This window comes from Bidens hawaiensis, unplaced genomic scaffold (assembly GCF_021521415.1).
Source record: "Bidens hawaiensis isolate Kalapana, Puna unplaced genomic scaffold, B.hawaiensis_p1.1 tig00022408_1, whole genome shotgun sequence".
Lineage (NCBI taxonomy): Eukaryota > Viridiplantae > Streptophyta > Magnoliopsida > Asterales > Asteraceae > Bidens > Bidens hawaiensis.
This window is the reverse complement of record NW_027493495.1, coordinates 111,795-165,877: the sequence shown is the minus strand read 5'-3', so window position 1 is coordinate 165,877 and position 54,083 is coordinate 111,795. Positions and strand designations below refer to the sequence as shown.

At 35.7% G+C, this 54,083-nt stretch overlaps 1 protein-coding gene and 2 pseudogenes across 2 annotated transcripts; 1 reads left to right on the top strand and 2 right to left on the bottom strand.

Moving 5' to 3' along the window:
- Positions 1 to 12,775: 12,775 nt before the first annotated feature.
- LOC143565548 (phosphatidylcholine:diacylglycerol cholinephosphotransferase 1-like) lies at positions 12,776 to 15,502 on the bottom strand. The gene is made up of 3 exons (XM_077052498.1): positions 15,074 to 15,502; positions 14,203 to 14,340; positions 12,776 to 13,210 (listed from the first exon to the last, which is right to left on the bottom strand). The coding sequence occupies exons 1-3, from the start codon at positions 15,473 to 15,475 to the stop codon at positions 12,890 to 12,892; spliced, it is 861 nt and encodes a 286-aa protein (XP_076908613.1). The 5' UTR covers positions 15,476 to 15,502; the 3' UTR covers positions 12,776 to 12,889.
- Positions 15,503 to 38,569: 23,067 nt separating this feature from the next.
- Positions 38,570 to 41,258, bottom strand: LOC143565560 (SNF1-related protein kinase regulatory subunit gamma-like PV42a; annotated as a pseudogene). The gene is made up of 4 exons (XR_013141093.1): positions 40,833 to 41,258; positions 39,980 to 40,330; positions 39,166 to 39,504; positions 38,570 to 38,725 (listed from the first exon to the last, which is right to left on the bottom strand). The product of XR_013141093.1 is annotated as an SNF1-related protein kinase regulatory subunit gamma-like PV42a (transcript).
- A 12,653-nt stretch (positions 41,259 to 53,911) lies between these two features.
- The window catches only part of LOC143565547 (PTI1-like tyrosine-protein kinase At3g15890), a 1,994-nt pseudogene continuing 1,822 nt past the window's right edge, over positions 53,912 to 54,083 (top strand).

Sequence of the window (54,083 nt, the reverse complement as noted above, 5' to 3'; positions counted from 1 at the left end):
TGGATAGGTTCTTATCTACTAGAAACACACGCGACTCACTAAGCGAATCTTACTTCCGAGTTGGAAGATTATTATGTTAGCCCAAAGTATTCATTGTTTCAAAAAAAATGTTTCAAGTTTGAAAAGCAATATGGACCGTATCAGGTCTTGAAAATGGATCATATGGTCTGTATGTTGACGTCATCACAACGTCTGAAAACATAGTTGATACAGACCGTATAAGGGTTTGTAGAATATCCTTATGGTTTGAAATTAGGTCAGGTTCCTAAAACTGGTTATACAAACCGGTTCGTAAGTGAAGACGATCATTTATAATTTGAACAGCCAGTTCAAAACTCAAGGACTAATAACCACACAGTCTGTATGCTTTCTTTTGGTAGAAAACCAATTTTTTAGATTTTGAGCTTAAATCCAAGATTTATGTTTGTTTCTAAATTCGAACATACTAAACATTTTTGTAAATATTCTTTTACTTATAAACACTCGAAGTCATTTATTAATTCATGTGCACATGTTACGTGTGTCGGGTTTCCACAAAAGTTCGGGTTTTGCGTTTAGTTAGAATTAGAAAGTTGGACATTTGGTTAATGAATTACACCTGCACTTGAATGTCCATTCTTATAAGTTATAAGCCATTGAACAAGCTTCTGAACCCTCTATAACAGCCTGCGATAGACCAATCTTCTATGTTAAAACTCTTAAGATATAAACTTAAGTTATAAACCGAGTCCAAGCTAAAGTCCTTACCAAAAGGTGTTCTAGAGCTGAATAGAACGAATCTGACTATTAAGAATCTGTGTACCAAGTTTAACGCTTGCAATCTATGGATTCACTACTTATCAACATTCTTCAACAAGAGTATATATGTGTGAGCTTGGAGGTGTTCAAGGAGGCGGATACAGATACGGAGGTGTTCTTGGATATATAAAAGGTAATGGGAATGTTGAATATAGGTTTGACACGCAATAGACCCAGTATCAAAATTTGACAGAACTGTGTTGGGTTTCAACGGTGGTTCGGAGAAAACGGTCAAACTATTTTAACCCGTTTTAAATTATTAGATTCGTTTAAATAAACATTAATCATATTAATATATAAAACGAACCACGGAAAATAAATGATTAAAACGAACCCGAAACCCGAACTCGGATCTGGTTACAACATATACGAGCACGATAAAATAAATAATAAATCAACCATAGATCTAGTTTAGTTATTCATACCTCGGTTATAAAAACCGGGTGAGACACCAAGGTTTAACGAACCGCACTAGATTTGGACACAATCAAGACCCTCCACGGATTCCGGTGACACGGGTGGCAGCGGCTGATGGCGGCGCTGGCTGCGGGTGGTGTCGGACGACTGTGGACAGCCACGAACAGCAGCAACAAGCTGCGGACAGCAGCTGATAGCTGCGCACAGCAGCTCAAAAGGCAGCAAACGGCCAGATAAATACCGGCGGTTGGTGGGAGGCGGCACCGGAGGCGGCGGCGGCGGCGGCGGCCAGAGGGCGGTGGCGACGGCTGGTGTGGTGGTGGCAGCTGGAATAAGTTTTATGGAGGCTAAGGTTTGTTGTTGGTGTTAAGGTTAATTAAAATATAAACAATAATGTGTTTATATATTATAAGATTAGGGTTAAACTCAATCTTAAACCCATTGGGTTTTAAAACCAGTCATCAACTAAAAGCCTAGATCATCAATCTATCATTGTTAATTAATTGTGCCAGGCCGAGTTAACGATTAAGTGAGCATAAGGTTCGTTATCCTCGGTGTAACTCATACCGGGTCACAATGGGTCGGCCCGCGTTGACTTGACCCGAACCGACCATATATTCCAACCGTCTCCCATTTGGACGGATTTGGATCAAGTAGCACAACGCTGACAGCTAGAGGCGTTCTAGCTATACATAGCTGTCCCCAACCGATTATGACATTTTTAAATTCATAACCAAAATATCTTGGAATACCTTATTGTAAGATAATTAATTTATAGTAATCGTTGTCATCTATCCTTTCTGTATAAGACATTAATTGAACGATGAGACATGGATCAAATCAATCTCATATAGTGTTTAGTTATTGTAGTTCTCGATATAGAGTCAAAGTGGTCCAATCAAACACACAGTAAGTTTGGGTGAGGCCTCACACTTTACCAGTTTGAATCAACGAGGGCGCCAATATGTCTAACTGTTACATTTTAATGTAAGAGTACAGAATCCCATCTTGACTACATACAACTCCCACTGAACTCTAGAACATTCCCAATCAACGCCTTTATGGCTGGCAGTTACGCAACAACGGTTAACATGATTAAAGAATATTCCTCGGTAAACGAAAGTTCCAATATGTATCTCAGGTCTAAGGATACTAAATGAGCATACCATTATCAAAACATCTTATGATCAAGATCCATGAAGATTATTTGATGCGAGTTACATCCAACGTCATTCATAATGAGGTCTGTGAGTTTTGAAGTCAACTGCTTGAGTCCAAAGTCAGAATAGTCTTAATTCAGAATCGTTCCCACAAGTCTGACCGACTATGGATAATTTAGAATACAATATTCACGGATTAAACGTATTAAAATGAACACAGTTGTATCATTCAACGTTTGCATTTAACCATTAAATCAAAAATGAACTGAAAAGTACAACTGTTTAAATGTTCATACATCCAAATACTAAAAATCAAAATAAATCACTAGCAAGTCTAAGCCCGATAGCATCTCTATGCTGATCATGCTTGTCCTGAGTCATTGGCTTAGTGAACGAGTCAGCCAGATTTTGATATGTGTCTACTTTGCTTATTATGATATCACCTCGTTCCAGTATTACTCGTACATAGTAGCCTAAAAATGTGCTTGGCCATGTGATGATAATTGGGCTCTTTGGCTTGAGAAATAGCACCTGTGTTATCAAATATTACATCGATCCTTTTCCTAAACTTGGAACCAGATCGAGGTTGGCTATGAATTTCTTCACCCAAGCAGATTATGGGCGAGAAATATCTCGGTCATTCTGGAAGTCAGTGTCAGTGTAACACCTTACAGTGAGCTCCTCTTCCACTCCTCCAAACACGTTTACGAGACGTCAGGTCTAGTGCATAATATATCGTACATGACAGAGCCAATCGCTGAAGCATATGGAATTGCTTGCATGTGCTTTGTCTCAATGTCTGTTGCCGGAGATTGCGATTTGCTAAAACGGTTCCTTTAGCAATGGAACAGCTCCTATCTTGGAGTTGTCCATTGAGAAGTGTGTCATGACTTTGCTTATGTATGTACTTTGACTTAGCCCTAGAAGCCGCTCAGACCTATCTTGGTAGATCTTGATTCCTATAATACAAGCAGCTTCTCCAAGATCCTTCATTGCAAAACAAAATTCCAACCGGTGCTTAACTCCCTTAAGCATAGGAATGTTGTTTCCAATGATCAGTATATCATCCACATACAAGATTAGGAATGATATAGTTCTCCCACTAGCCTTTCTGTAAACACAAGGCTTATCTTCATTTTTTATAAAACCAAACTTTTTGATTTTCTCATCAAAATGTAGATTCCAGCTATGAGATATTTGTTTGAAAATCCACTTGATCCTATTTCCCGACCTTCGGGGGTAGCTCAATCAAGTTCCAGACTTGATTGTCATGAATAGATTGCATCTCGACGTTCATGGCTTCATACCTTTTCTCAGATTCCGGATCCAAGATTGCAGATTTGCAGTTAGTAGGTTTGTCGCTAGACTTGGCTACTAATAAGGCTTCTGGACCATCCAGATGCCATAGGTATCTAGGATTTGGTGCGGGAATCCTACTACTTCTGCGAACGCTGGTGTTCATGTCTGATGTATCAGCAACAACAACTTGTTGATCAGATGCTCCAGCTTCCTCAGCGGTTGTTTGTGGTTCTTGAATTTCTTCAATATAGACAATGTAATCTCCAGTTCCTCGATCGAGAAATTCTTTCTCAAGGAAGTGGTCTTTCCTCTTAATAGAAATCATATTTGTATCACGATGAAGGAAGTAATAACCGCTTTGGTTGTAGTAATTGACGAATGAGGGAGGCGGTCATAAGGGCGAAACTCCAAGGGAGTGAGGCAAGTTAGTTCTACACATCATCGATCGAACCATGTTTAGCAAAGTTCGATTCCTTCTCTCGCTCACGCCTTTATGTTGGGGTGTGCCAGGCGGAGTGAGATGTGAAACAATTCCACACTCTTTTAGATGACTGATGAACTTTGAGCTGAGATACTTTCCATCTCGATCTCATCGAAGTATCTTAATGGTTTTACCAAGTTGGTTTTCCACTTCGTTTTGAAACTCTTTGAACTTTTCAAAACTTTCATGCTTGTGTTTCATAAGATACACATAAGCATATCGACTATAATCATCGATAAAAGAAACGAAGTATCTTTCATGGTTTCTAGACATGGTTCTGAAAGGCCCACATACATCTGTATGTATGAGTCCTAACATATCTCTTGTTTGTTCACTTTTATGAGTGAATGAGTCTTTGGTGAGTTTGCCAGCTAAGCAGACTCACAATTGTCAAAAGAGTCCAGTCCTGTGGATTCAAGAATCCCTTCGGATTGGAGTCTTTTAACTCTTGCCTTGCTTATGTGGCCAAGTTGGCAATGCCATAGAAATGTATCATTGATGCCAGATCTGATACGTTTTGAAAGATTATATACGTTATTACTAGTTTGAACATCAATCTCAAGAATATCATTTCGAGGTTTAGCCTCAAACTAAAACGATATCATTCAAGTAAGCATAATTAGCCATGCCATTATGTAACATCCCGAAATTTCAAGATAATATTAATTATATTACTTATTAATAGAGGGAAAGTTTACTCGGGTTATCAGGAAATAAATAAAAGAATAGGAGTTGGTATGGGTCGGGCTAGTGTCGGGTAATGGACGTTGGTTATGGACTTGGATTAATTAGGATGGGTTAAATGAGAATGGGCCTTAGGTCCATGGGATCTCAGGAATATAAATACCCTAACACCCCAAAATATCTTCATTCTATCTTTATCCAAGCACACTCCACACACACATACACTAACTTCGCCTTCATCTGGGCAACTTCGCCTTCAACGTGACGAACTTCGCCTGCAAGCTAAGTTCGCCTGATGAACTTCGCCTGCAAGCTAAGTTCGCCTGATGGCAACTTCGCTGTAAAGTTAAGTTCGCCTGATGATAACTTCGCCTGAAGCCAAGTTCGCCTAAGGTTTAACTTCGCCTGAAGCCAAGTTCGCCTAAGGTTTAACTTCGCCTGAAGCCAAGTTCGCCTAAGGTTTAACTTCGCCTGAAGCCAAGTTCGCCTAAGGTTTAACTTCGCCTGAAGCCAAGTTCGCCTAAGGTTTAACTTCGCCTGAAGCTAAGTTCGCCTAAGGTTTTAACTTCGCCTAAAGTTAAGTTCGCTGAGAAAATAAATTAAAAACCTAATGAAAAATGTGTTAAGACAGTTAATGGAAATAAAAAAAAAAAGCGAAATGCAATCAAAAAGCTTACCAAAACGAAACAACAAAACTGAAACGTAGCCGACCAAAATAAAACAAATGAATAGAAACGAAACAAGAAAAACGAAATGAAACCAAAAAAACTGACTAAAAGAAAACAACACTGAAACCAAAAAAACCGAAAAATCGAAACCGCAATCATTGAAAACGAACAGATAACGAAACCGACCGAAATGAAAAAAACAAAACCGAACCGAAAAAAACCCCCGAAAAACTTGAACCTGAACCGGTACGAAACAGTTTTTTTTAATGAACGAGGATGATGGGGGAAACATTTTAGTTATTTTACATTTTGCGTTTTTTATTTATATTTTGAGTTATTATTTTTTTAATAGTTTTTTTGAATATTTTTTTGAGGGTTTTTAAAATCCTTTGTATGTCAACCTTCATTTGGGTCAAGATGGGTTAGTTTTACCCATCTTGACTCATATCCATCCTAACCCTCTATTTTAAATATTCATCCTGACCCCATATCCATCCTGACCCATACCCATCCTGACCCATCACCCAAATCCAACCCAACCCACTCTCATTGCCACCTCTAGTAATGATATTAGGATTAGGGTTTGTTTCTTTTATAGGTAGGTTATAAATGTTACATTTTTGGCCCCTCAAGTTCTACATATTTTATAAAAGGGGTATTAAACTTAATAAATGTTAATATAGATTCAAAAATGGTAAGTATTACCCTTTACAATTTATAACTAATTTTTGTTAAATGAACAATGATTAGTACACGACGGGTTCGAAGTATAACTTATTAAAATAAAGCGTGAAAGAAAATCAAAATCTGAATTTGACGAATGTCACAATTATTTTCGTTTGTAGCGTTATTTGGGTCACTTAAAGATCTGTGTTATTTATTTTTTATAAAAAAAATCTCTTGACACTTGTTTTCTTTCTCTATGTTATGGTTTTCTATAATTTCGGGACGAAATTTTTAAAAAGTTGTAAATACTGTAACATTCGTTAATTTTCGGACCCGAAAACATGACCCATTTTAATTTTTTTTATTATTATTAACAAGACGTTTGTAACATTCCATAGAACAAGTATTTAATTGCAAAAATTATTCATTTTTTTCCCTCCTCTCTCTCCCTTACTGTCGGCAGCCAAAGAACCCCCCCTTTTTCTTGAACCATAATTCATGGACTAATTGACGAAACTGATGTTACCATATCATTCCTAACCATAAACCGCGTCCATCGACACCCTAAACTTGGTAAATTACTACCAATTGACAACTATTTCGTTAATTACGAACCGCGGCTAAAATGGTTCCTAAAACACTATATAAACATGTTCATAATTCAATTCAACTCATCCACACCACCCTCATAATAGGCCGAACCTAAACCCGAACTTAATTGCACCCTGCAAGGCCGTCAATACTCGTTTCGAGATCAAGTTATAGCCGGAATTAGTTGTTATTCGTTCCCCATCAATTCGTTAGTTTTTCTGGTAATTTTAATATGCATTTTATTCGTTTTTAACCATGTATCAATAACCTTAACATAATTTGAATCAACAACAATCAATTAAACTAATTCGATTCTTAGGGTTTATATTTGAATTTGGGGAAGATGATAAACTGGACATACTGTATTTATATTAACAGTATCGTCCATGTATCTAATATAGGCGATGTCCTGATGGCCAACTCACTTTCTCTCAAGTATTGAACCGGCCTGGGGCACGGGTTCGAGTCCCCCAGGCCCGGTTTTTGTGTTTTATTTTTTAAATTTCATTTTTAAAAGGTTTTACTATTATTATACATACATAACATCTAAATAAATATTGTTTTGATAAACCGAACCTCGAAACAACTCTTTCCTTTACGTATTCATGTTATATATAAATATATAACTTTATTGTAACATCCTAAAATTTATAATGTTGAATAAAGAAAGTTACGTTTAGTGATTTCCGCGTTATTGATTAATTAATATCGAGTAAAGAACGGATCATGGATTTAGATTAATTGAAATGGGTTAAATGAGAATGGGCTTTAGGTCCATGGGCTTTAAGGGATATAAATATCCCCTAAACCAACCTAAAACCCTAAACCCTCATTTCATTTCCATCATAATCTCTACACACTCCAAAACACACACACACCACACACCGCCATATACGGCCGGCGGCCGAGGGAGAGAAACGAGCAAGATCCGAGAGAGAGTAAACGATTAGTTGTGATTAAACAAGTTAAACGAGATCCAAACGAGCACAAAAGGTATGTTCTTGACCTTTAAAGTTTATGTTTAATAGAATGTCCTTAAGCTTAAAGATCCAAGCTTTATAGTATATACGGGATATATATACGAACGAAATGGTTAGGGAACGTTAGTGGGTGATGTCGAACCATAACAAGGGTATTAAAATCGCCAAAATGCTTAATAAAAACCAAACCCGTAGCTGAACTGGGTAACTTCGCCTGCGAACTGGGCAACTTCGCCTGCAAACTGATAACTTCGCCTTCAAAGCTTAACTTCGCCTACGACCAAGTTCGCCTAGCTGGTAACTTCGCCTAAAGCTAAGTTCGCCTAAGGTTTAACTTCGCCTAAAGCTAAGTTCGCCTAAGGATTAACTTCGCCTAAAGCTAAGTTCGCCTAAGGTTTAACTTCGCCTAAAGCTAAGTTTGCCTAAGGTTTAACTTCGCCTAAAGCTAAGTTCACCTAAGGTTTAACTTCGCCTAAAGTCAAGTTAGATTAGAAAATAAATTAAAAACCTAATGGAAAATGTGTTAAGACAGCTCGACCCCAGCCAGGGGCTCTGCCCCTTGGACCCTGCTAGGGGCTGCCGCCCCTAGACCCCGCTGCCAGGGGCGCTGCCCCCGGACCCCCGTTCGTTGTGGGTTGTATAAAGATAGAAATAAAACATGAGTAGTAGTAGTTAATTGATACATGTAAATATTATACAGTTAGCCGTGCACAACTCAAGAAGGGAATAACGATTAACGGAGAGCGTAACAGGATTCAGATGAGTTTCTAGCCCCATTTATGTGTTATGTTTTCGGGGCTGTGTGCATACTCGATGTGTTGTTAATACATTTATCCTAAGTGATAAGTGTATGCCATATGTGATATATGTGATGGATATGAATGATTGCTTGTCGGTACGTGAACGATCTTCGGATATTGCGCGTACTGTCAGGTCAAAAATAAAGGTACGAATATTATATATCGAAGATGTATGAACATTACAAATGAATACTTGTCGGGGCTGTGAACGATCTTCGGATATTGCACGTATCGACAAGAGGTATGGTTGTTAAATGAATGATGTAAAGAACGCCTAGAGTGTTCTTATGCTATAATGTAATTATTGTATATGTGAAGTATGTGTATACAGGTACACGAATGGTATGTGAGTTCTACGTTCGACATAGTAAGTTAGGATGGCAAATCCCTCTAGCTTTTGTCGGACATAGACTCGGCTGGTGATGGCGTAGTTAAGGACTGCGGGCCTTATACGTAATGTAGATGATAGATGTAAACGTAGATAGGGACGGTGGGCCTTATACGTGTTACAGATAATAGACGACAATGTAGTTAAGGACTGCGGGCCTTATACGTAAAGTAGATGATAGATGTAAACGTAGATAGGGACGGTGGGCCTTATACGTGTTACAGATAATAGACGACAACGTAGTTAAGGACTGCGGACCTTATACGTATTATAGATAGGCATCAGCATAGGAAAGGACTGTGGACCTTATACGTGCTGTATTTGTATTGTGGTAGCATAGGGGAGGACTGCGGACCTCGTACGTGCTATGGTTTAGGTTGCAACATAGGGAAGGACTGTGGACCTTGTACGTGTTGTGGATGTAGGATGGTATAGGGAAGGACTGCGGACCTTGCACGTACCATAAATGGTGAACATAGGTAAGGACTGCGGACCTTTTACGTGTTCACGACCTTGAGTACAGGTATAGACGGCGGACTATGAACGTACTCTCGGTAGACTGAGGTTAGTGATTGTAGATATGTACGTATGTATGGTAGTAAGTATGTATGTAGAACAGAAGGGTAACTAGTTAGGTATGGATATGTATCTTCGGATATGTATGTATGTGTATGTATTGTATGGCGTCCGATTAACTAGAACTCACTCAGCGTAGCTGACTTTTAGTATGCACGCATGTGAGTAGAATGAGACAACTAGCTTGAGCGGGCACATGGTGGGCGAATAGGAGACTGGCATTTGAAGACTCAAGATGTTTTAATGTAATTGACGTTTATTTTGAAAGACAATAATGTTTAATTAAGGCAAGTTTTAGATTGTTGTAACGTTTCATGAAAGTTTTTATATTCCGCGAAAGTTTTAATGAACTCTGATTTGTAAGAACTGTGTTTATGAGTAAATCCGACGCTAAAGTAAGGCTACCGGGTTCGGGGCCTTACATTTATGTATTATACGCATACACTTAATAACGAAGACTAAAAAAAAGATGTATAATTGTCCTTTTACGACTCTCGCTAACGAACCAAATTATGTTAGATATTCAAAATTTTTCATTTAACTTTTTCGATAATATATGCCAATTTTATTAATGTCTACATTATTTATGTAAAAAAAATTAAACATAATTATAATCATAATAATAATAATAACAACATTAATAGTAATAATAACAACATTAATAGTAATAGTTTAAATCCTAAAGGACTCCAAAATCCTTTTAAACCGATTTGTAACCGTTATGTCATGTCATTTTATTTTATTGGTTATACCCTCTAATTTATATTATTTACAAATTTAATAACAACTTTTGTGTTTATCAAATAATGTACTTAAACCATATCAATTCCCAAATCCGTCATACGCCTTGTTATTACTTCACTAATCTTATTTAATTAATATTACTATCAACTAGGAACTTCTGTTGACGTAACCCGAGGAGCTCGCCGCTTTTATCTTAAGTTTTCTTTTATCGCCATCTCGTTCCCGTTAATCACTCGTTAAGGTGAGTTTACGTATCCCCCTTTTTCATCTTTTAAATTTTGGGGGTGGCATGTATACCCTAATTAAATTACTCATTTTTATTTCCACATCTATTCAAAACACAATTTAATATATGTTTATGTGTGACTATTACATGCTCTATGATAATGCTCTATGTGTTTAATTGTTTATTTTATGTTTGGTGGTTGGTATCTCATCCTCATCTATCCTCATCTAGTATGATCATACATTTACCCAAGTACATTGATTTCGTATCAATAAGAACGGGTCTACTTCTATTTAGTTGTAAACATTTTCATAGAAATAGTAATACTCATCATTTACATATGAATTGTGGTTTCTATTTATATATGTATCTCAACTAAAACTTATGTATTCTCACCAACATTCGTGTTGACAAACTCCATTTTTATACATGCTACAGGTGCAAGTAAGTTACATTGTTCAGGATCGAAGAATTTAGTTTTACCTTAGGATATTATTCAAAATACAAAACATGATGTAATTGTTGTTCAGTTTATTGAATTCGTGTACTTGTTTTGATATAAATGAATTAAATAATTATTGTCATTTTAATTAGTGCTTTTCGAGCTACTGTCCAATTAATACGTTACGCCCCGGCATGTTCCGCCTTTGGTCGGGGTGTGACAAATACTTTGATATAAATATAAATTATCATAATATAGCTGTTTCAACAAAATTTAACTCGTTGTGTGTTGGTAACATATAAATAGGAAATGGCTAGACTTAGTTTACAAACTCGTTGTGTGTTGGTAAATTTCAACAAATTTTTGAACTTAAATGTATCAAATGTTTGTTTATGGTGGTGTTATGACCTGTTATTGTGTGACAAGCATAAACACACACACACAATATATATATATATATATATATATATATATATATATATATATATTTGTTTTTTATTCTTTTCTCAAATTTTTTTAGTAGTTTTAGATTTTTATATTAGTTTCACTTTTTTAAATTATTTTTACTTGTTTTATATATATTTAATATATTTTTTAGTTTTTTATTATATTTTTATTTGTTTTTTAAATAAATTTTTGATTTTTTAATTGATTTTCTGATATTTATATTTTTAGATATTTTATAAAAAAAATTTTGTTATTTTATTATTTATATGTTAGTAGATTGAAGGGGGATAAATAGAATAGAGAATATTTTAATTCCAATAACATATTAACCAAACAAACACATGATACGGATTTTCAAACATTCCATTCCAATTCCAATTCCAATTCCAATTCCAATTCAAATTCAAATTCCAAATTCTTTCAAAAAATTCCGTGAAACGAACACGCCCTAAGAGTTTTTCCAGGAAATCTAATCCCAAGTATTTGGAGTGGTCGAAATTGATTTTAAGAAAAATTCAGTCAAAATGGCCCAAAATTGAGTTGCGAACAACTTGTTAATCAAAATAGTTAATAAAGGTTTTAGATAGATATATTATAACCATTCAAACGACTAAACTAATACCAAATGTGTTTGTAAAAAAAATATTCCAGCGTGTAAAGCGGCAAACTCATATGAATCCCTTTCTGTCGTTATAAGGACCTTGTTAACCTCGTTTGCATCCATCATTGTTGAGGTGACAAATTCCCGTACACAAATGTGCCAATTTTAACGAAAAAACAACACAATATAAACTTTTGAAACATATCTGGCAAAACTAAAAGCTAAAACATGTCGCAAAGGGGACATGATGTAGGCGTAAGGTATATGTGGAAATAGATTAGCTTGCCGTTAAAAAAGAAGGCCAAAACCCAAACATTTATGTTAATGAGGTTATGAGGATCACAAAGGTCCCTTTAGAAAAATAATTGTTACTAACATACGTTAAAAAAAAAATTAAGATCGTATAGAACTTTAACCTAGGTGATAACTTTTGGTTGGAATCGACCGTCATAAGTTCATAACTCCAATATAAGTTCACTTACCTAAAAACATATAAATAGCTCCTTTTAATTATTTAAAAGGAGTTAAAACTAAATTATAGTAGTGAAAACCAATAAAAATATTGTATTCATCTTGCTTAATTCCGAGCTTTGGGGCTCGGGAAAATAAGCTAGCAACCGGAATTCCGCTAGGTTAAAATTGATTCGATGGTTTAGGAAAGACCATTAGGTTAAAACTTTTAATCGAAGGTAAATAGAGCCAATAAAAGTCTTTGGTCTAAAATCTAAACAATAAATATTACCTTAGGCTTGAAGCGGTATTGTCGGTAATACTAGCCGGCTAAACCCAAAAGAACAAAGAAAACAGAATAACACAACACAAGTTGTACTTTAAAAACCTATTGTTAAATTATACAGATGTTCCTTCAAAACACTCAACTTGAAATATCAACATTTAAAACTTGATTTGACTTTATAGAGGTCAAGATAAAAGAGCCTGACTTTTATATGGGCCATCAATGTCTTTGGCGACCCCGGCATTGCTCATGTATTTTCTGGCAAAGGAATCGAACAAGATGCCCGCACCTACACCGATGGCTAGATCAATGGTGTAGTGTCTCCTTGTGCTCAGTAACCGCACCACTTGTAAAAGATTTAGAGTGTCGAATAGAAATGCCAACTCCCACCTACGCATTCTCCTCATATCAAGTGATGCAATAACTGATCCGGCTACATGACCCGAATAGAACAAGAAGAAAGAGACGTTCCCTACTGGAAAGTCCGCACCTGAACCCAAAAATTCCTAAAATAATACAAAAAAAACTAATTATTAATGCGTTAATAACTTAATATAGCCTACATTCTGATTAATTCTGGTTTACTCATTTATATTCAAGAATAAACATTTATCTTTATAATGGTTATATTTTTATTTAGCATTTATATACCAGTTTATGCACTTTTGGAGTTTTGGTCACACCAAACTAACGTGTTTTTCAAAAGATGGTCGGTAAGTCACCATTATTTTCTTAGGGGACAATCTTCAAACTCACACCCTTTGAAAAATAAAACAAGTCTAATATGTGATTAACATAAAGTATTTCTTGCCACGTTATGTTTAAAAATTTTATATTACGTTAAATACAACTTATGTTTAAAAATTATATTACGTTAAATACAACTCAGTTTTCAGTTAGATTTATATCAAATATAGACCAAAAGAATTGGACAAGACTATATATTTATATTAAAAGTTACATATATAATTAAAAAAATTGTGTCATAAATTTCAAGAAAAAACTAACACTTTATTTACCTACAAGGATGGGCTTGGTACTGGTATCGAATATAAGTACCAAAGGCAAAAGAATCATCAAAATACCAGTATTAATCACGGAATCTCAAAAAATAGTTATCGAATTGGTACTGAAAGTACCCGATTTGGTACCAATATAGAACCCGTTCGGTACCCCCTTGGTCTTCCCTAGCACCCGGACTTATAAACTCGGCTACACATTTTTCAAAAATATATTTTTAAATAAGTTAATCTTATTTTATTTATTTTTTTAATTTCAAACTATTTATTTCTGACCGTCACATGGGGCATCACAAAACAATCCTTTTTTCTTTGCCTTTTCTGTGTTATATACATCTTTTTTAAGTAAATAAATATAATGATACTCACCTATACTATTAAAATATGTCAATTTTAGAATTGAGAATTAACTACTGTGAATAGAAAACAATTTCTTATTAAGAATGGCGGTGATGGAGGATGACCGAAAGACGACTTACCTCCGGCAAAGGAAGCTGCGTAGAATAACCCAAAATCCCTCTACAAGTAAACATGAATAGTGTCGCCACGGCGGCTCTCGGCCGTCCTTCAATTACCCACGCCCCTAATATGTACACGGTTTGCATCCCCACAAACACCTTCAAACACATAACAAGTATTAAAAATGAGTGTAAAAAATCTTAAAATTTTAATTAAAATATATAACAAGATAAATTTGACACGGTTTGCATCCCCACAAACACCAAACTTGACATGTATTTTAGCCGAGCAACATAAATGTCCATATATCATATATGATTATGCATCAGATTACATACATATACTAGTTATATTGTAATCACATGTCCTATTTACTGTAATCTTGAATCACCCATGTATAATTTCATACCACAATTAACAAGCTTAAAATATCTATATGTAATTTTATTTTCTATTTTCTTTTTTAAAATACTACCTTTTTCCTACCTGTTTTACCCCATGTCTTAAGTAAAAATAAAACCAACGATCATGTTATATTATATAGCATTATGTTATATAATAAAATATAAACACAATATCACACCATTTAAAATTATACCAATATTATTTTTGAATTAAAGATGATTAAACTTTGTCTAGTTTATACTGTAGTATATTATTTTAAAAATAATATATTTAATTTTCAAAAAAATTGTAAATAAAAATATATATCTATATTCAATCCTTCCAAGAATATTTAATATAATATTTTTAAGGTTATTGTGAAAATCGTAACAACTATATATTATTATCGTATTACTAACATCTTATATATCACTACTTAATTTTAATCATTTAATTAGAACACAATATTAAATAATATTTATGAAAATTGTAACAAACAGTTGTTACCGTATTAAGACCGGCAAGTACGGTATTAAGAGTAGGACTAGCAACAAGAACACGGTGAAAATACACGGTGGCGTTAAAGCCAATATCAAACGGCGGAGATGACGACGGTATCATCCGGAGCGTGTACTCCACACCCATAAAAAACAACAAACAAGCCGCAAAGAAACACGGGACCGGGTGGTACTTGAACAAACCCACTGCATCCTTCACCGTCCATTGCATAAACGACGCATCGGTTAACGACCAACGGTGAGTGTTGGTCTTCTTGAGGTTAATATTATTAATAATGGAAATGTTGTTGGTGGTGGTGGGTGTGGTGAGGAGGGTGGTGGTTTGTGGTAGGGAGCGGTGGTGGAGTTTGTTATTATTATTATTAGTAATATTATTATTGTTTTCGTTCATTATTATTCAAAGGTGTGTAAATGCCGGGTGGTGAAATAAGAAGGAAGTAAAGGATAACGTGAGTGGTATTTATAGGTAGTGAGTGAGATCTGAATGGCGCGTGGGAAAGCGTGCGGTGGAGATGTGATTAGTGGCAATAGTTTCAGACATGACCTGGACTAGAGGAATGCATATTGTAGTTTGTAGCTCTGACTATTGATTGTACTTCATTTACTATGTTTTAATGGTTTTCTCAAGAAAAATAGAATCTTCAATTGTAAGGTTGGGAGGTAATCTTAAGTTTCATCAATCTATTGTCATATCGTTAAAACATCTGGGAAAAATTTCGAAAATAAGGGTTTATTAATATAAATTTCAAGTTTTAGGTGTCGTTTGCTACAAATTCTAAAAATAGGTATTACAAACTAATCGTGATGAGTGATTTTTAGAACCAATTAAAACTTGTCACGTGTCCTTAAACTAACTGTAAAGAGCACGTTCACTAATCATTTACTCGTGACGACTAAATAAGTTTCATGTCTCGTAATCAATGCCCACGAGTAATTCACAAGTCCTTTAGTTGCGACAAGTAGATTGTAAGGTTAAACTAGTCTCGACAAGTTAACTACTAATAAACTACTCGTGTATGGAATGTTATCAGAGTAAACTAGTCGTCGCGACTAAAGCACTTGTGAATTATTCGTGGGCGTTGATTACGAGACATGAAACATATTTAGTTGTGATGAGTAAATGATTAGTGAACGTGCTCGTTACGGTTTGTTAAAGGGCACGTGACAAGTTTTAATCGGTTCTACAAACTACTCGTGTGCTATCATAATATACTCGTCACGACTAGTTTATAAATCTGAAATTTTTTGCAAATGACACACCTAAAACTTAAAATTTGTTTCCATAAACGTTTATTTTCAGAATTTTCCCCAATCATAGACTACAATCTTCACAAGCTTTTTATATGTTTTTATTTTTTATTTTTACTTTTTATTTGTCGATGTAGCATCTTACATTCTAATTAGAAATTTAAAATAAATTAGTCTAACAATACTATTAAAGCAATACATATTGTCCACATGTCATTCAACTAGTCTCTCCACATCAATGTCACATAATTGTCAAGTCATCTATTTCCTTTTCTATCTTGCATATTATTAAACCAAAAATGATGTTAATGATGGGAATCGTACCCTGGCACAATCCCAAAATGGAAACTTAACAAATGCAACAATGGCCAACCAACCAAGAATTACTGATGTTCAATTATTTGAAATACAAATCCTATATATTGAAAGAATCATGAAATGGAAGGTTTTTGTAATTATGGCAATGACTGAATTTCTCAATACTTGATCAATAATTATTTGAAATTTGAACTGTTAACCGACATTAGTTTATTTTATATATATATATATATATATATATATATATATATATATATATATATATATATTATGACGTCATCCGGTTTAATGTTCGGTCCAACCTCTTGGGTCGGGTTCGGGTCGATGTCCGGTCCGGGCCTGAAAACATTAATTTAAACCTTAAGATTTTCCACCCTAATCATTTTAATCTCTCTCTCTCTCTGCTTACTAACTCCACCATCCACCATCTTCTATATTCCGGTAATATAGATCGGGATTAATCGTTTTTCGATAAGGTTATATATTATACTCTAATGGCCAACAATGTTATATGATTTTCCGGAAACGTTATATCTTTTTCCGGTAAGGTTTTCCGATATGGTTTTTTATTTATTTTAATTGTTATATGATTTTGTAATAATATATCTTTAGGTTGTATATCAAAATCCAAGACTGAATTGATATTTTGAAGTTATTACGGTTTTCCGGTAAAGTTTACGGTAAGATTTTTGTTTTCCGTTTTTGTTTGTATTTATATTAATTATTATATGATTTTCTTATAATCTCTTTAGGTTCTATATCAAAATCGAAGACACAATGGAGATTTTTCCTATTTCGTTTTTCCGGTAACACGATTCAAATATTCTGGTTATCAATTAGAATATCAATTTTACATTTGTTTACATAATTCAAATCTTCCATAATTGGTAATTTGTTTATTATGTGATATTAATATTTGTATTTAATTTTCTCATTTCAGGTTTTGTTCCCAACTTGATATAGCTAATTTCGTGGGTTGAAGATTTGTTGATAAGATATCTTATTTTTTGTTTAATATTGATGTATATTTTTGTTATTATTCATGTATATATGTATTTTTCGCATTTCATGTAATTTATTTGATTTTTATATAATCAATCATATATTGTTGTTGGTTAAAGTCCATTTAATATATTTTAATCATAACCGATGATTAAAGAAAAATTTATTTGTATCTTATATTTATCTATTTATTAATGATAATCTCTATAATTTATAACAATTATTATAAGTTTAGTAATTTTGTTATCATTAATTTATTACCTTTTCTAATTAGTTGTTACATCTTATTTTGACTGAAATAATAACATTTACACATTACCATTTTTATATTTCAATATCTTTGACTTAAACATTATTATGTAATTATATTGTAAGATATATTATATTTTCTATATATAACTAATTACGTTATATATGGAAAAACCCAAAAAATAAATTATAAAGTTTCCATGATTTTAATTACAAGATTTGTAATTTTTTTTATTACAAGATTTGCAATATAATAATTTATTGCAAATAAGAATTTACATTATATTTTATATATTCAATGTATTTCCATGATTTTAATTACATAAATACAATAATTAAGTTTCCATGATTTTCACTTGTGGAAGTAAAATTAAATTAAATTATTTAAACTATTTAAACTCAAATTTATTTTAATTACACTAATAATATTGTTACACAGATTTATGTATTTTAAGAATGATTTCAAATATTATGATAACTAACTATCATTTGACCAAAATAAAATAACTATAATTAATGATATTATATTTTGTCAACTTCAAAACAATTTATACTTTTTATATATGTAAATCGTTTGAATATAAGTTTTTGCAATATATGTTGACCACTAATTAATTTATTAGTTATGACGTCTTTGACCATAAAACTTTCTTTCTACAAATACAATTATTTGACAAATATGTTTGAACACTAGCTCCATGTGATAGCTAAAAATTAATCAAATAGAAAGAGTTTAATACCAAGTTTATAACCAATAATGTCTATATAAACGTAGGAATGAATGAATATATACCAATTACGTTGTTCTGTTAGATAAATTTATAAATGTTACTTTTAGAGTTAAATACATATTTTTTTAATGGGTCAGCTCGGGTTTGATTTTCCTTTTAACACACACACGCACGCACACACACACACACACACATATATATATATATATAGGGTGAGGTTATACTAAAAAGTGAAGTGTGTCTAAAAAGTGTAGGAAGAGATTTGGTGCGTTGGATTGGGTGATCTAATGGTTAATATTGAAAGTTGGTTTATTTATGGATGTGTTATATTTTTATACTTGTTTTATAACACACCAAGGGCATAATCGTCTAACGTGCTCTATTATATATGGGAACTATTAATACGTAATTAATAATTATGATTTTTTAGGACACATAATATGAAATTTCAAAAATACATTTTTTTTTGTAGATTCATTGTATTATTTTATTGCATACATTCCAAAATATCAACATTTTTGTTGATTCGTTCATATCGGTCGATGTTTTATATTGCAGTTTTTGTCGCGTTGTTCTTGACATAACACCAATAGCAAAAACACACCAATAATTAAAACACAATAACTATTAATTCAAACTATAAAGTATATTAATTGAACATAGTATAAAAAACACACCAACCATATTAATTCAAACACTTCGAAAATATATGTGAGGTCTTTTTTTTATATTTAAACAACACACAACACATGAAATTGTCAACAACAAAAACAATATATAATCAATTCCACATATTACATAACCCATAATGTTGAACAGATGCATAATACTCAAGATCTAACATATAACGTCCCTAAAAATGGAAACACAAAGAATTACAAGGAACACAATCTCATATCTACAACGTGATATGCATAATTCGATTTAATGAGATTCACTTAAGTTTAAACAAAAACCTTGTTGAAATTAGTCTTCCATGAACTTGAAGAATAGTAGTATGGCTTCTCTTAATTGTTGAACAGAGAATGTAAAGAAATTATGAACTACTGATTGCTAATATGATGTTTGATTTTGAAGATTTATGGGTTAATATTCATAATGATCTTCATTTACTATTTAGAAGGTAAAAAAACGTGTAATTGATTTAAATGATCAACAAAAATAATGGAAAGTTGGTTAATATATATATATTTATTCCATATTTAAAACATTTTATTGTTGACGATCATACCCCTATGTGTTTTATTAATTCCAACGGTCCATATCTTTTCCTACACTTTTTAGGTAAAATGATCTTTATTTTAACCTTGCTCTCTCTCTCTCTCTATATATATATATATGTATACTTATTTAGCAATCGATTTTATGATAAAAAAAACAAAATACTATTATTACCCCCTATATTTACTAACTAGAATAGTACCCGTATTACACACGGGTTGACATTAGATAAGTAAGAAAGTGTATATAAATAACCATAAGATATCATAAAATTTACAACCAAAAAGATATCATATATCTCTATATTGGAGATATAGAGAATAACATTGTTTACATAAACAGTTACTAATTTCACAAACCTAATTTTATAACAAAAGTCATGAAAATATTAGATATTAGCAGTCTTATACCAACATGATCTTCAAAATTCCCGTCCTCAAACAAAATCATCCGGCCTTAAAGTCTGAAAAAAACAAACAAACAATGGAACTCAATTAACAATTAAACAAAAATGTTAACGTATACCATAATGACTTTATGTGAACACGGGTTGAAAATAGATAAATAACAAAATCATATAGACAAATTTACCAACCATCAACTTCTTAAAAATTTTACCAAAAAAAGCAAATTACCTTCACAACATAACAAACAAAATAAACAATTATAGAAGTTTATTGTATGTTTTTGGAAGTTTTTAGTTATGAACTAAACTAATAACTTAAATAGAAAACACAAAGTAAACAATGAAAGTAAAAAATTTAGAGTAATCAACTACATAACTAAGTTATTGGTGTTACCTTAAATTTTATCTTCAAATACCAAAGAGTTTGGAAGATCATCAAAATTTGACTCATAGTTCTCACACTCTAACAACCATTTTACCTTCTCACTAACATCATTTTCCAAATCTAAATGTGTCATTTCTTTTATAACATTAGCAAGCTTCAAGTGATCTAAATCTCTTAAAAGAAACAGATTTTTGGATTCCAATATTGATTTAGGATAGTACCCGTGTTACACACGGGGGAACATATTTAAAACATAATATATATGCAACATAATATAAACTTAATGAAATGCAAATTTTGTACTTATAAATAAATGATATTTTTACATGAATTATAAGACATTATAACTTATTTGAATCAAATACAAAAACATACAACTAACAAAGACTATCTAATACATTTATTACACATCAATAACTGTAATATTTATTATTCTAAGATAGTACACGTGTTTTATTTGCACATCAATTTAAAACATTTATTACAAACCATGTTTGAATTAAATATTACCATCTTGAAAAACTGATAGTAACCTACCATCTTGAAAAAAAATTAACAAACCATGTTTGAATTAAAAGGTCTAACTTTTAATTTTAAAATGTCATATTTTGACTTCAAAATGTCAACTAATATATATGCATTTTTTTAAAAATCCAAAATATGTCCACTGTCTTTTCTTTTCCTTGAAGCAAAGTTAATACAATTAATACAAATTAATTATTTGATTTCGGTCAAAACATAATTAAATTTCAATTTATTATTATTGATAAATACACAATTATATGTATAAACATGCATAAATTATGATTCACTTAAAGACCATTAAAAATTTGCGGTTACTATTTTCAACATTATTAGTAACTCTTAATAACATAATAATGGATTGTAAGAGAATATTAACTTGTACCAAAAATATACAAGATTAACTTATTTAATTGATGGTCAAAAAATATTAATCAACTTTAATATTAACTTAAATATTTTCGAATACCAAATTAACTTAAATATTTTTGAATTGCTTATCATAATATAAGTCGAAACATTTAGAACTATATTTGAATTTGTTACGTTTGTTGTATCTAAAAAATTATACTTGCCTGATATTACTTTTATAACAAAAAGAATATGGTCAAAATAGTAAATGAGGAAAGTTTTGGGACCCGGTTAAAAATTTAGAAACAAAATTGAAATTGTAAAGTATATTTTTAATAATTTCTAAATTTAACTTAATCTGTGAAAATAAATTAAATATTGATAAATAAAAGGGAAAGTCAAAATAAGCATAAACATTATTTATAAATTCAAATTTAAATTAGTCAAACAATTAGTATGGACATTAATTAGGAAGCCAAATTCATTGATATGGTCAAAATAGTTCTATATATGTGTAAATGTTATTGTATAATTAACATTAATATGGTCAAAATAGTAAATGAGGAAACAAATGAACTTAATTTGTAAAATCGGTCTATTAATTTAATAATTAAGGAAACAAATTGTGTATGAAATTTAAATGGAATAAGTTGTATTAAGCAACAAAATTAAGAAATAGTTACTTGAGAAAGTCAATGTATATAAAATGGGAATTCCGTTATGACAGTAAAGTGTATTTTAATTTGTTACATTTGTTGTATTTAAAAAATTATATTTTCCTTAACTATTGATATTATTTTTTTAACAAAAATAATATGGTCAAACAATTGATAAATAAAAGGGAAAGTCAAAATAAGCTTAAATATTAATTATAAATTCAAATTTAAATTAGTCAAACAGATAGTATGGACATTAATTAGGAAGACAAATTGAAATTTAAATTATAAAGTAGGAAAGTCAATGTATATAATCATGGGAATTCCGTTATGACCATAAAGTATGAAAGTCAAATAAATAATTGGAATTAATGGAATAGTTAATTATGTAATTTATTAAGGAGCAGGAAAACAAAATATACATCCAGGTTATGAAGTCTTGATCAATCGGGAAAGAATAATCTATACATGATTATTGACATAGGACATATAATGTACATATTATATTGAAATATTGAAATACACGATTATTAAAAAAATCATCTATACATGATAAAATAATAAAAAAAATGTTATGAAGTCTTGATCAATCGTGAAAGCCTGCATCTATGAGTCGGACAATAACCTGAAATAATAAAATCGAAAATTAATATTTGATATTATTTTTATTTTTTTTGAATTATAGTTAATAACCGGAAAAACGATATTGTGACAATGACAATCGGATGTAGGATTTTTGTACATAATTGAAGAAATGAAGATTTATTACTCTTGTCATTGACCTGAAATCAGAATGTATAATACTAATTTTTATATTATTGAATATTTGATTTTTAATTTGTAACCGGAAAAATTGTTTGTCTTACCGAAAAAAAACACAAATATGGTTTTTAACCATGTAATCTCAGATTTTGATACCGTCGATGGATGAATGTAATTTTGATATAGAACATAACAACATGTCAAACAAAAAAACAGGAAAAATTAAAAAATACAAACAAATATAAAACAATCATTGTTATACTCTAACCGGAAAAACCTACCGTCAATACTCACCGGAAAAAACGTAAACACGTCGAAAAATTGTAGAAATTGCCTTTCTTTAGTTAAAACCTAAACTATATTATTAGAAGAAACATAAAAAGATATGAAGAAACAATAACCGGAAGAAAATATATTATTGTCGGAAATACATAGATCAACAATCGGAATTTAATATATAATAAAAAATTAACAAAAAATCTTACCGGAAAAACGTAAAACGTCCACATATCATCTTCATGCCCGTTTATGATTTACAACCTAAACTGATTTTTTTAAAATCAGTTAACAATGAAAATAAAACATAAAAAGCTTAGAAGAAAGAATAACAGGAAAAAATAATAAGGTTGTCGGAAATTAATTTATATAACTTTACCTTGCATCGGAAAGATTAACCGGAAATAAGAGGCTTAGAGCGGCAATTAGGGTTTCTGAATAGTGGCAGCAGACGAAATTATACTTAAATATAGTAGTTGAATTAACGGGTTAATGGGTTAAATGGATATCCAAGACCCGCGATAAAATAAGCTTAGATGGGTTAATGGGTTAAATATAGTTTAATTGCTGAGTTGGCATGCTTAAGAAAGGAAATGGATGACATGGAGTTGAGGTGGCATCCTATGTGGACACCCTAAAATGGTGACATGTGGAAATTGCTCATTGCTTTAATAGTATATATAGATATGTTTTGTAATTTTTCAGGTCTCGGACTTCTTGTATGCTGAAGTATTCCTTATATATTGCAATTTTTGGATATTGATTTAATTAGATGCTTAATTTTTAATTAATATGTGTTTTTTTTCTCATGTTATAAGTTATAAAAATGTTTTAACTTTTTATTTATCTCTGTTAGTGTTTGTGTGTTTTTGTATTCGAATTTACATAACAATTTAATGTCTCATAATTTATGTTAAATTATTCTTTTTTATATAAATATAACATTTGCATTTTACTAAATTTATAATATATACATTAACCTAAAATATTTTACAGTTTAAGATTAAACATCCATTATAATACAAATTAATGGTTACATAATGTTATTTGAAGTTAAAATCCTTCATTAAAAATATTTTAATATCAAAATACTATCAAGATTTTTTTAAAATTCCATTAAAATACCAATTAATGATTACACGATTCTAATTGAATTTGAATTCAATATTATATTATAATAATATGTTAATTTTTTCAAAATGGATGCCTAAAATAAAACGCGCATTAAAAGTTTTTAAATCTCAAAATACTTTATAGGTTAATGTTTTTTGAATAATTCAAAACTATATTAAAATATTTAATTATGTCAAAAATGTTGCTTAAAATAAAACTCTCGGATCCTTAATTTATGCATAGTTATGAGCATAATATTAGTAAAATGATAATATAATGACTATCTTTATATAATTATTATCATAAAATTCATTTTTTCATTCCAAGGATGTACATAGAGATTTATGATTTGTTTATAAGTTTGTGAATTGTATTTGTACCTTTATTTCTCTTACTAACAATTCATTGAATTGATTTTGTAGTGATTTTAGTTTTCTTCTTTGTAAGTATAAAAAATTACAACACATTTCTTTCTATTTCGATGATTGTTTAATAAACAAAACTTTATGACTTCATATATCATGATGTAGTTTTATTGATATATCTTTTTGGCTTCATGGATTAAGTTAAAAAGATGTTTTAAGTTGGCATTTTACGTTATTTGTTGTTGTATGTTATTTTATTTCAATTTATTATTATTATTATTGTTATTATTATTATCATTGCCGCTATATATATATATTTATATACAATTTTCACGAGTATGATACAGATTACTAACCATTGAAAGATATTGAAATTTTACATCGTTGTTTGGGTCTTCGTCTCAAATTCTTCCAACGTTATAAAAATACATTTTTAAATATGTGACAACATTTTGTCCTAAAAGTTATTTTTATAAACATAAAATGTCTAATGATATCGGTATGAATGTTTTGTATTAAAATAAATCAGCAAATTATAGTTTATAATTAATAGTGTATAAATATATCAAAATCTTATTATAAAAGTCAAAAATAAAAATCATTATATAATATAACTCAATTTACGTATTACATGATATATATTTTTTATTTTTATTATAACTTTCATCAGTGTGTAACACGTGTTTTCATTATTAAACATGTTATTATTTTAATGATATATTTAATTTGGATAATATTGTTTTTTTAAATTTTCAGGTGGTGAAACAAAATGAGTTTTTTTTGTTAGAATATTTGAAGAAGTTGATGGTGGTTTAATATGAAAGAACATGTTTAGATCTTTTTGTTGATGTATTTTTGTGGTTTGGTGTACACTAACTTATTGTAATTTTAAACTTTTAATATCTAGGTATCGTTAATGATTAACGTTTTGATTTGAAAGTTGAAGAAGTTTTGTGTGCTTGAATTTGTTATATAAATTTATTATGTTTAGTGACATGTTATTCCACTCACGTATTACGCGGGTATATACCCTAGTTTGTCTTATATATGAATACGTGCATATGAAACATGATAGATACAACAATGAAAGGAGTATTGATGATAGTGTAATACCAATATTAAACATATCTATGAGTAACTGCAGTAGCTAAGAAAAAGAAATGTTACTAGAAGTTTTAGCGCACATTTACATAACAAACTAGCGGTAGTAGTTTGTTATGAAAGATAAGTTAATACAGATCAACACTTAAAAACTCATTTGAGTTTCTCATACATACATATATATATATATATACATACATATATATATATATACATATATATATATATATATATATATATATATATATATACAAGTCCCTTGTTAGTTTTCTAGAGGTTTTGTTTTGGTGTTTAGACACTCTTGTTTGTTTCGTTGGTTCTGTCTTGGGGTATTTTTGCTAGTTTCCCCGCTAGCCTTTTTATAAAATTTTCAATTAAAAAAAAAATATATGTCTTAGTTGTCTTTGTAAATGAAGAAAATGAAACTTAAACTAATTCTGTATTAAAATAAAATCGATGAAAAACCAATCGTTTGTTAGGTTTTAATGAGAGAACGGCGTACTTAACTTTTCTAAGTTAAAAAGAAATAAGTAACAACAAACTATTTTAAAATGCTTTGGTAATCAAAGGTTATTATCTAATTAATTCTCTGTTCCATTTGCAAAACATCTTTCTAATTCCTAACAAGAATTATATGCTAATAAGAATTATAAATATTACAAAAATTATGTCTTGAAAAAAAGGAGTGTTCAACACTATTTTTACTTATTAACACACAATAAAGTCGTATAATAATAATAATAATAAACTATTTCTACTCTATTTGCTCATATAAGTTTTATCTACTACTTACAACTCACACTAATTAAAACTTTATAATTCATTCGAAGTTACAAAAGATATTTGTTATTCTAAACGAAAATGATCCGCGTGATACTTGTTAATAAATTAAACTCAAATTAGATCAATTTAGAAACTTACAAAAGAAGTCAGTGTAAGATAAGAGGAAATATAAAAAGAAAGACAGAGTTACAGAAATTGTCCTTTATGTTTGTACTAAATTTCAGTAGTTGTCATTTACCTTTAAAAGTAAAATAATTTTCCCTTTACGTTTCGAAATGTCACACCGTTTGTCCTTTTAGCCTAACCCAGTTAATTTTTCTTGTTAGGTTAGGTAATGTGTTGCGCATGAGAGCAAATTCGTCAATTTACCTACTTAATTATAAATATTCTAATAAAAAAACAAATTAATAACTTAACCCAACCCACCCCACCCCACCCCCGTCTCCCCCTTCTTCCTCCCTGCCACCGTCTTCTCCGCCGCCACCGTTTCTCCGACGACGAACACCATCTCCACTCCCACAAGAAACCACAACCAACTCCATTTTTTTCAATCCTCTGCTACCGTTCTCCGCCCGGAAGCTTGCGTCGCCCTGCCAGAAGGTATTAGTGGTCAGGAACTCGTCTGCGGTTGTTGACGGAGATGCCGTGGCCGGACTCGAACGCTATGTTCCCGGATGGAGTGTTCGGCGGCGGTGGCTCATGGACCGGTGATGAAATGACAGTACTGCGCCTTTGGTACGGTGACTTTGGAGAATTCGAAACTGGATATCACGCAGAAGCAAACCAAATCCAGTCCTGAGGTTTCTATTATTATTATTATTATTATTATTAATTAGGATATTTTGTTATTTGAGCCCTAATTATCATTATCAATATACAGGATTAGGTTATTGAGGTAATTTGCATAGTTTTCATTAATTTAATTGTTCCAGTGGATATTAATATTGTTTCTACTACTGAATATGGAATTCAGTAAGAAACCATCATACGAACAAAATCTCCATGGTTGTGGTTTCTTGTGGGAGTGGAGATGGTGTTCGTTGTCGGAGAAGACGGTGGCGGGGAGGAAGAAGGGGGAGACGGGGGTGGGGTGGGTTGGGTTAAGTTATTAATTTGTTTTTTTTATTAGAATATTTATAATTAAGTAGGTAAATTGACGAATTTGCCCTCATGTGCAATACACATGGCTAAACTTAACAAGAAAAGCTAACTGGGTTAGGCCAAAAGGACAAACGGTGTGACATTTCGAAACGTAAAGGACAAATTGTGTTATTTTTAAAGGTAAATGACAACTACTGAAATTTAGTAGAAACATAAAGGACAATTTCTGTAATTCTGTCTAAAAAGAAATCCTACCAACCATCAATTTGAGCAAGAAAGGCTGGCACGGCTAGGTATCCCCGTACAACAGCAACCACACATCCTTCCTTCCCCTATAGCCACATCCTCTCGATTCTCAAAGACAAAATAACGATTGGAGATTTCGGATAACTGTATTAGAAATGTTCGAAAATCCGTATATGAACTATCTGAAATTTCGAATTTTTGAATTGTTCAACTAGTAATTCTGGAAATTTTTGAATATTCGAATTATCCAATGTTAAATTTAATTATGTAGAAATTTATATGTGAAACTTTGAAAACTAAAAATAAAAGTTAATTTTTAATGAAGCAACAATTGTTAAAACTAAACCCAGTTTTTAGTGAACTAGCCAAGGGCTCCCCTTGGATCCCAATTGCTTAGGGGCTTTGACCAGCCCCTAAGAAATACTAAGGTTCTAATACATAAGATTATAATAAACTCAAATAAACATGCACTTTGTGCATTTTAACTTCTTAGATGAATATTATTATTCAAATTAGTAAATAAAAAACCAATACAATTATACTAAAATACGTAACCATATCTTATAGCATTATTTGAATAAATCATATCTTATTGGCGTTACCCATAGGGTTGGTTGGTGGTTAATTGGCAATGTTAAAACCTTTAAACACCTGGGTTTGAGAAGGAAGTCTTGGGTTCAAGTCTCATGGACAACATTTAAAAGAATTTCAGCATTCAAAAAAATATATTTCAAAGTTACATAAATGATAATGAGGTAAAATGATAATGTACGTTTTTATCTTACGACTGATAATAACATATTTTGAAAATTGCTATAAATATTAGGGCTACAAACAAATCGAACAAACGCGAACAAGGTGTCGTTCATGTTCGTTTAATAAGAAAATAATGTGTTCGCGGACGTTTCACAACACACTTATCGAACATAATTTTAATTTCGTGTCCGTTCATTAAGGAAATGAACATGTTCGCGAACGTTTAGCGAACATAAATAAAATATGCAGAGCCTAAAGATTGAGGTTGATGTATTCATCAATGTGAATAATGAGAAAGGAATACAAAAATACTTTCATGAACAACATATACAAACTAATGTTCGTGAACACATTACTGCTCGTTCACGAACACAATTGAACAAACTAGGACTCTGTTCATGTTCTTTTTTTAATTAATCAAACAAAATTTTTTATATATGTTTGATCATTATTAAATGAACAAACATAAACGAAATTTTCATCGAACGATTCTTTTTATCTATTTAATACCAACCATTGATGATGTTAATACTTCACTTACTTTTTTACGAGGAAAATCATGTTAATGACGTATATTATCAAAATGGTCAATGGTTGACATTTTTTTTAAGTCTTATCAAATTGACAGTTACAATAGCTTATAAAACAAATGAACTATATCAATACTAAAATGTGGACGGTATCTCAAGGTTGCAAAAGTCGCTATGCAGATCCGAGGCGGTCGACTGGTGAGCTGGGTGTACTCGGAGTACTCGGGGAGTACTCGGACATGATAAATATAAAGAAAATTAGTTTTTGGATATTATATATATGTCGAATATCACAAATTTACTAATATTTATAACAAAATAGGTAAAGATCAATATAAATAAAAGAAATACACTTTTAGATAATAAATTATTCTAAAAACTGTTAGTTATTAAGTAAAAAATGATAATTATTCTTTAATTTTAAAGAAATACGAGTTATGGTTTGTTTTTTAAGCCAAAATCGGCTCAAGTTCACCGACTAGTTGAGATTCTGACTAAGGTTGACCACCTTTAGTCAATCTTAGTAACTAGGCGGAATCAAATAAACTCGCATCGGCAACATACCATGTAGCGAGTACTCAGGGAGTAATCGGCCTTGGAAACCTACTTTTACAACATTGCTGTATCTAGAATGAAGCATTTACGGACGTCCTCAACAAAGATAGAAAGGTACGTCGAGACGCCAATAACGTTACGTGGTTTCAAGACAAGAGTACGTCGGAACGACGATATACCATAGAATGGGGAAATGTGAGAGACGGACCCTCATTGAGTTTCCTAGTGACATGCCAACATAGAGATGGAGATGTCCTTGAGCACTTTGGCTTGTAGATGCTCTTTGCCATTTTTATGTTAGCTGGCAAACATCGATAGGAACTTTTGTGCCGCGTAGACATAGGAGCAAAAGTACCATAACTTTTGCGTCACTCGACACAATAATAATTTCACTACATGTCACCTCCCGAAATAATTTTGTTTAAAATGCCAAATTTTAAAATAGGACAAATGATAACTTGTAAGTTACAAGACCCAACAAAGAAGCATTTCTAACAAGAAGAAACAAGTGAAGTATATGTTTTGTTTTGTTTTTTTTTTATGAAAAACAAGATGTATATTTAGTGTTTAAACTTAATTACATAATAACTAGTTTGGTTTAATGACAAAGAGGTATTACTTTGAACAAAAAGGTTGTGGGTTCTAGTCCAATTTGGAACATGTTTAAATCTATTTTTATATAAAACTTTTTTACACAACCAAAATCATAACCAAGTATGCCCATTTAAAAATTAAATTGTTTAAAGCCAACAAAATACTCATTTTACTTGAGTCCCAAACTATTTTTCACCTTCGTCCCAAAATTTTTTTGGCTTCTCGGAGCCGGGCCTGTATACAACCATACGCTCAAAATCAATCTATTCGTTTCACACAAAATAATCAAAGATCTCGCAAAGACACATGACACGATGCTAAGCCAACACCTACTGTGACATTCATCATTTTGGGTTTAACTTGCATTTGTTTGACCCGTTTTGGTCTTTCGGATCTTTCGTTATTAATAAAATATTGGGTTTTATGTTCATTTATGTTACACAATTGTCGGATCAATAAATCATCTCTTTCGGTATGTTAAAACACCCTTTTTGGCTAAAAACGAGTTAAAACAAACTTAAGGGACTAAAATTGTCAAATAACAAAAGTATGTACCTCTTAAAATAAACATTATGGCCAACCTTTCACTCTTTCCCTATATAAAATTATAAACAAACCAATGCATCCCATTTGGGTTTGCTCATTCACCTCAAACTCTCCCCAATCTAGATCTAAGTATTCTTTATTCAGACTCTTGATAGTTTGACTTCTCAAGGTCAGACTACTTCTAATATTTGTTTGTAACTAATTCTTGTTAGTTAAAGCTTGTTTAATCCTTGGCTTTCCCTTCTCCGGCCATGGTCGGTTTAGGTGTATTGCTAGACAAGGCTTCATAGAGGACTATTATAGTCCTTGTTAACACTTTAAATTTTGTTTAAGCTTATTATTAATGTTAATGTTTAGTTCTATTTATTTTAGTTTCCAAATCATTTTAACGAGTTCTATGGTAATGGGTATTTGGCAACAATCCTCGGTTTCATCTCGAGTCAAGAGCCGAAACCAAAACCGAACTTTTGTTTAAATACTTTATCGTTAACATATTGCATGTAAGACTTGAGTATTATCATTTCTCAGTTTGTTCTAATGAGTTATATGGTATTGGGTATGTGGTAACCATCCTTGGTCTTATTCCGAGTCAAGGACTGAACCAAGACCGAATTCTCGTTTAAATGCTTTATATTTAAAATGATTTATTAATATGTTACATGTAAGATTTGTGTATTATAATTTCTAAGTTCCATTTAAGAAGTTCTATGGTATTGGGTATGTGGTAACCATCCTCGGTCTTATTCCGAGTCAAGGATCGAACCAAGACCTAACTAAACCGAGTTCACTCGCTTAAGACACGCTAGTTGTGTTTTGGGCCACCGAACCTCGTATTTTTCTCTAAAACTATATTATAAACTAATTTTAATTATTTTCTCAAAACACTTGGTATGTTGGATCCAACTTGATCTCATAAAAAGTTTGGACCGACGAAACCAAACACCCGCTTAACGAGCGTTAAGGTTCTTCTTAATAGAACTACACACTTGGTTAATCTTCTTTTGATTTCATTGAGTTATCTCATAACATTTATCACTTTGGAATCTTGACTTTGGGCTTGACCAATTATCAAGACTCGAACCGACAAATCCGAACACTCGTAAAATCTCGTCTTAGTATCTATTTAACAAAGGGTCTTGTAATAGCATAATTATACCCAAATATTTACTTAACAAAGGTTAAGTAAAACTAATGAATAGAATACCGAGACCCGATTTCGAGTAAACTTACCTTTCTAAAACCATTACTTTAATCCTTATGTATTTACACTTTAACTCTCAAACTTTAATTATTTATTTTACTTGTCATATCATTTTACTTTAAAACTTTTAAGTCCATCTACTAACTCAAGACCCTCTTTAATCTAGGTCTTGTTCGATGAACTTACCTTTTCGTTTTATCACAAACTAATCCTCCAAGTTACGTATTTTATGTGTATACATTACATCCCTCGTTTTCATTTTTATACTTTGTGGGTAACATGCATACTTATTCAAAACAAGAATGATTTATAGTACTCGATCCTCAAACCATAAACTTTAGGGTGTATGATACAAGAATACTTGCTCTATTGAGTGTTATATGTTTCATATGCTTTACGTGCACGAGTGTTTATTTTTATGTTGTTGAGCCTCAATAAGTATGATCATACATACCCCTAACTACTTTAGCTTTGTGCTAGTAAAATAGGGTCTCATTATCCGAGTATGTCGGTTGTTACCGATTAGAAATGATCCTCATTTATTTATGATTTATATATCGTAATTGTTGCTTTTATTTATAGTTTCATATACGAGCTGTGGATTTTGCCTCATATTATATATACTCAAAACTATGAAATTGCTCACCAACATTCGTGTTGACAAATATTATTTTATGCATTGTTACAGGTTTTATTATTGGTTGATTGGAGTTCGAAGATGCTATCTTATTTGAGACCGTTTAGGTTATTAGAAGAATGAACAATTAAATTCTTATATTTCGTGTTATTTTGTATGACCGATGTTGTGTTACTTTTGTTGATTAAATGGAATGAATAAGTTGTTTAAATATTATCACTTTAATAATGTTTTGTGTTCTTGAGCAATTCGTTGCACCCCGACATGTTCTGCCGCCTTTGATCGAGGTGTGACATCTACCGTATGGATACATGGCTATATCTTACGAACATCGTTGGATCATGTTACGTGATTTCAAAAGGTCATTCATTACACATTATTTTATATATATATATATATATATATATATATATATATATATATATATATGAGATAATTAATGAAATGTCGATGCCACGTATTAATTATGTGAAAATTACATTGACTTTAAATGTAGCTATTTCCATCTACTAACCAAAGTTATTGATTGGTGTGATGACAAAATGTTAATAGGCGTGTTAGCGTGGGTTTCTTACTTCACATGACTGAATCACATTTGCAGGATGCTTGCTTGTTACTTCTTTATCATTTTTATTTTTGTTTCAGTTTCTTTTCTAAATTTCGGTAACGTAATTAATGTAACCGAAACCGACAAATTCACAACGATTCACTGCCGCAACGTTCAGACCAACAACACTCGGGCTTAATTTTACTGAACGAATGTTTTTTTGTTTTATTATATATATATATATACACACACATATGTATACATGCATGCATGTATAAGATAATTAATGAAATGTCGGTGCCACATATTAAGTATGTTAAAATCACCTTGGCTTTAAATGCATCTATTTCCATCCACTAACCAAAGTTATTGATTGACGTGATGGCAAAATGTTAATAGGTGTGTTAAACCATCCTCTATGTTGAGGGGCATCGAAACCCCTCCACAGTGTCACGTCAGCGCCACGTAAGTACAGGGGGGCATCGAAGCCCCAACCAATAATGTCCCGCTATGGTTAACGACCCAAAGGCGCCCACTTATATATATATGTGTGTGTGTGAGAGAGAGAGAGAGAGAGAGAGAGAGATGGAGAGAGTTGTTGGAGATGGGGGCACCCATTTTATTCTTCCGCGCAGATCATTGGAACGATGGGCGTACACCGTGCCCCACCACCAATGGCATCCCTTGGTGGTGTTCAGCGCCCATCGGCACCCGCCATCAACCACCAATGCGCTCCATAGAGGGTGGTCCTAGAGTGGGTTTCTTACTTCGCATGATCGAATAACAGTTGCAAGATGCTTGCTTGTCACCTGTATATCATTTTTATTTTTGTTTTGTATAATTTTTTTTCTAAATTTTGGTAACGTAATTAACGTAACTGAAACCGATTAAAGTCACGTCGATTCACTGCCGCAACGCCCAGACCGACAACACACGGGTTTTATTTTACCGAACAAATGTTTTTTTTTTGTTTTATATTTTATTTGAATTCTGCTCAGAACCCGCCTAAATTCGCATCGACACTCGGGACTGACAACACTCAAGTTTTCCAATGCTCGAGTTTTACCGATCGAATAAACAGCGTTAACAATTGTATTTTTTTATGTGAATAGGCCACTTGGCGGCACCTTAGTGGTCCACCCTTTTTTGTTCTTTTTTATTATTTATATATTTTCTTTTGTTTTTTAGTTATTTGTTTATTACTGTTATCAGTAACTAGCTGAATTCAGATCTTTTTTTTTGTTTTTTAGTTCTTCAAAGTTTTTTTTTTGTTTTTTGTTTTTTCAATGCCATCACCTTCGATACTGACATCTATCATAGATTTTTTTTCTTCGCAACGGGTTTTGATGCTTAATTTATTTTTTTGTTTAGTTTCACTGTCGTAAACAAAGACCGGCCAAATTCGTGTATGTGAACCACCATAACGCACGGTTTTTTATCTGCCCGGCGCAACGCGCCGATGTAGTACCTAGTTACTTATTATAAGATTATCCTAAAGTCATCACTACGTGAGCTTCAGTTCAATAAGCAATCTATTCTATAACATGCAAATGAGTACAAAATATATATTTGTCAACAACACATGTTGAGTGAGTATATCACCAGTTTTGATAAAACAAAATTGGTAATATATAATGATATAAATTAATGAATAAAAATAGACAAAACTGTTATTTGTGAGTATAAACAATAAAATCGTTAAGCAAGTAATGAGATGTCGGTGAAACCATTGCCAATGCGATCGGGTCATTCACACCCCAACCGACGACGGAAATGTCGGGGCGTAACTGATTGCTCACAGCTTTTCAAAGGTTACTATCAAGCAATAATATAAGTTTCGATATCTATTAAATAAATTTCCAAATAACAAACATCCATACAAAATCCAAATACACAAGTATATATATCAATCAATAACAATATATCTTATTACTAAATAATAAAATATCAAAAATTTATCGTATTAAAAGATAAATTTAGAAATTCATTATATACTATTACAATAATAAATAAATTAGTATACTTTCATATTAACTATTCCCTAACTATATTTTTTATCATAAAATAGTAACATCAGACATCATTAATTAAATTGAGAAGCAAGTCTCTCATTCGTGTGTATTAACTTCGTAAATAATTTAATACAAGGGTATGGCTAATAAACAAAAATTCTTATATTTAATTAAATAAAATTCTTATGGATATTATATTTTTGTATTAAAATTTAAAACTTTATATTTTACTTACGATAGTCAACAAAATGAAAATTAGTTTTTGACACAAATGAAGTTAGGTGAAGTAGAAGGGTGCTTTGATATTAACTTGTAGAAAATGATCGGCTTAAAAGGTGTAAAATACAAGGCTCTTTACCATTTAACACTTAATAATTAACAAATATTATAAATAATTGATATATAACTAATAAGTGTATTGATATGGATGATTTCTAAACATGGTTAGTCTTTTCTAATAAGTGTATTGATATGGATGATTTCTAAACAGGTTGCTTCGGCCGGTTTTGAGGTTTTAACGGTTTAGTAGGCGTGTTCATGATTCGGTTTAGAAAAACTGAAACCACCCAACCAATCCTTGGTTTGGTTTTGTGGTCGTCTTTTAAGTTTGCTCGATTGGCATAAAAATTTCAAACTATACTTAATGGTTTGGTTTGTGATTTCGACCAAAAACCTGCCATAAAAGCCAAGCTAGACTATGTGAATTGGACAACAGTTCAAAAATCATAACATGAAGAAAATAAGGACACTAGTTTAAAAAGCATAACATGAATGTGTTTGACCCGTGTAACCCTGCATCTACTTTTAGGTCAAACAATTAATAAAAGTTTGATTTGATTCTCATAACTTTTAACATTTTAACAATTTGATTTTGGTTTACAATGATAAAGGTTATTATTAACGGTTTTATCTAAAACCGGCAAAATCCAACCGTAGGCGGTTGGCGTTGAAACAAATTTCCTATAATATTACTCAGCATAATGCCTGAATTTTATAAATGATAAGCATGGTTTATCAATATTATACATATGCATAAGTGAATTAACTTTTACATGAAAACTATAAATAATAGATGTTAAATGGCCGCGTCTATTTACACGGTATGCTTTAAGTTTCAAACGGTAAACAAAAATGTCTGTTAAACTCGGCTTGTATAAACTTCCAACTAGTCAAACCAACTTGCTTTGATTTGGATTGTTAAGTCTATTTCAACGCTCTACAAACACCTTGTATCAATCATGTTCCTCGTATTTAAAGAACCCATGAACCGCACACTTTTTTACATGGGGTAACGAAAATCCTTTAATTAGTTACAACATAATTTTTTTATAAACTTGAATCAACTATTATTTTCTACCCATAATTTTCCTATCTTTTACTGTTTGAGGTTTATAAATATACCATGTTTTTAAAAAGCAATGAGTGTTAAGATGCAACATCTACAAACAGAGTTGCAAAAGTATAACTGGTTGCATTAATGAATAGCTGAAATTGTTAGGTTAGAAAGATGTGACATGAAAGAGTCGTGATCATGATAGCATAGGTTAGGTGTCCCATGTTAAAACGTGTTTAATGCTACTACCATATACCATCATCCCCTTGACTCCAACTCAACACTCCTTTCCGACCATCTTATTTAATGATTAGTCCTATCTTCTTCTTAATAACACACTAGTCTATCTTATTTTTTCTTTCAAATTAAACACATGTTAAGGGTGGCCGGCGTCATCCTTAACATCCCTAACTTTACGAATGATCTCTTTCTTCCGCATCAACGTCATATTATTTTTTCATATACCATAGAATTAATCGTTATCTTTTATATTCTTAACAGCACTTAATTTTATAGGTTGTACAATGATATGAAATACTTGTATATAAATAATATGTATATTGGTTTCATCGACAATCATACGGCGCCCATCACCCTTATCGTCTCGTTTCCACATGCACATCCACCTCTCTAGGCATGTTAAATGCTCAAATATTATTTTTGTAACTTGATGATGACAAATTTACAATGCATTTTCTTGATTTATTGGCATTATTTTTGTTTAATAATTACATGGACCACAATTTTTATTGAGCAAGATTTTAGGGGGGGGAGGGTTTAAATGGGATTTAATTCCATTATAATATTATTAGCATAAATAAATACCACTTTAATCTTTGATATTCTCCAACATTTAATGACACATTAATCGGGGGCGTGGAACACATGAGGGTGTGGTACTAGAGGCACGGGCACTGTAAAAACGAGGGCGTCACCCCTTGACATGGGGCTGCAACACATTTAATCTTACTAACACCGTAAAAACCATAAAATCTTTTTAAATGCGTGATACTATAGGCGTAAATAATCTTTGCAACTTTTTGTTATTTCAGTTTAACTTACTAACACCATAAAAAGATGTGTAACCTCAAATGGTATATAAAACATGTGAAGAAAAAAATATAATACATGTAATATTATAATGTCTTTAATTAGTTTACAATTACAATATTGTGTATTTTTTATATAAAAAAAATTAATGATAATATGTAAAAGAAGTAAAACATTACAAAAATTAATAAAAAATTAAGATAACAGCTCGAGCTTTTTACGAGTCGAGCTCAAGCCCGACTTTTTAAATCGCTAAATTAAACAACTTAAGCCGGTCTGGTTTGTAAACTCAACTTGGTTCACTCCTTAACTGACTTGTTAGCTCACTCATTTATCTTAATGAGCTGGAAAGTTAAACTCCAACTAGCTCGTAAATGTTTTAATTCAATTTTTGTGATGTCTTATTTCTACGCACAATGCATCTTTCATAAACTACATATTATAATGCTATTTTCTCTTTCTTCACAATTCTTTTAAAGATCGGAGACAATTCATAATGTTTAAAATTTAGGATTAGATTAAATGAGTCGAACGATGAACTACAAATAGTAACGGACCAAGTAAATTTTCTCACAATGGCTAGAAAAGTTTTTGGTCGTTCTCATTTGTATACAATAAAAATTTCGATTCGGGTTGAATCAAATCGTTATATAATTTTTTATTGGTCCGGTTTGACCATCCTGATCGGGTCGAATCTGTCATATAAAAAGATAACCAAACAATATAACAAATAATCAATATATTTAAAGCTGTTAACAAAATAACAAATAATCAATATATTTAAAGTTGTTATCTAATGAGTTTTCAATTTTTAAAATCTAACCATTATACTATCTACTTTAACATTCATAAACAAGTCATTCTCAATATAACAAATACAACCATCGCTTAATTTTCATCACTCATTTGATTTTGCAAATCGGACTTCACGTACTTCATAGCTGAAAAACATCTTCCAACGCTTGTGGCTGTAATGGTAATACGAGAGCTAACTTTAATAAATGATATATCAATGCAAATGAAAACATCTTCCAACACTTGTGGCTGTAATGGTAATACGAGAGCTAACTTTAATAAATGATATATCAATGCAAATGAATGGTGTTTCTTTATTTGATCGATTAATTAAACAAGTCTTGCTAAACCATTCAAGTGTTTAAATCGTTCATCTCCTTTCAAATTTATCAATGTACCTTACGAATTCAACCGGTACATCTTGACTATTCTTAATTTTTTTGGAATAGACGTGAAAGATTGAACGGTCGATGGTGAGTTGTTAGGTTTACCGCGTCAAAAAATCAAACAAAAAAATCAAAACAGAAAAGAATTGGACTAGGTTTTGGGCTAAAATTTGGACAAGATTTTGGGCTTGGGCTTAAAAAGGCTGGTTTTGGACTGTTATTTAATAATAACCAGGGAACAAACACATACACAAACTCCACTTCACACGTTCAGGAAATACATAACCAAAAAACACCCAAAACCTGCATAGTGATCCCGTAACCTACTCTTAACAAAGAACTTCTAATCACTCTAATTATATCCGTTAGGGAAACAAGCCCTTCGAGCAGCCCGTTACGGTCCACAACCCAAACTCGATGAACATGGTTCGCCACCAACTTATTCACCACCTCACCTAGTCGTGATTCACAGTGGAAAGTCACAAGCTCCCTAGGGCTCGATCCCGCCATATTAGCCGACACGGACAGCAAGCCCTTTGTGAAGTCCATGACACTTCCCGGCAAAAATGACTGCAGTTGAGAAACCAGGCACCCTCTCAAATCTGTAGCCGAAAATGTACCAATTACCTTTCTTCCTTTTCCCTACAAAAATGCAAAACCCGAGGAACCGTTACTTACTACAGGGGTGTGCATCAAACTGAAAAAACTTATCAGTATCACAATAAACCCAACCGAAAATACCAAACCCTAACAAAAACCAACGGTTTGGTTTTAATGTTTTCGACAAAACTAAGTTTTCAGTTCGGTTTCGGTTTAGCATGTAATCATACCCGAAAACTGAACATATCCAAATTCATAGAATTTCATTGTTATTTGAAATTTTAAGTAACTTCGTAGTAACCCAATATTTTAGCGCAATGAGATAATCAATTAGTTACTAACCGAAAATGTAACAATGAAGAACTGAATCAAAATAGAAAAAAATGAAACCAATAAAAACCAAACTGAATGGTTTTAAAACGCAAAAACCGAATTTTAATTTTTGGTCCGGTTTGTGCCCAAAGTCGACCCAACGCGTTAAGGAATAACAAGCGGGTATTTAGAGTGTCCGGCTTACGTTTACGAGTTGTGTGTGATCTTCTGTAGCGGGATTTGTAGATTCAACTATAGGGACAGCGTAAGGGCACCGGCTCTCATTGACTTGATGGCATCTATGACTTTGGTGTGATTGGTGACTCCAAATACGGGTTCTACTAATACAGACAGATCATGCACGCTTCGGTTGAATACATGTTTGAGTTCGGGCTCATGTCCTTTAAGGAACTTGATGAGGTCCATTTGTGTGAGCATTCGGTACGTTGAGGCGGACTCCACGAGCTCCACTCCAGCTAGGTTCTCCATGTTGCTATCCAGTGGCACTAGTGCACGATGGATTCCTTTGCTAAACACTTCCATACAGTCGAGAAGGCTGCACCATTACAGCTAAATAGCCAATTTCTACAATTCTACTCATTTAACTTGAAAAAAATGCTGAGTAATCGTCAGTGGCGAATCTTGGACTAAGATACCGGGGGCGGACTCAAAATGTATACAAAATTTCACAAACAAAGGGGGCAGACTTAAATTTTTGGCCGAAAACGGCTAAATTTACATTGCGTATAGAAAATTTTGGGAGAAAACGGCTAAATTTTACATCACGTATAAAAAAATTCGGGCGGAAACGGCTAAATTTTACACTACGTATATAAAATTTCGGTCGAAAACGGCTAAATTTACACTCAGTATAAAAAATTTTGGACGAAAACTAGTAAATTTACACTACCACGTAAAAAACAGGGGCGGGCCACCCCTGGCCCTAAGAATGCTTCGCCATTGGGAATCGTTAACTTAGGCCGTCCGTAGTGGGACGGCCAATAATATATGTATATTATTTTAAAAACATTTTTTAAATAATTAAAGGAGCAACATGCCTGGTGCTAGGATTAAGTGTCCAAAGGCTAAGGCTTTCAAGACAATGACCGATAACCGACATCCTGTGCTCCATATTATCCAACTCTTCAACACCACCACCACCATCCGGCTTATCCCCAGCAATATGTGACAATATATCCAACATGGTCACCATCCCTATATAATGTTTCCTAACAACACCCGTGTGTTTATCCGACTCCAATATCATTGACCCACCGGCCCCAATCCAATGTCCCGGTGGTGCAGCCACAGGCACAGCCACCACCTGGTTAGCCACCAGTGCGTTCAAGGTGTGGGCCAGGGTGGCCGTGTACGGAACCTCCACTAGCCTCCTGTTTTCGGCTACTAGTTCTTTAACCTTTTTGTCCTTTAACCGTTGTGGCTTGTGTGTGGTCGCTCTTCGGACCCATTATTGATGTTTGCATATTTTGTGTAGGGACTATAATTAGTATGGTGTAATGTGTATGAGTAAGTGAGTAACGTTGTTTTGTGTTAAATGAGAAGGTGGTGGAAGAGGATGACTATGTTAACGTGTATTGGTTGTGTGACACGTGGTTTGATAGTTATCTAAAGTGAGCCATTGTTGGGCCGACTTATATTCTTTTAATATTTTATAATTTTGGGCCATCATGGTCCATGGTTTTGGTTCGACACGCGTCGAAAACTCGAAATGTTTAACATTGTTGATAAAAATATATAAAAACTAAATGTTTTAGCTTTTACTTTTACACACCGTTAAAGAAAATCCCTTCATCATTTTGTTATTCTTTGTTTTAAGAGAACAATATGTGTATTCTAATTTATTTAAATAAATTGACATAAGACTGAAACGGTAGTTGTTGATGATTTGATGGTGAAGAGGTAGGTCCCAGCAGAGCCCAGTTGGACCCGCAAGACTCACCTTGAACAGGGACGTCTGCGCAATGACCAACTGCTCCAGCAGGACCCACCATGCTCAAAGAACCTTACGCGCAGTACGCCAGCTGTACCCGCAGGGAAAGCCTCCCAATGGTGAAGTACCCCGCCTGTTCCCGCAGCTGCGGATACAAGCCATCAGGGAAGGCTACCCGCACTAACAGCAAGGCTACACGCACAAGGCATTCGTTACTTCAGTAGTCACATGAAGGAATGAGCAAGGCGGGAATACTCCCGCCTAAATGAGCCAGTCCGTATGCTTCTGGAAGGTCTTTCGTACTATACCTACTAAGGTATGGGCGGAACAGACAATTTGACCAGAGCAGCCCATGAACTAATCACATGGTGACAGCTCACCGACAACAATACGAGGAGGAGCACCCTCTAGTACTGTTTGTCACTATTAGCCGCTGCCTACTCACCAACCCTTATGATGGGACGTGCGCAGCCTACAGTTGGTGGAACAGTATACAGCCGACCTTATTACTGTTGGCCGTAACCTATCCACCAACCAGCATGGCCTGTGCGTAGTCCACTGTTGGTAGAACATGAATACTATTCAGCCGGCTGTACCTGCTTGGAAACCTACCTTCGGCTATAAATACTCCAACGCATTGGAATGGTAAGGACATCATCTGATATCTCAATCTTATCTAGCAATCTCTTAATATACACTTATATTCAGAGCAATCTAGTCTGATTCTCACGCCGGAGGGTGGTCACAAGGAGGAACCCCCCCCCCCTTCTCAGTGACGAGCTTACGGTATCTGTTTTGCAGGTCCCCTGAAGAACAACCTTCTCTGCTAGACCTCATCCGTGGGAAACATTACTTAACCCCCAGATTATCTATAATCTGCCTGTGGGTTCACTTAGTGTTTCTTCATTGGCGCCATCCGTGCATAAAAGCTAGAACTAATTTAGTTTTTTCAAAATTTCTGAAGAAATGGTTAACGTTACTCCGGTCCCAAGGCCAGTAACCGACCAAGAAACCCCAGTAACCACAACCCCAGCAACTGGGGGGAACACCGGCGGTTATACAAATCTTACGAACACTACCCCGACTACCCAAGCCGGGGCAAGTGCAGTAAATATTTCACTGGGGTTCACTGATGCCCAGTTGGAAAAATGGACGAGGGCCCCTCGCCAAACACTAGATCAAGTGAAGGCGTGGGCCGAAGCACGTCAAAGAGAGTTCCAAGCTGAATTGGATGAACGCTTACGTTCAGTTCAACAGGCTGACGAATTCGGCAGTACTCGCCAACAGCTCAATATGAACAGTGAGTGCGAGTACTCAGACGAGGAGAGAGAAGAATCCGATACCGACGCAAACCCTCGCCATAAGGCGAAAGGGAAGCGTAAGGAAACGGACTTCCAGCCAAAAAGGAATTTTGGGGAAGCTTTTAAACCAACAAATGCGGAGAGAAACCCGCGTGACTTCTCAAAAACCTTTAGGACAACTGCTACAAATGCAGGAAAGTCAAAGTTTGCAAGGGACATTGCGGAAGCAATCGCCCCGAGAAGTGCCAAACAAATGTCTAACATTGGCACTTATGATGGTCTATCCGACCCAGACGACCACTTGAACAGATTCATTGCGGGGGCAACCGTCAGTAACTGGACGGAACCCACGTGGTGTTATATGTTCCAGATGACTCTGGTTGGAGCGGCCAGGGCATGGTTCGATCGTTTACCGGTCCACCACATATATGACTGGGCGGACTTTCAGAACAAGTTCAGCCAGCACTTCAGCCAACAGAGGAAATACACTGAGGAACAGTGGACGATCCTCAACTGCGTTAGAGAGGAGGATGAATCTTTATTAGACTTCATCACCCGCTTCAACTCCAAAAAGCTAAGTCTCGGCAACGTAAGTGAAGATCTTGTTCGCGCCGCTTTCATCCAAGGCGCCGAATACCCGGAGCTCATCCGCACATTGACGGGTAAGGATGGCATGCCATCAACATGGGATGCCATCATGACGGCGGCCAAGCGCTTTGCCGAGACGGAGAAGCAACTGGGAAGGGACCTTCCCCAGAGTACACACCTCTACACGCAGAGGACAAGAGAGAACAATGTCCGGATCGCCCGGCAGAACAAAAAGAGGAAGCTAGGTATCTGGCAGTCAAGGGTAAACTTTGACACCTCATCCAGCTCTCGCCCTCTTGTTGGCGGAAGAAATCACACACACTCTTCAAGCCAAAAGCACCGGTGGACGCCACTCACCAAAAGCGTCACGGAGATATTTGCCACTGAAAAGCTACCGTGGCCAAAAGCTCCAGTGATCCGGCACCGACCTAATGCGGATCAGAGCAAATCCTGTGACTTCCACGGGACAAAAGGTCATGGTACGGAAGAGTGTACATCCTTGAAGGATATTGTTGAAGCATTCGTCAAGGATGGAAGACTGGCACACCTGGTGGCATCAATCAAGAAGGGAGGACGGAACGACAACCGGTACAGAGGCAACGGACGAAAGCCCGTTGACATCAGCATCAACATGGTTCATGGTAACAGAGGAAGAAAAAGGCGAACGCCAGAACCATGCGCGTGGAAGGAAGCTGAGGTGCGCTTCCCGCGAGTGCCAGGAGGACCCAGCAAAGAAGGCCCTATCGTCATAAAAAGCCAGCTGGGGCACTACATCACCTCCCGCACTCTTGCTGACAACGGCGCGTCGTCGACGGTGATGTACAGGCAGTTCTTCGACAAGCTAGATGACGAAGACAAGGAACGCCTGGAAACGATCTGCGCATCGATGGAAGGGTTTGATGGCAGCACAAACACCCCCTGGGTATCCTATCTTTCCCTGTCACTCTTACGGATGGGAAACACTCCCGCACAGAAGATGTGGACTTTGTCGTGATGAGGAAGCCACACCACACATACGACATTCTCTTCGGGAGAGACGGGATGGCAAGATTCAACGCCGTGGTATCCTCAGTCCACGGCATGATGGGATGGCCAACAGCTGAGGGTGTAGCGATGATCACCGGCATTCCCCAGGTATGCATCGCATCTGTCTCATCTAAACCCAAACCAAAGATGGCTAAACCAACCATCACCGAACCAGAAAGATGGGCCTTCAACGGCAAGTACCCGGACCAGGCCGTCACCATTGGCCCAACAATTGTTGATCCCACACGCACCTTACTTAAGCGCTTATTACAAAGGAACGCCGACATCTTCGCGTGGACACCAGCTGACATGACTGGTGTACCCCGGAGTAGGGCAGAGCATAAGCTCAAATGCGATCCGGCTGTCACGCCGATCGTACAAAAGCGCAGAGTAATGGGGCCAGAACAAACTAACGCGTGTAGAACCCAAGTCAAGGAACTCCTTGACGCAGGCATCGTACGCGTTAGTAGATACCAAACTTGGGTTGCAAATCCCGTTATGGTACCGAAGAATGACAAACAATGGCGCATGTGCATAGATTTCAAAGATTTGAACAAAGCATGCCCCAAAGATTGTTATCCGTTACCTGAAATTGATCTTAAGGTGGATTCGTTGGCACCATTCCGCCTTAAATGCTTCCTGGACGCGTATAAGGGGTACCATCAAATCCACATGGCCGTTGATGATCAGGACAAAACCGCTTTTCGGACGCCCGATGGCACATTTTGTTATCAAATGATGCCATTCGGACTTAAGAATGCCGGGTCCACATACCAACGCCTGATGGACAAAGTTTCATTCCCAAATTGGGAAGAACTTGGAAGTCTACATGGACGACTTGGTCATCAAAAGCCCTGACCCAGAAGCGATGTTGAAAGACATCGAAGAAACTTTCAACACGCTCAGGAAGATAAACATGAAGCTCAACCCGAGCAAGTGTGCCTTTGGAATGGAAGAATGGAAGTTCTTGGGGGTCATCGTCACTAAAGATGGCTTCAGAGCGAACCCTGAAAAGGTCGAAGCCATTATCAAAATGGAATCACCTACTACCATCAAACAGGCTCAGACACTTAATGGACGACTAGTGGCACTTAATCGCTTTTTGGCAAACCACGCAGATAAGTCGTTTCCATTCGTGTCAACATTGAGAAACTGTTTAAAGAAAACGCACTTCCGCTGGACACCGGAAGCGGAAGCAGCTTTTCAGGAGATTCGGTCACGCTTGATCGAACTCCCAACGCTGACAGCACCAAAAGCGGGAGAGGAATTAATCCTATACCTTTCCGCAACTGATAGAGCAACCGGGGCAGTCCTGCTAGTAGAACGAAAAGGCATCCAGATGCCAATCTACTATGTTAGCCTTGTCCTAACAGACGTAGAAACCCGGTACTCTACCCTAGAAAAATTAGTCTTAGCACTAATACACGCTTCACGCAGGCTAAGACGATATTTCCAGGGTCACCCAATCACCATTCTCTCAAACTTCAAACTTGCAAACGTTCTAGGCAAACCCGAGTTATCGGGACGCCTAGCCAAATGGGCAATTGAGTTGGGGGAATACGCGATAAAGTATAAGCCAAGACCAGCCATAAAAGGCCAGGTTCTGGCCGACTTTATTGCAGAAGTGCCTGCATCGCGGGAAAAAGAGTGCCAGGAAGAGGCTCAACCCTCTCCAGCACAAGACATCAATGATGTCTGGCGACTCTACACTGATGGAGCAGCCAGTAACGAGGGTTCAGGCGCAGGGCTAAAGCTAACCAACCCAGCAGGCCAAGAATACACTTACGCTATTCGACTGGATTTTCCAAGTACGAATAACGAAGCCGAGTATGAAGCATTCCTGGCTGGGCTGAGAATTGCGCGTAAGATGGGAGTGAAAAACTTGGAAGCCCACGTGGATTCCATGTTAGTAGCCAATCAAATCAACGGGACGTACACGGCTGTGAACGACACAATGGCCCTGTACCTCGCACAAGCAAAATCCCTTATGCGCGATTTCAATGACTGCAAAGTCATACACGTTAAGCGAAGTGAAAACAAATCTGCGGATGCGTTAAGCAAGCTTGCATCATTAGCCCTCACCCACTTAGGAAAGGATATCCGCATTGAACTCCTCGAGACACCATCGGTCCCGCACAAGGAAATTTGTGTCATCCAAACAGGCACGGAAACGTGGATGACACTAATAATAAAATACCTTGCGACAGGTACACTACCGGAGTCCAAAACACAGGCAAGAAAACTACGCTGTAAAGCACTGAATTATCAACTCATCGATGACATCCTTTAAAGACGTAACTTTCTTGGCCCACTCTTAAGATGCGTGGACAACCAAGATGCTGACTACCTCCTAAGGGAAGTACACGAAGGCATCTGTGGAGTACACGCAGGTCCCCGCGCTGTTGTTGCGAAGCTAAACAACGCGGGATACTTTTGGCCGGGGATGCATACGGATGCACTGGCATACATCAGAAAATGCAGGTCTTGCCAGCTTTACGCACCCAACACGCACCGCCCGAAGAATGAACTTGTTCCAGTCACTTCTTCATGGCCATTTCAGAAGTGGGCCATCGATGTGACAGGCCCATTTCCTACAGCAGCAGGAAATGTTCAGTTCCTAGTGGTAGCCATCGACTACTTCACCAAGTGGATAGAAGCAAAACCTTTAGCCCAAACAACCGCGAAACATATCAAAAAATTTATTTGGGAATTTATTATTTGTCGTTTTGGACTTTCACAGAATTTGGTGAGCGATAACGGCACCAACTTTGCTGACAAGAAGCTACAACAGTGGCTGAAAGAACTTCAAATCACCCACACCTTTACCTCAGTGGCACACCCGCAAGGTAATGGTGAGGTGGAAAGAGCAAATAAGAGCATCGTCGAAGGCATAAAGAAAAGACTATTGGAACACAGATCCGGCTGGGTGGACGAGCTTCCGCACGTCCTTTGGGCAAACAGAACGCTGAAGAAGGCCAGTACGGGAGAAACCCCGTTCAGCCTCACTTATGGCACTGAAGCCATGGTCCCAGTCGAAATTGGTTTACCCTCACCAAGGGTCTTGATTCAGCCAGAAGACAATGATGCGGAAAGACGGTTGGATCTTATGCTAACCGAGGAACGCAGAGACTTAGCCGCAGTGCGTGAAGAGAACTACAAGCGACAAATGCAAAAGTACTACAACACGTGGGTAAAACTCTGCAACTTCAATGTAGGAGACTACATACTGCGTAACAACGAGGCTTCGAACCAAGAACGCCCAGGAAAGCTGGCCCCGGTCTGGGAAGGGCCATACGTTATCAAAGAAGTCCTGGGAAAGGGCGCATACCGGCTCGAAAGGCTCGATGGCACTCCCATCCCAAGAACATGGAATGGAGCTCAATTACGCAAATGTTATATGTAGATCAATTCCAAAACTTGTAAAGAAAAGGCCTAGAGCCACTTCTAATGGAAATGATTCTCCTTTCATAATGTGTTAACTTTACCTTTATACTTATGAACTTCCCACACTGGTGCCGGTATTCACCGCATAAATGGGGAAGAAGTAAGTCGTTACGTGTGGAAGGCGGCAAAACCCGCATAAACACAACGTTAAAAATAAGGAAAACCTACACGCAGGTCAGATGTAAGTAAAGTTTAGCCATCCTTGTAAGTGCAAGTGACGGTCTTACCCGCACAATCACGAACAAGGAAGCAAAACTTCAACCTATCATTTACCACGTTCAAAGGTTATCCTAAAAAGGATAAGGAAAACCTACACGCAGGTCAGATATGGGTAAAGTTTAGCCATCCTACTAAGTGCAAGTGACGGTCATACCCGCACAATCACGAAAGAGGAAGCAAAACTTCACACCTATTATCTACCACGTTCAAAGGTTAACTTATCCTCAAAAGATGAGGAAAACCTACACGCAGGTCAGATGGTAAAGTTTAGCCATCCTACTACGTGCAAGTGACGGTCCTACCCGCACAATCACGGAAGAGGAAGCAAAACTTCACACCTATCTACCACGTTCAAAGGTTAACTTATTCTAAACACTTGGAAAATTGCTAATTTAAACTAAAGTATGCAAGTCATAACGTTTATAAAGCAAGGAATCCAATGAAAGAAGCGGTCTTAGCCGCACAAAGATTTGTATTTCATAAATATTCGTTACAAGAATGGCCGGGTAACTACCCGCCTACAAGAAAGTAAATCTATACAAACTAAATCTATCCTAGCAGCGGGAAGGGATCTTCAGGATCAGGCTTCAGGGCCACTTCCACTTGGACCAGCGCCGTCAGTAGAGCGTGGCAGTTCAAGGAAAGCCTTAAGGATAGCTAGCCCATCATCAGCAGCAGCAACTTCATTCACCTTCTCCACCACCGGATGCGGGAAGGCAGCATACTGGTTCACTGCTTGGTCGTAAATAGCTTCAGTATCCACATTATACAAAGGGAAGTTGGAAGGCGGGACGCCTTTCTCAACGAACCCTAGACCAAGCAGGAAGCCGGCCCGTTCCCCATCCTCGTGAGAAGCGTTGAGGGCTGCGCTCATAGCATCGTCGTAAGATGTCTCTGAGAAGACCCGATGCACAACCTACATAAGAAAATATACAAGTGTCAACACCCCTTTTTATTTACAAAGAAGAGCGTAAAGACATGAAAGTTTACCTGAGACAACGCTTCTCGAAGAAGCCATTCCTTGGCAGCCAGAGCTTCTTGGAGGGCAGCCTGAGCTTCGTTACGGGCGCGTTCGGCTTCACTCTTGTTAAGGTTGGCAAGCAACACTTCTTTAGCCGCAGCCTCTTCGACGCCCTTTAGCTTCCGCTCAGTATGGTCAAGCACCCCCCTATGGTCCAAGATCTCATGGAGCTTTTTGGCGTCTTCCATCGCCAAGGCATCATGAGCCTGCTGGAGAGCCTCTAATTTGGCTTTAAGTTCTTCATTCTCCACGCGCAGAGGCTCAGCAACAGCTTCAGCCTTGGTGGCCCTCTCGGTTGCGTTCCTCGCAGTTTCCTTAGCCAGCCGAAGCTGTTCATTAACAGCTTGGGCAGCCTTGGAACGGGCCTCGAGTCGAGCCTGAACTTCACCGTCGTCTTCTTTGGCTCTCCGGAGGTGACAGTTGCAACCTCCGGAGCGGTGGTCTTATCACCACCGGGATTCCCTGCCACCTCTTCGCTCTCGGTCTCCGAATCAGACCGAGGCGCTGGATCGGCAGTGGAGGCCTTCTCTTTCCCCTTCCCGCCGGCAGCCTTCTTCTTCCGCACCAACGGAGGACCATCTGCGGATTCCTCATCAGAACATACGATTAGAGGAATTCCAGCAGAGGTTTCAACATTGAGGGGTCGAGGGTCGAAGAGCGCCTTACCTGGCCGACGGGCGCTAAGGATCTCATGGCCTAGCGGATAGACCTCCACGAACCGATCCGCCGTTTGTTCTAGGATGGGCAACTCGTTCTCATCTAGAGCGCGAGTACCCATCCGTGCGGGACCGTCAGCCTCCCGCGGGTTCAGGAGCGACTGCAAGTCGTTCCCCTCTGAAATAAACAAGAAAGAAGTTAGAAGAAATTCAAAATCAACAAAAGGGAAAAAGGCATACCGTAAGGAACAGAGTTCGAACCGTATTCGAGGACGATCGGAATCTTGCGCGCATCAGCCTCCTTCCACACCCGGCTCATCCCCAGCATCACCATCCCGGACTCCGCAAACCGGTAAACCGGAGATTGGACCCGAGATATCTTCGCAAACCATTCCGCCTCCTGGTAGCTGGAGGCGTGAAGGCTGGGAAGTGCTTGCCCGTTCTTGAATTTCATGGCAATGGGGATGGCGCGAGCGGATATGAAGAAGAACTCCCGCTTCCACGAGCGAAGACTGCGCTCGGTCGCGCAGATCTTTAAACCCTTGATTCGGGTTGTCAGGGTATACCACCCCTGGATGCACCTCCAAGTGTAGAAGGTCATCAGGCGGTCAACATAGGGCTCAACGCCCAAAATCCGGCACACCCACTCGAAGTGGCGAATCTTGGCGATCGCCATGGGGTGTAACTCGGTCAAATGAACACCGTGCCTCTCAAGGACACGGTAAACAAACTTTGTCAATGGGAATCTAAGATTCCCATAAACAAAGAATGCTGCATAAACCCCGATCTTGCCTCTGGGGGCATCGTACACAGTATGATGGGGTTCAGGAAACTCAGGCTCGAGAGACTCGAGCATGAACTTCCTGACGACATACCGGTACAGATCGCCAGGCAGAGCACACTGGCACTCGCCAGCGGTACTCTTGTCATCGGCTGTGGATTCAGCATCACGAGACGACATCTTGTGAAAGAAGAAGAAAACGATTTCGGGAGAATGCTTGCCTGAAAAGGTGAGTATTCGCCGGAAATCGCAAAGAAGATGAAGAGAAGAGTGAAAGTGTGGATTACAAAGAACCCTCTCCCCCTTTATATACTAATCGCAATTAATGCGATGAAATTAATGCGGAAGAGAGAGAAAACGAAGGTGCAATGAAACTATGACACGTGGCAAAAAGCAAGCTGGCAACAGCTGTTGACAGGACGCATACCATTAATTTCGCGGCCACGCGCCCGAAAAATCGCGCCCACGCGCCTGAAAAAGCGACTGGAATGACCATGTACTGTCACGTCACCATAACTTCCTGCACGTCCTGACACAGTCAGAAGAAACCGTCGCACGACGTTTCAGAGGTTTGGACTGTTCTTATCCTTTCACCAACTCTTCGAATTTCAAAATTCAAAATTCAAAAAGATTCAAAAGTAAGCGGGAAAATACCCCTTACCTTGGCAACCAAGTAACCGTAAGACGGATGCGGGTACAGTGTTAAGGCAAAACCCTTCACATACTTAGCACCCGCAGGGAATTGAAGCCATGAATAACTTGGCAACCAAGTAACCGTCAGAAGGATTCGGGTACAGTGTTTAAGGCAAAACCCTTCACATACCTAGCACCCGCAGGGAATTGACGCCAGGAATACCTTGGAAGTAAAGTAACCGTAAGACGAGTGCGGGTACAGTGTCAAGGCAAAACCCTTCACGCACTTAGCACTCTGCGGGAATTCAAACCAAGAAGGATCTTCTGGGCCATGCTTGCGGAAACGGGAATAACATCCCCGCATGACGGGAACGTCGAGAACTATATTGTTTGAAACTCCAAGATGGAATTGGTGGTTTTAGCATAATTGATCACTATGTTGAAAACTACCAAGACCCTATGGAGAATCCACACAAGTGGGACTCAACGCTCCTGACGTGCGAGGAGGTTACAAACCTACCCGCTTCACACCCAAAGATCAAGCAGAAAAGTCGGGAATTTCTGCGTGACATCAGGAAAACCGCGGGATGAATCACCACGGAAAACCGAAAAACTAAACCCTTCTCAAAACCCCTTCCTAAGTCCAAAAGTTCACCTCACTTATTAATAATTCATGAGAAGAACATTGGACTGGGGGGACTTGAAGAGGTAGGTCCCAGCAGAGCCCAGTTGGACCCGCAAGACTCACCTTGAACAGGGACGTCTGCGCAATGACCAACTGCTCCAGCAGGACCCACCATGCTCAAAGAACCTTACGCGCAGTACGCCAGCTGTACCCGCAGGGAAAGCCTCCCAATGGTGAAGTACCCCGCCTGTTCCCGCAGCTGCGGATACAAGCCATCAGGGAAGGCTACCCGCACTAACAGCAAGGCTACACGCACAAGGCATTCGTTACTTCAGTAGTCACATGAAGGAATGAGCAAGGCGGGAATACTCCCGCCTAAATGAGCCAGTCCGTATGCTTCTGGAAGGTCTTTCGTACTATACCTACTAAGGTATGGGCGGAACAGACAATTTGACCAGAGCAGCCCATGAACTAATCACATGGTGACAGCTCACCGACAACAATACGAGGAGGAGCACCCTCTAGTACTGTTTGTCACTATTAGCCGCTGCCTACTCACCAACCCTTATGATGGGACGTGCGCAGCCTACAGTTGGTGGAACAGTATACAGCCGACCTTATTACTGTTGGCCGTAACCTATCCACCAACCAGCATGGCCTGTGCGTAGTCCACTGTTGGTAGAACAGGAATACTATTCAGCCGGCTGTACCTGCTTGGAAACCTACCTTCGGCTATAAATACTCCAACGCATTGGAATGGTAAGGACATCATCTGATATCTCAATCTTATCTAGCAATCTCTTAATATACACTTATATTCAGAGCAATCTAGTCTGATTCTCACGCCGGAGGGTGGTCACAAGGAGGAACCCCCCCCCTTCTCAGTGACGAGCTTACGGTATCTGTTTTGCAGGTCCCCTGAAGAACAACCTTCTCTGCTAGACCTCATCCGTGGGAAACATTACTTAACCCCCAGATTATCTATAATCTGCCTGTGGGTTCACTTAGTGTTTCTTCAGATGGCCAGCCAATCCCGTTTTTATGGAAAAAAAAGAAGAAGCTCTCTCTGTTGAATGAACCGTTTATAAATGCAAGTCAAGTAGAAAACAAATTATATAGTATATAAAATTTCATGTTTATTTTCAGTTTTTTTAGGATGCATTCCCTAATCATACTTCTATGTACATACTCTTTGTCTATCATAAGACTGAAACCCTTATGACATGAATATAAACTCATTTATTCGACACATGCATACCGTGTTTATATTAATGACACTCTACAAATACATATACCTTGTAAACACATGAATGTGATACACTTAACGCAAATAATTATTAAAATTGGTAAGTAACAAATAAATAGTTTACAAAAATACATACTTGATGGACGGATCATAGTTGAAACTTGAAACATAGTGTAAGTATCAATTAGTGTATTTAAACAAAACCTCGATCAAACTTTCTTCCTTCTAGAGAAGAGACAAAATAATATTATTATTAGTGTATTTAATAAAAGCATAGACTGATAGAAGAGACAAAATAGTTATACTTATAATTTTTAAATAATTACCATCACCAGTCAACACCAACCCAAAGACAAAAAAAAAAACCATAAATAAAACCGAATGTTTGACTCCGTTGTTAGCCAAAGATTATTAACAACTTATTAACTTAACAGTTGACAGGAAAAACAGCACGTAACTTCATTTCATTACAAGGGTATCAGTTTCGTTTTCCAGTGGAGCTCTTGTTAAAGAACAAATTTCGGGTTTTGGACTTATGGATTTACGCTCCTTGTGTTGCACAAGCGGCTCTTATCGGTATGTAACACGAAAAAGATAACAAGCTATCTCTATAATGATATAATATTGAATGCATATAAAACATTACGATTTGGCAAGTATGGTTAAATCTTCAAAACTGTAAACACAGTTAAATACTGAAATTAAAGACATGTATAAATGTTAAATGATTTACACGTGTTACACTAAAATATGGGTGGTTTGAGAATAGCTATGGTTCTTGTGATTGATTGTGGCTAGTTTATAGACTTTTATCGTTA

Coding starts and splice junctions, on each gene's coding strand:
- LOC143565548 (XM_077052498.1), bottom strand. CDS start 15,475: ATGAACGAAAACAATAATAATATTACTAATAATAATAATAACAAACTC. Junction 14,341..15,073: donor TACTTGCCGGTCTTAATACG/GTAACAACTGTT, acceptor ATGTGTTTGAAG/GTGTTTGTGGGGATGCAAAC. Junction 13,211..14,202: donor CGCAGCTTCCTTTGCCGGAG/GTAAGTCGTCTT, acceptor GTATTATTTTAG/GAATTTTTGGGTTCAGGTGC.